General features: G+C 43.6%; 2 protein-coding genes and 1 pseudogene across 4 annotated transcripts; all 3 read right to left on the bottom strand.

Annotated features, from left to right (window-relative positions):
- Nucleotides 1–16,566: 16,566 nt before the first annotated feature.
- On the bottom strand, nt 16,567–19,204 carry LOC310922547 (baculoviral IAP repeat-containing protein 1b-like; annotated as a pseudogene). The gene is made up of 2 exons: nt 19,141–19,204; nt 16,567–17,647 (listed from the first exon to the last, which is right to left on the bottom strand). The product of its transcript is annotated as a baculoviral IAP repeat-containing protein 1b-like (transcript).
- A 648-nt stretch (nt 19,205–19,852) lies between these two features.
- GTF2H2 (general transcription factor IIH subunit 2) lies at nt 19,853–32,598 on the bottom strand. Of its 2 annotated transcripts, XM_083884058.1 has the most exons (15): nt 32,297–32,598; nt 32,127–32,204; nt 31,137–31,173; nt 30,448–30,534; nt 29,605–29,655; nt 29,156–29,210; nt 28,328–28,433; nt 27,292–27,382; nt 27,038–27,125; nt 26,363–26,470; nt 25,175–25,238; nt 24,189–24,292; nt 22,217–22,319; nt 21,894–21,933; nt 19,853–21,472 (listed from the first exon to the last, which is right to left on the bottom strand). In XM_083884058.1, exons 1-15 carry the CDS (start codon nt 32,350–32,352, stop codon nt 21,353–21,355), a joined length of 1,188 nt encoding a protein of 395 aa, XP_083740184.1. In that variant the 5' UTR covers nt 32,353–32,598; the 3' UTR covers nt 19,853–21,352. The 2 variants fall into 2 exon arrangements, with proteins under 2 accessions (XP_083740184.1, XP_083740185.1); XM_083884059.1 differs by lacking the exon at nt 21,894–21,933.
- A 3,697-nt stretch (nt 32,599–36,295) lies between these two features.
- Nucleotides 36,296–45,106, bottom strand: MARVELD2 (MARVEL domain containing 2; the record flags this gene model as incomplete). The annotated part of the gene is made up of 6 exons (XM_083883760.1): nt 36,296–37,459; nt 38,379–38,429; nt 38,828–38,999; nt 41,234–41,370; nt 42,422–42,454; nt 44,036–45,106. 6 exons carry the CDS (start codon nt 45,104–45,106, stop codon nt 37,343–37,345), a joined length of 1,581 nt encoding a protein of 526 aa, XP_083739886.1. The 3' UTR covers nt 36,296–37,342.
- Nucleotides 45,107–67,853: the final 22,747 nt, after the last annotated feature.

The following is a 67,853-nucleotide window of genomic DNA, read 5'->3' as shown; positions in this document are numbered from 1 at the left end:
CCAGAGCCGCGGCCGGCCCTGCCGAGCTGCAGCCCGGCCTGCCCTGCCCTGGGGCAGCGGCTCCCGGAGCCCCGGCCGGGCCCGGCCACCCTGGGGCAGCCCCGGCCTCAGCCGGGCCCTGCTCGGCTCCACCTGGGACCTGCTCGGCAGACGGAAGAAAAAGAGAAAGTCTCCAACTCAGCTTCAGCTTTTATATGGGTAGTACCAAAAGGTGCCTTCTGTTATTTGAATGGTCAGAACTGCATGTGAAATCCATAACCTGCCTCCCCATAAGTCCCTGTCCTTTCCATAGAATTCCAAGGTTCTAGCAGAGAGATACTTTTTCAACCCTTGACACCCTGCTAGTGGTGTTCATTCTGTAACTCAATAGCTTACAAAGGTCATCAACAGAAAAGGCAAACTACATCTCCAGAGAGGGTGTAAGAGGTCTCATGAGTACTCTAGAGATACAAGGAATTTTCCATTGACAAACTCAAGGCACCCACAGGAAAGGAAGGGGAGGGGGGAGAAATAAAGGGTAATCTAAAGCAAGGGAAACACTTAAAATAATGGGAAGTTGGATGGGAGCAAATGCAGATCCGGCCAATGTGGCTTATGCTACATTCTCCAGTTTATTTAGTCTAAAATGGCGGGTTATATACACTTCTGTATAGTTTACAGTTACAGTTACAGCCTCATTGGCATACAGTACAGAGAAAAATGCAAACAAACGTGGTTTTACTTGTCCTTAAGGTGGCTAAAGTGTTCACACTAATAACTATACCTATTGACTTCAAGAAAACCCACTATCTCTCATTAACATCTTAACATCTAATTCCACAGAAGTCACAGCTGGCCTTGGTGTGGGGCCCAGGCTGGGTTAGCTCAAACCTCACTCCAAATATAGATCATGCCCTCATTCCTCTAAGAAATTCTGCAACAGTAATCCTCCCTTTTCAAAACGTAATAATTTCCTACCTTCTCCTATTCCCTATAAACCTATTTTTTTGCAGGAGAACAGTGTGTGGCTTTCAGAGATGCTAGTTGAGGACAGCCATTCATCTCATTCAGCTTGTTATAAATGCAACGTCAAATATCGGATTAATAAAAGACAATTTATTAATAACAGAACATCGAACACCGGAAAAATGAGAAAACCACAAATTAGGAGAATATCAGCGCCGCACTGGGTGGACAGGGGTCCGCACACCAGGGTACAAGACGCCCAAATCCACGCCGGTGCAGCTTTCAGTCCACCCTTTTATAGGGTTTTTCTGCCCTTAGGCAGTCCAGGTGTCCAGGGTGGGCTGAATAGTCCGAATTTCTTTTCGATGGCCTTCCCGGATCTTGTCAAGTCCTGTTGTTCCATTCCGGGAAGTTTTCTTTTCTTATGTCAATTTCACAGGTCAGTCTTATGTTGATTTCAGTTTGCATGTCGGGCCAGGGAGTTGATGAAATCTGCATCGTCGTCAAGAAGGAATTTCTCCTTGCATTGGCGAGGAAGTGATTCTTATCGGGGCTGGCCAGAGTCTTTGTCTAGTCTGATGATTCTTATCCTGTTTCGCAACTGAAGCCGTGCAGGCTGGGGGGGGGAACGATTTGCTTCCTACTGGATTTTACATTTTATTAACATTGTTCTTATTATACATTGGATTATTATTATTTCATACACGAATTTTTACCCCAAATTTAACACAAGCTTCAACAAAGCTGGGATTATAGCCCAGAAAGCTGACTGTGTCCCTGGGCTGCATCCCCAGCAGCATGGGCAGCAGGTCAGTGGGTGTGCATCTTCACCCTGCTCTGGTGAGACCCCACTCAGAACACTGCGTCCAGCTCTGGGCCCCCCACTGTTAACGCAAGTGCCAAGGAGGCCACCAAGATGATCAGAGGGATGGAGCACCTATGCTATGAGGGACAAGTGAGAGAACTGGACTTGTTCAGTCTCGAGAAGATAAGGCTCTGGGAGACCTTACATCCCTTTCCATTGCCTGAAGGGGCTACAAGAGAGCTGGAGAGGGACACCACAAAGACATGTAGTGATAGAAGGGGAAATGGCTTCAAACTGAGAGAAAACGGGGTTAGATTAGATGTTAGGAAGAAAATGTTGATTGTTAGGGTGCTGAAGCACTAGCATGAGCTGCCCAAAGAAGCTGTCCTTCCCTAGGAGTGTTCAAGGCCAGGTTGGATTGGGCTTGGACTACCAGATCTAGTGGAAGGTGGCCCTGTCCCTGGCACAGGGGTTGAAACCAGATGGTCTTTAGTATCCCTGAGATTTCAAAGCATTCTGTGAATGCTTTGAAGAATTCTATAATTCTGTATCCTATAATTTCAGGTAAACCAAGTAGCTTTCCTCATATTGGTGACTTGTGCTATTTACTGCATGTTCTACCCTACAGGCCAGCAGTTCTTCAAGAAACATAAAAACTACATTCCTCTTTCAAAATCTCACAACATACTGTAGAGCTCCATGCTTTCAAGTATTTTTTTACTAGAATAATAAACCACTAGTGTTGTGCTAACAAGATAATAACAAGATAATCAGCTGTTGTGGAGTACCAGGCATAAAAATGTTTTATCTCAAGCATTCTGACTGTTGCAACAGAAAAGCTGTGACTGGAAGAGAGAGTGCTGCAAAGATGGAAATGCACTGAGCTGAGCCAACTTCTTCTTCTGTCTTGAGACTTGTGCTCGGTGCTGATGTGTAAACTGCCAACTCCCTGGAGAGCACCAAAGGCCTCACTGCACATTCCCAAGACAGTGGCAAAAATCTGTTTGACATAAGAGATGCGCACCAGGAAAACTATAAAAGGAAGTGGATGAGCCCCACCTCTCTCTCTTTTTGTCTGTTGCGCTCTCTTTGTTCCCCTCATTTCCTGGTAAATAACAGTTCCCTGAAGAAGTAACAGCTCCCTGAAATGTGATCTGGTGTCTGTGACCTGGTATCTTTGTTCAACCTGAAAAGAACTTGTAAGGAGCATCGCACACCCTTTTGGGTCAGTTGTGACACAATAGACCAGGAAAAAAAGGGTGGGAGTGCTAAAGCCTTGGATGAACTCTTGCATGAACTATGAGAGCGAGAGGCATTAGAAAATTGATCCAAACACTGAGAAGCTGCAGCGCTATACTGAAATCCTATTGCAGAAATAATTGCTTTCAATATCCAGTGTAATTCCCTGTATTAGAAAGCCTGTCATTTCTCCATTTACATCAAAATTAACATCAGCAAGCAAGTAATATGGCTAAGGACTGAAAACACCACATCAACCTTGCTGCATCCCCAGCCTCAAAAAACCCATTCATAGAGCTTCTCAAATGTTCACCACAGAACAAAGTGGGACACGGGCCTTCAAAGGATGGGATTAATGAAAACATGGAAAGCCAAGCAACACGTCCACTGCGTACACATCATCCCGCTGCTGCGCTGCTGTGGCATTTCCAAGGAGCCTTGCCCATCTGAGATGTACCTCTGGGAGCTTCCCTGGCCACATCCGCACACCAGAGGGACCTGCCTGCCTTGGACGTAAAGAAAGAAAGAAAACCAAGTTGCAACAGGCTGTGGGACAATGCACAAAGTGCTGGCAGGAGGAAAGCAGTGATCCCAAATGTGCCAGTCCCTGCAAAACTAGAAGTTGTGAGGCAGAGACCAAATAGGTCAGGTGCTGGACAGGCTACAGGAAGGCAGCCTTAGGAAAACAGAAAAACCACCACCATTCCAAAGCTTGGAAGCTTCATTCCTCTGCCTCTCACTTTTAATCCACTTTTTCTCTATTTCTCAGGTGAGGTTTAACTCCAGCCAGCAATCAAGCACTTACACACAGCCATTCTTGCTCACTGTCCCACCAGCAGGATGAGCTGGGCAGACAACTGGAAAGCTGGAAAACTCACAGATGGAGAACAATTCAGTTGCACACGGAATGCAGAAGACACACACACAAGCAGAAAACCCCAAAGCACTCATTCACCATTTCCCACAGGCAGGCAGGTGTTTCCCATCTCCAGGACAGCAGGACCCCCTGACGTCTCACAGTGACTTGGCAAGACAAATGCCATCACTCTAAATGTCCCCTCCTTCCTCCTTCTTGCACACAGCTTGAAATACCGAGCAGGATGATGCATGGTCTGGAATATTCCTTTGGCCAGTTCGGGTCACCTGTCCTGGCTGTGTCTCCTCCCAACCTCTCATGCAGTTCAGTCTCTGGGCAGTTGCCTCAGTCATGGTGGGTGCCGAGCTGAGAGAGGCCATGGCTCATGAAGATCCAAACTGCACAAGTTTTCACTCCCTCACGTTGGCCTTAGTTCCTGTGGCAGAACTCACCTTCCTGCTGGACACTTGCCTGCGCCTGAGCCTGTGGAGAAGCCCGGCTCCTCCCCCTCTGCCCAGAGTAACACAGGCCCTCCCAACCTTTCCCAGGAACTGCAACACAAGCGTGGCCACGGCAGCCTTCCCAGCAGTGACACCACTGCTCTGCTCTCTTTTGCCCTACTCTGCTCCTCTACTCACAGCTGCAAGCCTCTAGCTCCACAACAGGCGGTGGCCAGGAGGCAGTGCAGGAAGAAGACCTTTGCCCACTTCCCAACCATGCCACAAACCCCATCCATGGGTCTTGCCATGCTTTAGAAACGCTCAACCCACCATTCCAAAGCAAATTTAGAGCTTATTCACAGGGTGAGAACAAAGGGAAGCTTCCAACACAGTATTTATTTTGACTATCAATCTAAACAACTACAAACTACAAACTATCCACTAGAAACTACAAACTACAAAAAACAACAATGGCCTCTCTCCAGGACTAGTATCTCCTGTCGGCCATGAACTGCTGCGCTGCCATTATCAGAGGCGTCAGGCTGGAGGTCGGCTTGGCCAAGGTCAAAAACGGATGCTGCCAGAGAGAAAAAGAAGAAATGAACTTCTATTTTCCTCACAGGCTGAAACAGGCTTTCTCTGGCTACCAGAAAGATGCAGAAGTGAGGGTGCTCTGTGCATCTCTGTCTCCTTGCTACGTGAGGCAAACATGCCTACAATCCCACAAGCCCACTAATCCAGATGTCTTCGGCTCAAGGAGATTTAGTCTAGGTGACCTTGAAAGGCTCCTTTTAACCAACCCATCCCAGGCCAGGATTCTCCCCCATTTTCCTTGGAAAACTGCCCACACTGGAGATTATTAGGAGAGGGGCCCATCTGATGCCTTGCACGGGAGCAGACGAGGAGCCCCTGGCAGTGGGCAGCAGCAGGCGCACGCTGCAGCCGCTTGGCCTTTTACCTGCAGAAGTTCCTGGGCAGACCAGCGCCTGTCCTCGTCCGTCTCCAAGCAGCAGTGCAGAAAGTCTCGCAACCAAGCTGACTGCTGCCTGGGATTCTGCAGCTTCGGGGTGCCCCCGGTGCTGATCAGCTGTTGGACCTAGAGAAGAAGGGAACGCCACACTCTACCTGGCTCCTTGCACCCCAAACTGCTCACGCACACCCACTGGACAAGCTCCATTCTCCAGCGGCACTTGCCTCCCTGCCAGAGGGTGGGACATGCCTTTCCTACCCCAGCCAAAAGAACCCAAACCCTCAGACAGCCACAGCCACTCCAATGTGCACGGGCTCTTGCTTTGACCCCCGATTTCACTGGCTGATGAAATGAGGAGCAACTCCATCAGCAAAAGCACACTTTGCTTCTCTGACGACTGACACCAGCTCCACGGCGATTTGGAAGAGGGACTTCAGTCTACCTCTACTATTCCCAAAGATTATTCCATAAAATGCAGCTTGGCACTGCTCACTGCTCCCTTAAGCAAAGCTTCCATCTAGCAAAAAGCACGACAATATTTTCATGTTGTTCATGATGAAACAGACAAGGAGCACGACAGACTACCCAGCCTGGAACGTATCATCTTCAGGTGTTAACAAGCTTCCCGGGCGGAAGAATGGGGGCAGGTTTTGTTAGAGTGACAGTAGGATCTGAGAGCAGTTGCAGCGTACCGTGCGGGAAGATTTCATCAGGTGAGGAGGCTCTCCTTCCACCATCTCGATCCCCACAATGCCAAGTGACCAGATGTCAACTTTGGGACCGTAGGGCTTCCTGGTGAAAATTTCTGGCGCCATCCAGTAGGTAGTTCCTACAGCTGATCTCCGTTTGCTTTGCTCCGCAGTGAGCTGAGCAGCGAGGCCAAAATCAGCTGAGGAGAAAAAACCACTGGGATCAAGCCAGCGTGAATTAGGAAAGCAAAGCAAAGAATTCCCCACCGTACCAATGTCCAAGAAGGCAGTGTGGAATCCAGCTGCAAAAGCACCCATGCAGGCATCACTCAGGCCTACAGCCGAGGAACTATGGAATGGGCCACTTGCCAAAAGCCCCCACATTCAGACCGTGCCTTTTAGTCCCTGAAGCTTTAGACGGGAAGTGCCTTGCTTGGGAAGGGACACACACAACCCAAAGCCGCTCCTGAGACCTTCTTCCCAGCCACACCCCCCTGCACCTGGCGGATGTGCTCTGCCACAGGCACCACTCTCGGGGAACTGGCAGTCACCCAAAGGCAGCCCCACACCGCAGCCTGCCCCGGCTGGGCCTGGCTGACAACACCCACCCAACTTGACGGATCCGTCCAAGCCCAGGAGAATGTTGTGGCTTTTGATGTCTCGGTGGATCACTTGCTTGGCGTGAAGGAAATACAGGCCTTGCAGACACTGAGAGAGGAAAAAGAAACAGCAGCCTAAGAGTTCTTCGTCTGATTTCATCCCACAAGCAGGGAAGTGGCCCATCTGCACGACTGCCTTGCTGGGGAATGGTGAGCCACGGCAGGACAGGCTGCTGGCAGGGGCAGGAGCTTGCTGCTCCAACATGAGGACAGCAGTGCCTTCCTAAGCGAGGGTGTACTCGCTTTTGAAAGAGAAAGGGCTGCTGTTCCTCTGGCCAGTGCCCTGCAAACACAGACTGAAGGAGCACTGCTGCAGTGGCTGTGCTCTCTCCAGCCGCATGACAGCAGATGCTTTTGCATTTGAGGTGCAAGGCTCTCCTTTGAGGCTGAGCGCTGTGAGAGTCCCACGAGTATCTCTGTCTTTGCCACTGGTTTCAGATTCTGCCACCAGTGCCTTTGCTCTTATGGAGAAGGAATGCAGCACACACAGGCTTCAGGCAAGCGTTTAGAGAGGCCAACACAAACAAACCCACTAGAAGAAGGGCAGGCACACTGGCAGGCAATTCAGATGCTCTTGCTAGTGCCGGTCATAAGAGAAAGGCAGAAAGGAAGCTCAGAAGCTGAAATCACTCCTCTCCTGGCTACCTGTTGGGAAGGACCATCCCATAAAAGCCACGGGAAGCACAAGCGCCATCCCTCACCTCCCTAGACACAGCTGCTATCTCTCCTTCCATCATACGGATCTCCCTGATGACGTCATATAAAGAACCTCCGTCCATGTATTCCATCACGAGCCAGACTTCGTCATCCACCAGGTAGCTGAAAGGAAGAAACAACAGCGTGGAGATGAACGCCCGCATTTCCATGACCTGATGGATTCTTCTTTCCGTGTCTATCTCGGAGGAAGACAGGAGGAAGTGAAGAGTCCCTCACTGGGCTCTACAGGCCTTGAACTTTGTGCAGTCTAAAAGACTGCTTGCTATCCACACCAATGCAAAACCCTGGGAACAGGCCAAGGGAAATATGATCTACAGTGCTTTGTCAGCCCAAAAGACCCATGGGAAAAAATCAAACCCTAAACCCAACAAAACAACAAGGAGAGAGGGCAGGGACTTGGAGGCTGTTGGCTCAGTAAGATAGGGCCAAGTCAGGTCTTTGCAAGCACACTTCAAACTAGGTATGCCAGGAAAGATGAATGCAGCCCCAATGCAATCTCCTCCCAAGATGCTGTAGATCAGCCCAGAAACAGGAGTTAACAGCTCCATCCTCTGCCAGTGGCCAAAGCAGTGATTGAACCTGTGGCTTGCAGGATGTGAATGGCCCTTCCCAGCAGAGCAGCAGGACCACTCACCTGTCGACAAAGCTCACAAGGTTGGCGTTCTGGATGTTGCGCATGACCTGGATTTCATTCAGGCACGCTTCCTCGCTGCTCTCTTGCAGGAGACTAATTTTCTTTATGGCCACCTAAAACAACATGGAAAACCATGAACCAAAGAAGTCTGTGGCACAAGACTGCAAGGGGAACATGGAGACAGTGATTTTGGGATGACAGAGCTGGGCTGGGCCAAACTGCCTTGTGACTGGACATCAGAGGAACTCAAAAGCTGAGCTTGCAAGAGCCTCTTACACCACTTGCTTGGGCGCCAGTCCCAGGACGCGGAGCCAGAGATCCTCTGCCTCGTAAATCTTGGAGAAACACAGTCTAAACTCTCCACCTCAAAGCTCAAACAACACTCGCTGTGCCCCCAGTCTTCCCCCAGGGCTTTATTTCATCATGCCCATTCTCATTCACACGCTTCTTGCAAGCAGGAAGCCATCTTGTGCCAGGGAAAATGGAGCAAAACTGCTGGGAAACCTTTGGCACTGGAATTCTAGGGGGTCTCATCATTACTCCAGCAGCCGCTGGCATTCTCCATTGCACAACAACAAAGCAAACGTACAGACATAAAGGATAAAATGGCATTCTAAAAACATCCTGAGGGTTACCCCTACAAGTACATACATTATGGAAAAAATGCCGTGATGATGAAAACATCGTTAAGAACACCTCCAAAAAACACTATCCTAGCACTTCCTCACTTCAGGAATTTTCATTTTGCTCCACTAAAACACTTTTCCTTCACACCATTGACACTCGCAATCACTGCCTGACTGTAAAAAGAAATAACCCACACCTTGGTCCTCTAGCGATACACGCCAGGCTCTGAGCAGGGCTCAGGCCCTTGAGAGACTCCTCGCAGATGTCTCTCTCTAAGCACAGTTCCCAAGGACAGCACTGCAGGTGACTAAGGCACTACCAGCACCATTCCCATGTATTTGCTAACAGCCAGAAACGAGAACTCGGGAACCCTGAGCCGCAGCCCCAAAGAGCAGGGCCGTGCTCTAAGACACCACCTTGGCACTAAGACCCAGCTAGTGTGTGCTCCTCTGAAACACACCGCTTGGCCTCCTTGCATTCCTTGGGCCAGCTGAGAAGGATCAAATCTGTCCCCACTGCATTTGGCAGGCAGACACTGCTCTGCACTTCATTTGCCTTTGCAGGAAAGCTCTACTGGCGACCCAAAGCTCAGCCACAGCTCACAGCAGAGGGGAGGGTTCTCGAGAGCTGCAGAAGCTGCGGCATTGCAGACACTTACCTCTTCTCCCGTGGCAGTCTCCACTGCCAGGCACACTGTGCCGAAACCCCTGGAAACAAAACAGCAGCAGAGAAAGGAGCTCTTTAGACCCTGCAAGTGCAAGACACCGGGGCACAAGGGGAAAAAAAGTCCTGGGGTAAACTGCAAATGGAACACAACACATTCTGGTCCGGCTCCTTTCTCTGTTTTCTCTTTCTGAAAGCCTCAGGACACAGATCTTTTCTCCAGCTGGCAGGGAAAGTAGTCTCCAGCCACAGCTGCAGCCACAGCCAGAGCAGGCAAAGGCTTCTGTTGTTGCACACACAAATGGAGAAGGACTCAAACCAGAGGATCCTTAGCTGCCTTCTGGGTCCAGAGCCGTTGGCAGCTGCTTCTCTTTGGGGCACCAGACACAGGAAGGACTCTACTTTTCCGCTGGGTTCTTGTACGTTTGGCTCCTCGCAGAGGAAATGTTGCAAATAAATCTCATTTAGAGTCAGCAGTGCTGGCTCTCAAAAGGGAATCACTTGGGGGATTCTTTGCAGGAAAGGCCTAAACCCCACAGGATCCACGAGGGGCCTGCCATCAGGCAGAATGCTGCCTTTTCCTCTAGAGTGCATTGGCACTGGGCATTCCCCTGAAGCTTTGGCTTTTGCCACCTCAGCTACAAAGGAGAGGTGCTTCTTTCATTTCTTCTTTTGGCTTCTAGACTTGGCGGTGGTCATCTTGAGCACCGAATCTTGTTCTCCACAAAACACAGGAAAGAAATGTTATTGAGAGCTGTTCCCTGACAGCTCTCAGCTGCCAACTTGACCTTAGAGGCCATGAAGGGTCTTTCCTCCTTTCATTCCCACGTATTCTCTATTCTTCTGAGACAAGCAAAAATGGTTTATCCTAAGAAAAGTAGCAAACAGGTGCAACATGCTTGGGGGACAGGACATCTGCTGGGTGCTGCTCTCTGCTGCAGAGAAGACATTGCCAGCATCCTGGCGTCCTTGCCACGCCTTTGGACCACAGCTATAAATGCTGATCATACTGAGAGGTGGCAGCATCTCAACACAGTGTCTGAACAGCTCTGGAGCTTTGCCGACGTCACTCCGGGGAGATGTGGCACCAGCAAAACACACAGGCCCTCCCTTTGAAGGAGAAACTGTGGCTGCACTCACCCTTTGCCAAGCGTTTCCATTTCTGCGTATTTCGCCTCGGGATCTCCCTCGCTCACCAGCATCCCTGTAAAAATCCAAAGGGAAGATGCTCACTTCAAAACAGAGATCCCATCCTGCAGCAGATCAGAAAGGCAGCCCCACTCACTGGGCCCTTTCAGCTCAGCCAGTGGAGGAACAACACAACCACCACACCACCAAAACAACAGCAGCAAGGCAAGCAGCTCTGCAGCACAGACAGCCTGCACAAAACTAAAAGTCTAAACTACAATCTAAGCACATGGAGAAAGAGGCAGAGGAGACAGGGATCAGAAAACTGTAACTGAGTGAAGTGATTGTTGTCTAGAAACAGTAAAGGCAGCAGGAAAAACAAAACCTTTCTGTTCTCTGCAAGGAACACTCTGTGACATTCAACTAAAGCTTTAATCCTTGCAAAGGTGAAAGGCACCTTGCGTTCTGGAATCAAGTTTTATCAACAGCTGCCCTTTCCAGAAGAGGAAGAACATTGCAAGGTGCTTCCAGCAAAGGCATGATCTCCACCTTGAAGCAGGCCTTTGCCTAAAGAACGCCCTTCTGCCTTCCAAGAGCAGCAGCTCACGTTATAAGCACTGGGACGGGCCCCAGGAATGAGGTCCCTCAGCCTTCAAGCACAGGCAAAGCTCTGAAGAGGACCTTGGCCATGCCCCACAGGAGCTGGGCCAGAGAGCTCCTTGAGGCCTCTCATTCTCTAGGCCACAGCCTCCTCCTGCTCAGCCAGAAACAATCTCTGCTTTGCCTTTTGCCTGGAGGGAAGCTCGGGCAAAGCCAAACCAGGCCCAGCTGCCCTCAGAGACAGGAGCAGCGCCCGGTGCTCCCGCAGCACCTCAAAGCACAACAGCAGCTCCTGTGGGGAGGCCTCAGGGCCTGACACTCGGCTGAGGAGGAACAGCAGATGGGACAGCTCATGCTGACACACAAGGCACTGCTCCGGCACACAAGGATCACAAAGGACATACTCAGCATGGCCAGGCACTCATCCTCTGTCCTCTCTCGCAGCTGCTCCCTGCTGCCAGAGGAGCTGCTCGTGCTCCAGGTGCGCGAGCCGCTCGTGCTTGGCTCTACAGCTCGGGCAGCGCAGGACTCTTCAGAGCCGGCAGCTCCTGCAGGTGCCAGGACAGAGGAGGTGCAGCTCTGGGACAAGGAATGAAGTTGGGTCACAAATGTGCCTGGCAGAGATGCCCCTCCCAGCCCAACTCCAGGTGCAAAATCTAAAGCCTGGCAGACAAAATGTCACCAAAGGCACTGCTAACCAAAGCTGGCACTTACTGATCTTGGCCGCTCAGGCTCTGGGCTGACAGCAGGGGCAGCTTCACTGGCACCTTCCTCTTCAGCCTCCTCCTCGGGTACAGAGGCAGCCAGAACAGGTGCTGACGCTGCCTTTCTGCTCTGTGGACACAGCAGCATGAGGGACAGGAAAGAACCTGTCATTCAGAACCTTACGCATCTCCAGCTACAGGTCCCGCCGCATCTCAGCTGCTCCTTCAGCCACCCACAGCTGCCCTGTGGAGAGGGCCAGGTCACTCCTGGGGACAGTGTCTCCTCCATGTCCTGCAAGGCTGTGAACTGCATCTTTGCACTGCTCTCTTCACAGGGGAGGGGGAGCCTGCACAGCCACTGGGCACAGAGGGCCCCACTCTTCTGTACCGCAGCACATCCAAAGACATCCCAATGCTGCCTCTTGTCTCCCGCTAAGACAAATTCCCGTCGGCATAGTGGGAAACTGACGCCTAAACGCCCAAATTCCACACTGCTTTTCCAGGCCTCATTGGCTGGGGGAAGTGCTCTGGAAGCGTTTTCAGCCAGGCATGGGGAGTGCTCTCTGATTAGGAACTTGCAGCTCTGCTTTGCTCCAGCCACAGGCCTACCCAGAGCTGCCACTTACTGATGCTGGATCCTCAGGCCCTGCAGCGGCAGCAGGCGCAGCTTGGTGGGCATCTTCCTCCCCTTTGGAAGCCTCTTTGGGCTCTTCTTCAGGAAGACACGCAGCCAGAGAAGGCTCAGAGGTCGGTTTTGAGCTCTGCAGACAGACCGCAGTGTGAGGGACAGACAACCTTCTATGTATTCAGCTCTAGACCCAGATGCACTAAGGAGTAATCATCTGGGGAGAAATGGGATTCTAAGTTTTTCAAACTCAAGTAAAATGGGCCAGTTAGATGGGACTGCACTCTCTTGTACAGCAGAAATTCCACTGTGGCTTAAAGCACCAAGAACCCCACTTTCATCTGATTCCAAGCTCTGAAATGGAACCGGAGGAAACAGCCAGGGATCCTTCTCCTGCTGCTGCTGCTGCTGGGCTGCAAAGAGTCTGGACTGTACTCTCATTCTTCCAACCAGGCTGGCAACAGACTGTAACAGGCCCAGCTCACAGATTGCTCCACAAGTATCAGACGCTGCCAATGCCAAAGGCTCCTCTGTCACTCACCCAAGGACCGGATTCTCTCCAGGCACGGGCAATGTGACCTGCAACACACAAGGGAAAAAGAACCGGATGCTGTAAGAGAACTGCCCGTGCTGGGCAAGCCCACCAAAAAGTCAACCCAAAGACAGAGCTTTCTGCTTTCACTGCATTCCTCCAGCAGCAACCCTTGTGTCACACAGCAAGCAAGACAACAGCACAAAATACTGCCTTGTGTCCACCTTACGTCCTCTTTGGTCATTCAAGCCAGAGAATCATGAGAGTGTGAAAATCCAAGTGCTCCTGAAACAGTCATTGCCTGTGCCCCACCCAGAAGCAGATACAGCTCCTCTCTTTCCTGTACTTCAGTTTTCTGAAGAGATTGCAAGCAGCAATTGCCACGAGCTTGCTGAAAACGTTTGCCCAGAAAAGCTTCACCCAAGTCCCCCTTAGCCATGGTGGCAGTTCTATTGTGACACAGCATGGGAACAGCTCCTGGCTTTGGCAACATACAAGTCTTTGGAAATGTCTGCTTCAGAGCTCTTTTCCAAGCTGATTCTGTCATTTCATCACAGAGCAAATGGCTCTTTTAGTGCACAAGAAGTGTCGAGTTCCACAGTCCTGTCCTGGGATGAGGGAATGCAGACAAGAAGATGCTTCCCCTCAGTCCTGGAGAGCAACAGACAATTTTTACAAGAACTCCTGCCAAGCTCTTGCAGTCGTCCCATCTTGGAAGTTGACTTGCCTGAGCCAGCAAACTGAGATTTCCAGACTCCACTGACACAGGCCACGCCGTGGCGGGAGCAGAACCCCCGCAGGCTACACTGCAAATGCCGCTAGAGACACCCCCTTCTTAGCTGGAGCTTTTGACAGCAGATTCAGCCAGCTAAAGGCCTCTTTGTGGGATTTTGCTTTCCATATGCTGCACCAAACAAAAATGTCTACTTACGTGCCAGGTGGGCAAAAAAGTACCCAGAATAGGCCACAGAAAAAGCTGTGAAAACTGCAGCACAGGCTTTCTCCATGGCTCGAGCAGCACCGCTCAGTCTGCACCAGATGACACCTGTGGGGAAAAACAAAACTCGTCAGAGTCCTGTCAGGGTGCAGCCTGCTGGCAGAGACCTCGTCGATCTGCAGGTTCCGCCCGCGCTGAGCGTGCCAAAGAGCTGCTCTGCACACTGAGGCCTTCCCTGCCTCGTCATGGCAACTTTGCCTTGACAGCGCTGTGAGGCGGCCGCTGACATCACAATAGCAGCTGCTCTGGGCTGCTTTGTGAATTCACACGTAGAACCAGACCTTCTCTACAGCTAAGGCCAAAAAAACCTGCAGAGTTCTCTCTGCTAAAAAGCAACAAAAAAAGCCTTCCTAGTCTGTAACCTATTGCTCAACTTAAAAACACACCAAGCCCCTATTGCCCCCACTGAGAAGCTGAATACTGAGAATGGATCAGGATGTGAGGAACCACATTATTGATCTTTGGCTACTAATGCTTCTGAGCAAAAAACAGAAAGCTTGTTCCAGCTAGACCTTCTTTAGTTCTAGAAAGTAGCTAACAAGGAGAAGCACTAGAATTACATTTAGAGATGTCTCCTTGGTGCAAAGACAAGGTCATAGATCTTTCAGTGCTATTTATTCAAAACTTTTTACATCATACCCATGGGTGTGATTTTAGCAAGAAAATGCCATGAGCAGAAATGCAAGGGGGATTGTTACGTCTGGCTCATTCTAGCAAAGAGGCCTTGGGACCACAGCACAACCATCACTTTTTCCCCCATTTTTGTCCTTCCACAGTGTTTTTGAGGACATGGGTCTGAGGATGGGTGACACAGAAGTGGCAGCTCTGCCACACAGCTGAAACCATCAGAGCCAGCATGGCATGTGGGACTGTTTCTCTAGTCCAGCAGAACAAGGCAACCCAGAGCAGTGACACTGATACCAACTGAGTCCAATCAAGACAAAAGAAGCCCAGCAGGGTGGTAGGAAGAGGCAGTGAAGTGGCAGAACCAATCCCCACACACATGCCCTGTGTGGTGGACTGATGGCAATGGCAATACCAAACAGAGCTCTGCAGGGAGAGAGACACCCATTGCCACCACCACCACCACCATTGCCACAGAGAGGGAGCAGGAAACTCCTGCTCCCTCCCTCCAGGTCCAGAACTGCTCCAGGCAGCACCAGCAGCCCCTATCTACCATCAGAACCACTCTGTAAGCCCTTGCTGTCTTGTCTTTTTTCCAGGGGCCCATGTGACATTTCACCTTTGTTGGTTAAGCCATTAACTCTTTTGTACAATTTTCTTTTTATTGTTGTGTACTGCTTTTTTATTTTTTTACAACACTGTAATTCTAACATGTTTCGCCTCTCATAGATTTTTTTTCCATTATCCCCCTCCATTGTCATGGTGGAGGAGAGAGAGGAGAGGCTTTACAGGGACTACCTCAAGAAGAGGACATATAAAGGAGGGAACGCCTTAGGAAAATAATAATAATAATAATAATAATAATTAAAAAAAAAAAAAAAAAAAAAAAAAAAAAAAAAAAAAAAAAAACAAAAAAAAACAACCACAACCCTCATGCTGCCTCTTTTGGAAGGAATAAAAGTGCAAGTTTCTCTAATATCCAGCCACAAATCTTTGGAGTCTCGACAACCAAGAAGTATGGGAATCTGGAAATCTTGTTGTGAGAAACTAGAGGAGATTGCTGGCTCAAAACATTTCAGGTGGTTGTATGTGAGGGAAGGGGCAGACCAAGCCTTGCTCTGGGTGAGGTGATGCCCTGCACCACACACCCCACACCCCCAGGCCTGTATCCCAGCCCAGAAGTGGCTGCTAATGCCTGGCACACCAGGGGCAATGCGCCACACCTGTGACTGGAGCCCCTAACCCAGCTCCTAAATGGCCAGGTGAGTGGAAGCCCCATGTGGGGGAAAGCCCCAGGAAAGTCAAAGGGTATTTATCTCAGGATATGTGGCAACCGCATGTCTTCACCCTACCTGCTCTAGAATTTCTATCAGCTGAACACTACTGGAACCAGGAGTGGTAGCTATGTCAGTTCTTTTCTATATCTTTTCTGTCATTCTCTCTTTCTCTTTATTATTCTAATTCCCTCCTTTCAGATTTTTTAGTAACTTGAAATCTAACAGGCTTGGAGTTTGTTGAATATGCTAAGTTAATGCTTTATGTTGGTTGAATGCTGCTCTAAATTTTTTGCCAAAGTTCTCTAATTTTCTAAAGTTGCCAGTGCCAGTTGTTATAAATGCAATGGCAAATATCGGATTAATAAAAAGACAATTTATTAAAAACACAATATCGAACACCAGCAAAATGAGAAAACCACAAAATAGGAAAATATCAGCGCTGCGCCGGATGGATAGGGGTCCGCACACCAGGGTACAAGACGCCCAAATCCACGCCGGTGCAGCTTTCAGTCCACCCTTTTATAGGGTTTTTCTGCCCTTAGGCAGTCCAGGTGTCCAGGCTGGGCTGAATAGTCCGAATTTCTTTTCGATGGTCTTCCCGGATCTTGTCAAGTCCTGCTGTTCCATTCCGGGAAGGTTCTTTTCTTATGTCAATTTCACAGGTCAGTCTTATGCTGATTTCAGTTTGCATATCGTGCCAGGGCGTTGAAATCTGCATCATTGTCAAGAAGGAATTTCTCCTTGCATTGGTGAGGAAGTGACTCTTACCAAGGTTGGCCAGAGTCTTTGTCTAGTCTGATGATTCTTATCCTGTTTCACAACTGAAGCCGTGCAGGCTGAGCGGGGGGAACGGTTTGCTTTACACTTTATTAACATTGCTCTTATTATACATCGGATTATTATTTCATACATGAATTTTTACCCCAAATTTATCACAAGCTCATCCCCCTCAGAGAGACCTGAACACACACCCTTCATCACAACTGCTTTGTGAAACCTGATTCGATGTTACTCTCCTAGTAACACCAGACAAATAAGTGTCCAGATAAATGCTTTCTCCTTTACAAAAGCATACCCTCCTTGCCACTCTGTGCTCTGGCTTTCACCTCAGACTGTGCTAGGGCAATTTCATTTCAATTTCCTTGTCACAACTTTCACAAAAGCCATTCTCATTTTTCAGCTACATTACTCTCCTAATGGAAAGCCAAGACAAGATTTTAGTCTAGGCACCAGGACTATACTGAACATCTGTCCCACCTGCATTGGAAAGTGGATCTTTTACTTGTCTTGTGTTTATATAGCTAACCATCTCAGTTCAAGCTTATGTAAAACATAAGAATCTTACGGGCTTCTGCAGGCCAAGTTTTTTGAAAGAATCTGGTCAGACTCCTCCATCCTTGTGCCATTCTATAAATCAAACCAAAAATCCTTCCCAACTTTGCTTTCAATTACCTGTAAAGAAAAACCCAGCTATGGCAAGTAAATCAGTTTGTTCCTCTGGCATACAACAGCCATCTATCAAAGGACTGCATCCTGCACACTATACCTGTAAGTGTCTCTGGTGGGTTCTTCAGCTTCTGAACACAGATGTCATACTATGAAATATTACCTACACTTCTGCCCAGGACAAATTCACAAGGGGGACAGAATTTCATGTGCTGTTCACATGGGGTACATCTAACCGTCATGGTAAATACAACTAACCCACAGCAAAAACACTGCACACTGAACTGAACAAGGGTGTGAGAAAAAAAACAGCAGTTGCCATTTCTGTCAAAGACCATGATGTATAGGACAAAAAGGACTTTAATCTACCATACTCATTTCTTATGGTAAGGTTTTAACTTTTCTGCAGTTGTTCATGGCTTCCTGGAATTCTATCTCCATGTATTTGATAAACTTGAGAAAATCAAAGACTACATTTGGGAATCAGTGCAAAGCACAAAGATTCAGCTCATGTATTTGTTATTTGTCGCTGCTACAAAATCTTTTTTGATATTTTTTTGAAAAACCAAGACTACCAAATTATAAAATTATAATTATATTATGCACATCTTTTAGATGACATTTATCATCACTTCTCCTCCCATAATAACATGATTTCTAGAAGTTATGAAAGTTGATTTTAGCTTACTAAGAAGAGATAAAGTAGCTACACAGATGGTATGAACAGGTGTATTATATCTGACTAGCCAAACTGAAATTTCTGTGAACTCCAACTGACTAGTGCCTTTACAATGACAATAGCAAGTATTCAGAAGGTGTTACAACCAAAATTGAGGGAAAGAAGAGACATGAGATTTGAGCAAGATGACACAGGCAATTAGCAGATCCAAAGAACTTCATCCTGTAGCTTAAAAGCCTAGAGTGGCCTCTGTGAACCTCTCAATCTTAATTCTTTCATCTCAAAGCCATTACTGAATGTTGATAGCGCATTTTGAATTTCTTTTTAGATTAAGAGAAAAAAAACAGGTGGCAAAACATACAATTCTGTCATGTTGTTACTACTATTGTGGTAAGACAATGATAGAAAATACTTTGCTCTGAGAATGTAGCAGACATGTCTGCAGGTCAGCTATATGTATTCAAATTCTGCTCCCTGTAAGTCTAAAGAGCTTTGTTTTCTCAAGTAATTGTGGGATCTTAAAGATTTATGACATTTACCAAACAAATTTATCCTCAAGGAAGTGGTTCTAAATCCAGGATCTCCAAACTGTTGGGTTTTTTGTTGTTTTTTTCCACTGGCTATAGAAATTACATTCCTCTCTCATTCAAATCCCAAGTCAAAAAGTGCTATGACTGTTATCAAAGTCTTCTAGTCCCACTATATTTTGAAAAATTGCTGTGTTGGGTTGACCCTGGCTGGACAAGAGGTGCCCACCAAAGCCGTTCTACCCTACCCTTCTTAGTTGTGCAGGGGAGAGGAAACACAATGGAAGACTTGTGGGTGAAAATAAAGACAGAAAAAAAATTATTCACCAGTTACTGTTGGGCAAAACAGACTTAAACAGGGGAAATTAATTTGCTATCAAATTAGGTTAATGAGCAATAATCCCAAATCTTGAAACACCTTCCTCCCACCCTTCCCTTTTTTATGGACTTGACTTCACCCACAATTTGCTCTACCTGCATCCCCCCAGCAATGCAGAGAAATGGGGGCTGTGGACAATTCATCACACAACTCTACTGCTTCTCCATCGGGAAGGACTCATCACACTTTTCTCCTACTCCAGGATGGTCCCTCCCATGGGGGACAGTCTGCCATGAACTTCTCCGATGTGGGTCCTTCTCAAGGCTTGCTGTTCTTAAAGAACTGCTCCAGTGTGAGTCCCATCCACAAGGTGCAGTCCTTTAGGATCAGGCTGCTCCAGCATGATCCTCCACAGGGTCACAAGTTCTGCCAGCAAACCTGCTCCAGGATGGACTCCTCTCCATGGGGCCACAGAGCCTGCTACAGTGTGGACCTTCCACATGGTCATAGCCTCTTTCAGGTACCCCGTGCTCCAGTGTGGGGTCCTCTTTTACTCATATTTTAATGAATGTATTTTCAGCATTTCCACTCTTGGAAATTAGCTATGAGTGTTATTACAGAATGGAAACTTTTATTCCTACAAAGACTGATCTTATGGCACATACAGTAAATAAGGAAATAAGAATTTAAAAGGTTGGAGCTTCCCACAAGCAAGGGAGATTGAGAGCCAGTGAATCCCAGCCAAAGAGAACAGCCGAAGGAAAGATTTCCTCCATGCTGCTTTAAATAGACAGATGAAAGTATTTATACACCAGAGAAATATTGCCTTGGTAGTGATTTTTCAGGAGTTAGTTTGAACTGTTCTACCAATGAGAATGGTAGGAAAGTGAAAACCAAATTATTGCTGTGACCACAAACTGATAATGGGGTATTATCATTGCAACATCTTCACTTCTTACTTTCAGAAACAGAAGCTGGGTAGGAGTATGTTATTTTGATATCTAGCAAGAGAAGAAGGATTTGAAATGTTCTGACAACCCCCTTTCATTTCCATTAGAAAATACTGACTGCAAAGATGAAAATAAAATATTACCAGAAAATGCTGTCCCAAGAGGCTGTCACCAGCACCACAGTATCTAAAAGCCAGATGCTCAGAGCATTAGTTTGGCTTGGAATGGCCTGCTAGACCAGAACAAACACTCTATGTCCTTTTTCTGCTAGTTTTTAGTAATAGGCTGTGCAACCACCTGACAGCACATAGGATTTATAAGGATTGTTTGAGTCAGCACAAAACGAGATGCAGAATAGTAATTTTTCTGACACCACAAGTGAATGACTGCACTCCATCCACTATCTACTATCAGTAGAAAAAGCATAGAAAGAGCTATACTAACAACTGAATGAAAGCTGCCTGTCAGAATTGAAAAGTAGCATGTATTGTTTATACATGGTAAGCATGAAAAATTGGACTAATGTATGAGGAGGGGGTTGGGTTGTTTCTATGTTAAGATTCAGCTGTTTTATTGCCATTTCTAATTTGACAAAAAACAAAGCTCAAAAATTAAGCCTCATACACCCAGAGCTAATCAATCACTGATGTGTTTACAATCATCACAAGGTGACTCTGGAAAACCCATCGTGATGAATTGCTTCAGACACTACACCTGTAACCTCCTTTTACTGAGGTGTAGCACACTACAGTTCTCACAGGTTCAAGCTGCAAACACACTTTGAATAGACACTGCAAAATGGCAGTCTTGCACTTGTCTCAATTCCTATTTTCAAAGTTCAGGTAAGGATGGACACCTTCCCTCCTCCACCCACCTTACTGTCTGTTGCTCTAGAGGTTTAGCCAAGGAGAGATGATGAGCAGTTCTGTCAACTCAGGGTAGCCTTAGAACCAAACAGCAGTTCTTTTCATCTTCAAGACTGAGTCCATCACACAATAGTTTGTATTAACTCAGGCCTTGCCCTTTTGCAAGTTCCTTGCCTTTCAGCAATCTTACCTTCCTCCAAGAAATTGAAATTTAAACCACACAGCTGCAGACAGAGAAGTAATAGAATTCAGCTGGCTTTGAGTTGCACTATTAAAACCTAAAATGTGTTTTCAGCACATTTATAACAGCTGTATTTGAGCTGCCTTACCGAATGCCAAGGTGAATACTCATAATACTTGACATTAATACATGAAATGTCCACCAATTAATTGCTCAAAAACACCTTTGTTAAATTCTTGCAAAAGAATATTTTGATCTACAGAAATCCACCAAAACCAGAAGTTTGTAATAATAGATGTGTAAAATGTATTTTCAGGGCTTCTTTTTGAACAAGTAATGAAACCAAGATGAATCATCACATTATCATAAAGACCAGTTTTATCACTTTCACATTTACAAATATACATGTTATTATAATAACAGCTGGAAAAACCCAGCTCTTTAGATAAGAAAAAAAATAGATACAGATGATTCAAGTATATATTAACAGTAATAAAATCATTAAAACATTAAAAGTTGCATCTACTCCACTGTTCATCCCTCTGTAATCATCTTCTTGTTCAGAGATGTGTCAGATAAAGTGATGGCTGAATAAACAAATTAGATTCATGCAAGAATGATAAAGATACAACAATTTTTGAGACGATATGAGATCATACAGATACAGGAGCAGGGTGCTCATGAATACAGCCTGGACAGCAGTGCAGTGAATCATGAACAAACAGATCGCATTCCACACAAAATGTGTTCTGACACACTTTGCATATGTACACCTGTGTGGGAAGGATAGAAAGACATATCAAATTAGCAAAAATTATCATCATCATAGCACTACAGTAATGCAACAGTATTGTCATCAAGAGAATGTAAATAGACTATACTGCTATCATCACAGAAACTCAATTGAATTAAAGCTGACAGCAAGTATATCCACAGGCTTGAGCTCAGGTCACTCTAAATGCTTCCAAATGGCTGAGAGTGGAAGCTTTTTTTATGCAGCTCCCCAGGAAATCCCTTCCTGTACTTCTACAGACTTTGCAGTCTAGAAAGTGTGACTGTTTAACACAGACCTCTAGTTAACCATGACATTAATTTTCACAGATATTTTTCTGGTCTTTATAACATAATGCTAAAGGATCATCTCTATTTCTCACATTCCTCAATGCAAATTATAATGACATTCAACATACTTACATTTTGATCTTTTATTTCTCCCTGGCAGCCTTGACAATACCTAAAAGCAAAATTGTATATTTTAACTGAAAAAAAGAGTCAAATCAGTGTTTAAAAAAATATCTCATACATACAAACCATTTCTGGCAATTATTTCAGCTGTTCAACTAACCTCACAGATCATGGAAAATACAAGTATTTCTTAATGCGAGAGGTGCCCCACACCACCCAAACACCCAAGATCTCCATCAGCAAAGAAGTTGTTGCCAGCTATTCTTACTTCAGTGACTAAAAAGTTACAGGATCCACAAATGCACTAATCATCACAAGTAAGATTTGCATACCGTTCCCCTTTGTATTCTTCCAGTGGAACTTCCTGAAAGGCATCTAAAGGAAACAAGTGATGGTAAGACCGAGCCAGGTGAGGTGCTGACACTAACGTAAGACCTGCAAATAAAGAGACACCAAAATTGTTACGAGGAAGGATTTACCGAAAAGCATTTCTGTGTCAAATAAAATAAAAAGGAAAAACAATATTTTTAATTACTCAGTGGTTGAGAGCTTCCAAGAATTTAAAAAAGTAAAATTACTTGTTCCATTAGCCAAACCTGTAATCCTGTCCAGTTTTAAGTCCAAATACAAAGAACAAGCAAATTGCTCAAATTTCTACTGGAAAGGTTTAATTCAATCTTTAGACATACATTTACAACACACAGTGGTGAAGTTAGGGAACTCCTTTTGGCAATGATGGTGTGCTGTATCACACCACCACTTAAAATGAGGCTCTGTTATTACAAAGCTCTACTACAGGCTGCTACATTATTGCCAAAACCAGGCCACAGCCCCATTTCAGCTAACACAGGTCTGCAGGTTTTAAACCAGTTAATTTTTGTCACACTAACTAGCATGTAGCTGTGTTTTGTATCTATGCTGGAAACACAATTGATAAGGCAGGAATGTCTTCTGTACTGCTGAGCAGTGTTTACACACCCTCAAGGCCCTTTCTGTTTCTTACTCCACCAGTGAGTAGGCTTGGGGGTGCGCAAGGCATCAGGAGGGGATACAGTCAGGATTGCAGTCAACACTGTACCAAGAGAATAAAGGGATATTCCATACCATGTGGCATCATCTCAGCCTATAAAGCTGGGTGGTGAAGTTGGAAAGGGGAGAATGTTCAGAGAGATGGTGTTTACTTTCTCAAGTAACTGTTACTCATGATGGAGTCCTGCTTTCCTGGAGATTCTGCTGATGGAAGTGGTGAATGAATTACTTACTACACTTGGCCTGTATACAGCTTTTGCTAGAAGTATTCAATTGCCTTTAACACCACCCGAGTTTTCTCATTTTTGCTTTTGTGATTCTCTCCCCCATCTCAGCAGTGGGGAGTGTGTGGATGTCAGGGGCTGAGTTGCCAGCTGGGGTTAGACTGTGAGAACAGGTCATCTGGGGCACGGGCTGGCACAAACATCTCCATCACTCACTCGCAGGTAGTGTAAATGTCCAAACTGTTGTTCTGATGATCATTGCAGATGTGGAGAATCCACTGCAGATGCACAGGATTTCTACAGTTACACTATTCCCTTGCTGGAACAAAACTCATGCTTGTAGGAAAAACTTGAAATTAAACTAGGATAAAGTGTCCCAAAACTACAATTATTTCATACTCTTGCCAAATACACGCATCCTGATAATACCTATTGTGTTTTAGTCATATGCCTGTAGAAGCTAGGTGAACAGTACCCCCTCACAATATTATTATTATTATAGACCATGCTAATCCTCCCTCCCACCCTCACTAAGAGCAATGGAGGGAGGCATCATTGGTTGCACAGTCCATTAACATTTGCAAGACCAAAAGGGCTCTGTTTAAAACTCTACAGCCTGTCATGCGTCACTACGCAGCCTGCCCTTGGGTTCAACTTGGAAATCTTTCATCCACATACTCCTGCAGATGACAGTGCTTCACCTCTTACTCCAAAGCTCTATTTTCATTGCCCTTGCAATGAGGACTCTGAAACATGGGTGTGTTCAGTTAAATGAGGATTCTTGAGAAGTAACTATTCCTGCATGTGCATCACCCCTCCTCCCTACTTTGCCTTAGGTCTATTCCTTATACCAAGGAATATGATACAGCTTTACTGTTACAGGTATAGTCCTGAGAGACCCTTGTACAAAGTTGACATCCCAGGTCACAGAATTGCAGGATTCTTAAGGCAGAGTTGGTTTTTAATTACTAAGTATAGCTGAATTTTTCTACCCCTTAACTCTCTTACCATGAATTCCTGATTCTTCTGCTCACCTTTTCTTGCCACTTACCACAGATTTTGCATTCCACAGGAAGCTCACAGTATTTGGCTCTGCACTGAGGACAAAAATATCCACCCAGTGTAAGACCTGGGTCACTGTTATTTTCCAACTGCCTACAGTAGAAAGAAACAATTCAGTACTTAAGAAACAATACCACACTACTATGAAACTACAAATAATGTTTTCACATCAAATAATTTAAAAAGTTTCATTTGATTGCATGTAACAGTTTAATGTGTAAATGTCAGAAAACAATAGATATGGTGAGATATCAGTGACCACATTTTCCCACAGGAACAAAGACAAATATTTCCATATAAAGGAGCCAATCTTTAAAAATAAGGATATGAACAATAACTGCATGATTGTTTATTTTGAGACACAAAAATATTCTATATTGCCTTTAAGATGCACGTAGTACTTATTCTTTCAAGCAGCACGTGCTGTTAGACACTGTTTTGTTCTGGAATTCAGACTCCCCTATCACCCTGAAAAACAATGACTCTTTTCATTGAGAAGTGCACTGGTACAGTCATCAAAAGAGGCCTCTATTTCCAACTTCCCTTTAAAGGAATGAAATTTTTTCCCTTTGTGGTATTAAATACATAAAAAGTACTTTATTCAGATAATACCCTTCCATCTTCATAATTATCTTTTATAATGATAGTAATAATTAAATCAAGAACTGCAAATAACTACTTTAATACCTTGTAGCACCTGTGTGTCCCAATCATTGTGTAACACAACTAAGTAGCATTTACTACCTTAAAAAAACTTAAATGCAAATTTTAAACCACATATTTAACAGAGGTAACTGTAGCTACATACTAGAGCTACCAATGGAAATAAAATGTCTACTGAGAAGTCACAAGACATGGCTTACTCTTTTTTTTATATTATTTTGCAATACTTTCACTGCTGAGCAGATTTTCTAAATATGACTAATTAATACTGAATTCTTATCAGCTCATTGAATTCTAATCAATGCTACTTACACCATGCTAAAGGAGGGCTTTGCATCTTGATCAGATAGAGAAGCAATAGTATGCTGAGGAAAACCTGAAGAAGAAAACATCCCATAGTAACAATTTTAAACATGCAATAATGTGTTAGTTTCTTACTTCAGTGAAGAAGTTCAAAGATTATTCCAGCCATTCAAGGCTATCTCTTTCCCATTTGTTATTACAGGAGAACTGGCACATTCTTGCCAGGCATCTTCCCAAAGGTCTCTACCTACATCCACGTCTTCCTGACTTTACTTCCCCCCAGCTGAAAAAATGTCATTGTCATAGATTTTGTGTTAACAGAAGCACACTAGAACCCCATTTTTAAAGAACAGTTAAAAAGATAAATATGTGAAATGGTAGGAAACCAGAATGAGCAGCATACAAATGTTCACTTAATCAATAGTTTCTAATTAAGGGGGAAATACTTTCATATGCATCCATCCAACCTATGACAGATGAGATTATAGGACTTTTTGGAGACTGATATCTTTCTATCATTTATTTTTTACAGTTCATGACAGGTGAGAAGTTGGTTTTTCCAACTGCTGCTCAGGCTTTACCTATGAGAAGTAAGTCTTTTCATTATCAATATGATATTTTTATCTGGACATAAAAATACATATCTTCTTATCTTTGAAAGAGGTGGATGAAAGCAAGAACTCAATGCTCTACTTTGCAGCATTAGAGCTCCTATTCTGGTTTAACTCCAAGCTTAAATTTATTGAGAAACACATCAGAAAAAGAAAAGGTACCTAATCTGCTTTTGAAAGAACACTCAAGAGAAGCTGCTAATAAACATGTACTATCTATGGCTGTTAATTAATAGTTCTAACAGTTGCCTTCTGCAGGGAAAAAAGCAGAGGGAAAAATAAAATAGGTTTTCATCCTTCATTTCTAAATATTAAATTTGTAACAATTACTGCACCATCAATATTGTTTCACTCAGTTTTTCCAAATTCTGTTCAGTAATTTGTCTTAATAAGCTTTATTTAGAAGCTGACTACTATGCAGGAATAGTATCAAGAAAGCTAATACTTATCCTGCAAAGTAAAAGTTAAAATAACAAAAAAAAATTGCACAATGTCTTTATTACGCTTCTTACTATTTGTAAAACAGAAGAAGCAAATAAAGAAAAAGCAAGTGTTGTGCTAGGAGTTTGACAAAACCATATCCTACCCATTCGAATAAGGGAGCACTCAGAAGTTGAACTGGCAGGTGGAGGACTAACATGGTGCATCAGCAGTTCCTTATAATGACCTTCATCTAAAATAACATGGTATGTTCCTGTCACAAAGAAAGAAATGCTTTACAGTCAGGTTATGAGCAAAAAAGAATACAAACATATACTCCAAATGACAGAAAACAACTTAGGTAGAATTTATCCACAATTTATCCAAACCTGTTCCGAAAAGCAGCCCTGTTAATGCCACAGTAAATGACAAGTTTTAAAACTAGGAATAACAGAATGTTAAATTAGATGTGAAGGCACAGAACTTTTTATCCAACATTATATTGTAGTAATGACACTCTAAGAACTACCACTGTAGCAATGGATGGTAGTACATATCACATTGACGAAGTTCCACATCACATAGCTTTATATGTGAAACAAAAGGTTTGAAAATATATGTATTTTTTCTCTCTACAGCTGCAACTACCAGCTGATAATGATTTCACTTACAACTGTATATTTTGTAGATTTGGGCAATTCTTTAATTTTCTGCCAGCACAATGGAAAATATTTATCCTTAAAATATCAAAATGTAGTAATAAACACATAACGAAGTATTTACTTAATTTTGATTTTAAACCTGTGTTAAGTAATATAACTACTGAACTTCAGATACATACCACCAGTTTCTCGGGCAAGTACTGTACAAACTCGAACTTCAGCACTTAGGCCAATGACAGATACTCTGATCTTTACTGCTTTTAAACACTTAAAATAGAGAAAAAAAGCATACTCAAATTCATGTGCAGAAACAAGAAACAGTAAAAATGTTTAAACGCTTAAATGAAAATTAATTAGTGATGACATTGCAACTGCCTGTTTTTCCCCCAGTAGCTTGGATGTTCAATGCAATAGTCAAACTTCAGTTCTGTACCTTAATTAGATCATAAATGTTGGCTGGATCACATGTTGTCAGACTGCTGAGGACTACCAAAACCTCTCTGCTGGTATGTCCTGGCATGTGCCTAAGGAAAACAAACAGTTAATTTACTACTGCAAACTAACCTATTTGTATGATAACATCTCCAATGTATTCCAAGTCAGAAGATGACATGATATGAAGTCCTCTACAAACTCTGATAAGATCCTTCTCTGAGTACCAGATTTTCACCTTCTAAAAGTCAAACCTTTCCAATATCTAAAATACAGTATTTAATAGTGTAATTGTTACCTGATTATTTGCTGTAATGAATCCTTTGTACTTTAGCCATACTCACAGGTAAAATTCATCTTCAAACTAGCACACTGTAGTAAGTCTTCCTGACTTCTTAAAAAGCTCTCATCAGTTTTTAAGTGTAAATCCATTACTTTTAATTACTTTTAGTTCTTAGTTGAAAACTCTCTTCCTGCTAGTAACTAAATAGTTTTTCATTACACTGATTATTCGCTTTTAAAGTCCGTGTCTTTAGCTGTAATTCTTTATTCAGTCCTCCACAAACTGGGATACATCTCAATATCTCACATAGAAAACAAGTGTTCTGAATCTATCCTACCTGAAGACTGATCTTTCTGAAGTATGCCAACAAGATTATTGTTGACACAATGCTGTTTGTTTTCTGTTCTCTTACATTATTAACCCCTAACTCTGTCCTCTCTAATACCGCAGCCCTTCAGTAAAAAAGAACTGTAGTATCTTTCATCACAATATCTACATACTATCATCAACTTGGTTTTCAAATTTCATTTCTATAAGAAACACACCCCTAAATACAAGCATCTAATGGTAGAAAATAAACTTCTGCACTGCTAAAGTATTTAACTTAATGATTTGCATTTTAAGAAGAGATAAAGTCATCTTAAAAAATCAAGTCAGCATGATGCAAGATGCTACTTAGAAAAAATTCTATTCCTGCCTCTCAAAAATGTCAAAATCATAAAGAAAACAAAAAAATCTCCATGTATACACTGACTTTAAAGTCTGCATGGCCAAATTTAGGGAATTATATAGAGAAGGCTCTCCGCTGCAGTTCATATCCACTGCTTTCTTCAGAGCAGTTACATGCTTTTTTGAGTTTCCTGTAAGAGGAAAAAATGCAATCAATTTAACTGATACAACAACTTAAAGAACAGAAATATTTAAACTGCATATGTAATGCAGTGTACTTGTACAACAACAGGGACTGGTTTCAAAGTGGAACAGGTCTGTATTTTTTCTTAGAAATTGGTATTTTGATCAGAATGCAGAAAACAGTAAAACAGACTTTTACTCTATAGACACTCAGATGCTAGAAAGTTTAGATGCCAAAAAGAATAAAATCACCATTTGGTATCATTAAGCACTCAACACCAGTGCAACGCCTCTCACAGTATGGTTCAAAGATTGATCCTCAATTTCCTCAATGAAACCTGCTGAAGCCACAGAGACTGGTGTAACACCAGGCAGAAACCAAACAAACCTTGACTTCTTAACATCTGATCAGATCTCACAAAAAACACAGATGTCGTAACACACAAAATTAACAAACAGAGTAGAAAATTAACTATAGGGGAAACAGAACATATCTGAGTTGCATTCTGGTCGAGACTTGATTGCCAACAACCACAGAATGAGAGTTCTGGATCAAAGCAGATCAAAATTATGGTTTCAGACTGTGGATTCTTGCAATAGTTTATCTTTTAAATTAAAACTAATAATGTTAACGTAACTTCATTTTCAGCAGTGTATCAGACAGAACTTGTAACACTAATGAAAAGGATAAAAATATCTGCAATTTAAGAAAAGAATACCACTTCCCTACCTGAGAGTTCTGTCATTTTTTCTGCTCTTTTACTCTTGGTTACAATTAGGCCAATCTGAAAAAGGGAAAAAAGAAGACAAAACTTTTTTTAGAAAGTTTTACTATGAGTTTGTTTAGAATTTTACTGTATTTTTTTGGTCTTTATGAACCAGAATTATTTAACCATACAAGTCTATACAAGTTTTACTTCAAGCGTAACAACAGCAGCACAGCATGATGCATCAGTTTACAAACACTCTTGGATTTTCATTACTACTGCCAAAAGGTACAAAAAGTAGTCTTCTAAAATTCAAAATGCCTGGCATAAACAGACAGAAACAAGAATTTCACTAGACTGATGAATAAAGAATGGGAAGGTACACATAAGTCAGTTTACTGGGTAGTGTTATAACCAAAACTACTTTTTGAAATGCTTTTTTGTTATTTGTTTCTTGTATGGCTGTACATACCTGACTAATAGGATTCTGGTCAAAGTATTCTTCAACAAAATATTCCAGTAACTATAAAGAAAAGTTAAGACAGTTAAAAACTAATTATACTTTTATTACACATGCATTAAGCAGATGCAAAACATCTAGTGTCACTAAAAAGCAAAACAAAGTAATTGGGTAAAACAAAAAGGGGGAATGAGCCTTTCTCTTCCGTTCTTCTTTCACCTTATCTCTCCCCTTTCATCCCACATAACCAATGAAATGCAGATTTCAGAAACCACACCCTCCCTTATTTTATTCACATCCTATGTTAAAGTTCTAAATTCCTGCTGGTTCAAATGGAGATTTTCAATGCACCAAAAAGCACTAATCCGTACAAAACCATCAAAATCCAGGATTTCTTGCTTTAGTATTGTTGGAGAAGACCATACGGAACATGATGTACACAGTTCAAGTCCTCCACAATCTGAAACAGCAATCTAGTTCAACTCTCATCTAACATTTTCTTAGCTGTAAGAAAAAAATATAAACCAATTCTAGATGTGTAATGAAAACATGTCATCCCCTTATTATGGGCAACATTTAATTTCCACATTGTTTCCAAATGTGTCTTCCTATGATATGCCCATACAGTGTTTTTACTGTACAGAAGTACATGTGCAAGGCTAAATAATGCCACACAGGTTCTCCTATTCAAAAAAGAGGAAAGTGATAGACTAGCAACAGAAGCAAGGAGATAAATGCAGGGATGAGAGATGCGGCTATGCACATACAGGAGACTGCAATTCTTTGAAATGCAAAATGCAACTAGTTTACAGAAATGGTGGCTCAGTAAGAAAAAGCTTTTAAGTGCAGGAATACCTTCAGAGTGCAAGTAAGTCTGTTTGGTTTTAAGTCTTGGTCCTCCATTGTTCTTGATCCATCAACAACCACGTAAAGGTGACGCATCTGCATTTCCACCATATATGAAAATCACTCATAGAATACATATTGAAATGAATTCATTATTCCATTTACTTTAAAAAGTCACTACCTCCCCCCTCTAATAGGGAAAAATCAGTAGATTGAGTGGTGGAATTAATGTCAACTAAAGTAAAGCATTCTTCCACTTTTCTCTTAAAATGAAAAAAAACCCTGTCTTGAAAATTGCACACTCCTCTTCTCCTCTCATGACAAGCTACAAAACATGCATAGTTTGAACAGTCACGTCTTCATCTGAAGAGTTCAGTGTTGTACAAAGCAATGTGGTTGTTTGCAACACATTTCTGTGATGTCCCTTTTCCACATGGAGAGAAATGAACAGTGTGAGCACAGTGTGACTTCTGCTGCCAAATGCATCCTGTGTTCAAACCTCCAACCCTGAATAGCCACGCTTCACATCCACACCGCCAACAAACAAAGAATGTTTAAAAATAAATAATAAAAAATGGTGGAAACCGCAAGGTTTTGTACAAAGCATGTCAGGCCAGCAGAAGTGTATTTCAGATCCGAAATACTCCCCTAGCCAAGTTTTGGACTAAGGACAGAAGAGGGTTAAAGTATTAACATACCATTCCAAGCCGAACTTGTCCATGGTGTTCATAGAGTCTAACAAAACACAGAAGGATTTAAGTCAAATTCAAATGAGTGAATGGCTCCTAAAACAAAAGTCCAAACAAATCCAATACTAGACTTCAGGCAAAAATGTAAAAGCAACAAACTGCAGACACTTATTCACGCTGAAAAACCCCATAACTCAATCGTAGCTCTCAGAAAATAAATAAGAACTATTTCTTACTATCAGCTTTAATGCAACTTTAAAATTTTATCCAAATTTGACAAATCAAGTTCTAACATAATTTGAAATAATGCAAAACTTAGGATTTTTTCTAGCAATTTTTCTGAAATTTGGAACAGAAATCTGTAGCCATGATACCAGAAGCAAGATTCTGTTGTGCTTGGACAAGGGGCAATGTTTTTAACTAAAAGAGGATCAATTTAGATTAAAGATAAACATGTTTTTACCGTGAGGGTGGTGGGATACTGGAGCAGGTTGCCCTGAGAAGCTGCAGATGCCCCACCCCTGGGAGAGCTCAAGGCCAGGTCGGATGGGGCTCCGACCAATCTGGTCCAACGAAAAGTGTCCCTGCTCCGTAGCAGGTTGGAGTGAGATGGACTTTAAGGTCCCCTCCAACCCAAACTAACCTGTGATTCTCTGATTTTGTATATTAAAAAAAAAATTATGGAAGATTTTTCTAAGCTGTGCAGATTGCAGCTGCAGTGCTCTGCACTGTTTCATCAGACCAAGACCTGTAGCTTGCATCCACATGGGATACATAGCCTGTACACATTCAGTGTTTATAGACAAAAATTAATTTTTCAACATTTTTTCTGCCATGCAACTTCTCCTCTGAAGGAGAAAGGACATAAAAACATCCTGCAGGCATGTCTTATGCCTAATTAATTAATGCTTAATGCTACATGCCCCAGTTTCAGGATGATCAAGCCCATATAACTGACCAACTCAGTCCTATTAACAGGCTCGTGGCCACACCAAGTACCTTTTCCTCTTTGCCTTGAAGAGAATGTCCTCGATGGTTGCTTTCAGCGACCCGGACTCGTCTTCCTTAAGAATTTCCCTAAGCAAAACAGACTGTTACAGTGGGCAGAGAGGAGATTTTTCCTCCTTTGTCGCCAGAAAGGAGAGAAAGATGACGGGGGAAGAACATACCATGTTCTTTCGTAGCCTCCTTCCCAGCGCTTGGTCCGCTCGGGTTCGTCATCCATCCCTGCGGGCCTGAGGGGCTGTGGGGGGCTGACCGGAGACCACGGGAGAGGCGGGGCCCAGAGGGAATACCAGCGGAGATGGGAGAGTTCAGGGGTGACCAGGGGGACTGTGGGAAGAAGGGGTCGGAGAGAGGAGCCGAGGGACGCTGGGGGGGTGAGAAGGGCCGAGGAGGGCTAAGAGCAGCTGAGAGGAGCCGAGGAAGGCTGAGCAGAACCGCGGCACCGCCAGGCCCCGCTGCCCCGCACACGTTGGCGCCCGCCCTCTTCCGCCCGGGTGCGCCGCCAGAGCGGTCCGGCCCCCGCCCGCGCCGCGGAGCGACCGTTCCGGGAAGGCTCCGCTGTGTTCCCACCGCCCCGGCGGAATCCTCGGGGCGCGGCCATGGGGGCGCCTCACCGGCACCGCCCGCGGCCCTCGCCGTGAGGAGCCCCTCGCCCGTGTCCCGGCACCGCCGCCAGGCTCACCGACACCGCCCGGGCCCCTCGCCGTGAGGAGCCCCTCGCCCGTGTCCCGGCACCGCCGCCAGGCTCACGGCACCGCCCGGGGCCCTCGCCGTGAGGAGCCCCTCGCCCGTGTCCCGGCACCGCCGCCAGGCTCACGGCACCGCCCGCGGCTCGGCGCCACTTCGGCAACCAAGCGAAGCGATTTCAGTAATTAATAGAAGAACGCAGGAGCCTGGAAAAAGCACTGGATTTTAACATAGGATTAGGCTCATACGCCTGTTAATGAAGGCAGCTATCTATCACCCCGCCAGAAAAAGCAAGAAGTTTCAGGTATTTTGATGTTATCATGTTTTCCATCTGCCTAAAATAATTCTGAGTATTCATGTCACAGAGTTTCCATTTCACAAGCGCCACAGACAGGATTAGCTCCGAACTAGCTGAGCTAATTGCTGATTGCTCTGCAGAGCAGTCAAAACTTCACTGGATACGGTGGAAGGATGCCAAGGCTGGGCTTCACCTCTTCAATTACAGGAAAGTTACCGAACATCCGTTTCTAGGAGTCTCACTCTGCATCCACGTAAGACAATGTGTGAGGAAGAAAACATGTAAACAGTAGTAACAATTCTTGAAACAGGAGTGAGGCAAAACTAACCACTTCTGTACCCTTCTGCTTATTGCATTTATCAGGAGCAACGTATAATTATAACAGAAAGAGAAGAGAAATTAATTAGCTTTCAATAAAACCATACCTGGGAAAAACCAATTATTTTTTTGAAGGAAAGCCATATGAAGATAGGAAGAGAGGAATTCTTTGAAAAGTCAGGATTTGCTTCTTGGAACTGAAATAGCTGTAGTTCCTGTTACAACAGAGACCATCTTTTCTTTAGAAGGAAAAAGTCCAGTCTATAAAACACCAAAATGAAGTGACTTATAATCTATCAGTTTGAATAAAAGAAGTAGAAATGAGACTTCTTTCAGGATATTTTTTATTCTTGAGACCAAGAATTTCGGTGCTGGACTGGAATGCAGGATATACAGTAATTTTGTAAAACTTGATTGTACAAGTGCTTGAAATCCCACCACAATTTTGAAATTAATAAATAACATACTGGATACTTTTTTTTTACAATTTCAAAGCAATTAGATTTTTCATTGCTGTGAGCATTTGTAGTCAATATGATGGTGTCATGAAAGCTGGTCAGGCTATTGTGCAAGACAAAATTTTGGGTATGTCTGTTAGTCACTGCTTTATCTGGCCTGAAAAAAATGTACACTTTAGTAAAAAGTATGCCAATCTTCCACAGTTGTTTTGACCTAGGATACCCAAATGCTTAAAAAGACAAGAAGAAACACCAATCCAGTTTAGAAACTATAATATTTGTAGAAACACTAAGAATCTTGAACATCTCGATTTATAGATCTGTGGAGCCAGGCAAGCATTTTCCAAGAGGAAGACTGAAGGATAAAACTTCTAGCTGTATACAATCAGGGTTTGAGGACAGGCTGTAATTAAAAGCATGCCCACTGATGTAAGGCAATATTCCTAGGTGATTCATTTACGTGTTAACTACCTTCTGCAAAAACCCAGTCACACGGGTAAAACCACACAGCACGTTGTTTACACGTACATGCAAAAGTGTAGATGCAGAGCTGAGCCTAGAGGGATTGCAGAGAGATTGAGGTGATAATCATCTAAAACCTCCAGTTTTGTCTGGAGTATGCCTTCTATTCTTTAAGAATATCAAGAGGCCACTTTCCTTGATAGTTCTTACGGTAACTCAGATTGAGGGATTCTCCCATCACTCTCCTCCCAATTTCTGCCCTGCTCCAAATTGCTTCAGCTTCTAGCCATTAATTCTTATTTCATTAATCTCAGTTTCTCAGAGAGATGAACATGTTAGACTAATCTTAGACTAACAGTTTTTCTTCAGCATGTGTGTCGCATTGTAGACAAGACCCCTTTCAGTTGTCCATTAGTAGGTTAGAGCAAAACACCGCACAGATTGTGCACACCAGAAGTGGCTGAGCAGCTCTGAGGCCTGTAACAGACACAGGACTGGGCAAGTAATTTACTGTAATGGTTGCAACACATTGCTGCAGCCATAGGATGGCCTGTGTACCCTAGGATGGGAGCTTACTTCTGTCATGCTTTACACCAATCCTGCTTGGAATCCAAAAGGCAGACAGAAGGGAATATTTCTCTCCCAGCTTCTCTTCCCAACATTTGGAAAATCTGCTTGGCCACACCTGTGGCATCTTGCCGGGAAACACAAGAATCCACATACAGATGTTGCCACTTAATCTCCTCAATCCAGGCACAGGTATGGTGTTCCCTTTTCCCAATCCATTTGTTGGAAACTTGGCAGGAAAGAAGCAGCATGATAGTTTTCCACAGGTTATGCAGACACTCTCTGAGGAATCAGGAGCCAGTTTCTCAAAGACTGAAACTCAGACCACTGTCAAAAGAAGCCTGGAGCTGGGTCTCACGGTCCTACAGAAAGAAGACCTGTAAAGTGTGCAGACTATGAATCTTCCAAAGAAAACATCAGTCAGGTTATTGTTGGCACTTCATCAACACCAGTTGATTCTCAAACTTGCACTAATCTTCTGTTGCTGATGCAATGCCCAGAACTCTCACTGAGAAAAAACAAGAAACCTGGGTGTACAGTGTGAGGTAATTTATTTAGACTGTGGAGATTTGGACAAGTACTTCTCTTAAAAAGAACAATTTAACAAATATTCAGCACAATAAGTATAAAAAATTGGCCCACCTCCTTTGTAAGGAAGAGAGGTTTCTCCTTTGAAATTAATACAAATCAGAACTAGAGAGAAAGGCACTGAAAGAAAAGAGAGAACAAGGCATAGCATTGGCTGTCACCTGTTTTCAGAATAATGAAAATACTGAGGCACCTTTATGTAGATGAGACTGAAGGCTTTGAAATGAAGAGGTGCCAGATTTTCAAATTCTCTTAGTGTTCCCATGGCATCTTGTGCTATTTACTTCAACCACTGAAGCTCTTGGAATTAAGTGGCTGATAAAACTGGAATGCCAATTTTACAAATATGAAGGTGGGTGTATGGCCATCAGAATTGCAGCATGAATGATAAGGGCTAACAAACCAGAAAGGCTACAATGGTCAGAGTGAGGTATGTTAATACATTTCCAGCAGTAAAGAGCAGAGTACCATGACCATACTAAACTGGAAATGGCCTTCCTGTTGTTCCTTTAAATTAAGGCAGAAGTTAAAAATTTTCTTTCAAAGAAAAATCCAAATCACTAACAAAAATTTGCAGTAACTGTAATCAGAGTTTAAAAAACATTTTTCAAACAAAATGTCTTTATAAGCAAGAGAGTAATATGGCTGCACTGGTGGGCTTTTTAATATTAAAAAACATATTTCAGAACAGACAAATTGCAGTTGTAGAAAACTGTACAAAAACTATCAATGCTTCTAACAATTCTAGTAAGTAAAAAAAAAAGTTAATAAAGTAAATGAAGATATGAAGAAGGACACAAAGAGAAAATTTACTGGCTTATGAAAATACTTGCACATACAAACCTATCCCCAGCATAATATCCCCAGCATAAAATATAAAAATATATAAAGAATTTATGCAAATATGCTCTGGAAAGTACGTCTTTTAATACATTTTTCTGGGCCTTAATGAGGATACTAACAATTTATGCATTGAATGAGAATTCATTTTGCTGTACTTACTCTCTGAATGCCAAGTTCACTAACAGCTGCACAGACAAAAAGTCCTGTTACTTGCTGATGAAGAGTGAAGTCCTTAAACACATGTACCCCTAATAGCATGATCCAGAAGGTAGGCACAGCACACTGACCTATAGCAACACTAATGGAACATTAATATGTCTCCTCCTTTACCTCTATTCCTTTAAGGCCAAGTATCAATTTGTTGCATCATCTCTGAAGAGGGCAACACAAAAACCAAGTCCCCCTCCCCCAGCTGCCTAAAAACAAAACTATTTTTCTCTCTTGTTAGGCAAAATTCAAGGTGATTTCTGGTATAATGTACAGCATTTGGAAATACAATACAAAAATTCTTATTTAAATAGCTTGTGAATAGCCCAAATTATTCAATACAATTAAGCAGTGCATCAAACCCCACAAAGAAAGAACAGCTTAGCTCTTTCTGATATCATTAAGATATATCATTAACATATAAATAAAATCCAAAATTCTTAACAGCATTTGTGTGCAAAGTTTCCACAGGGTATTTGGAAACTGCTTTCGCTGGTAGGCTTTGCAAGTTTGCAAATGAAGTATTTTCAAATAAAGGAATCACCTTTAAGAGGCCAGGATTTGCACTAATGAAAACAGAATGTTAGCAGAGGTTTCCTAACTTACAACTTCAATTACAATTGGATCTGTATACAAAACCTATCAGTAATGTACAACATCCAAATACATGACAGTGATTAAGTAATCCCCAGAAGTGCACTGTCCAAAGGGTAAATAAATAGATTAAAATACAAGTATCTATTTTAAAAACAGAAAATAGTATCCATGAAGTGAAGGCATTGCTAAGTTTCTACATTCCAATTCATAACTTTATCATAGTCCTGAATTCGTTGTTTTATGTGAGAAAGCTTATTCTTCAGATATTCACAGCGCTCCTTTTTCTCCAGAAATGCAGGATCCTGCCAAAAATACAAAAATCTTTACATTAATATATTGGGCTTTCAGACTCTTCCAAATACAGTCTATTATTGATTTTGTTCTTGACTAAAAGGACAGTATGTAAATATTCTCAAAAAAAACACATTCTTTTTCCCTAGCCCTTTTTTATTTCCTGTTTCTCCTTCCGTTCATGAAAGACCAGAAGAAAATGTTCTGGCTTTATATGCTGTAGTTAGTAAATAGAGGTGTTTTAAAACAGAAATCTGCATAAATTACATCCTTCACCATAACTGAGATTTTATACACGTATTTGTTTTATGTGCAATAAATCCTTCCCCCTCAAAAAAAGCAATTAACTTTAACTAACATAGGCACAAACTCTGGATTCCATGGAGAAAAAAAAATTGTATTTGTAATGCATAATGTTTTTAACAGAACACAGATACACATTTGCTGCCTGCATTTAAAATTACAAAGAGAAACCTCTTGGATTACACTGAAAATTACTTTTTGAGAGTGCCTAAATTCCATGCCTCAAAAATTACAAAACTTCTTTTCAAAGGTAAGACTCCGTTTTCTGTTTTTATCCATTGGCTGTGTCAGTCAGTGAACGTAACAGAAGTGATCTTCTCAGTGCAGAATGTTAAGAGATGAAGCATACTCTCAGAAGATGGAAATGCTCAACTCTTGGGTTGTGGTTTGGAGTTTTTTCTGACATGTGCCTACTGCAATCATTATTCTTAAAAATGCTTGTTGGCATGAGTGTATGGGTTGTGTCTTAACTTTGCTGAAGTTTTAGAAGACAAAATACACGTAGCACTATAGATACCTGAGGTACCCTGACATACTGAAATCTGCCTAGTGTCAGAAGTACTGGTTATTTGCACCTTCTTTGCTAGCCATTAGATTCAATAGTAATGTAAATCTAAAACCACTTACGTTTTTCTTCTTCTTGTATTCTTGCAGAACTTTTGATATCCTTTCCTGCTCCTAATGAGAAACCACAAATTTTTAAACTTTGAGTGTGCTCCAAATGTAAATTCTACAAAATACTGATCAGAATTCTCACGTGATCATTGTAACATTTTGGATGTAGATCTTGTATTTGAGAAATAATGAAAATACATCAACTGTGACTGACTAGAACTTAAAAGCTACTAGTATGAAACAAAGAAACAAAACTCCCCAGAAAACCATGTATACATCTTAACTGGAACCCGGTATCCCTGATTAATGCCCAGAGATGGTGTAACATATGGGGAAACTTCCTCTCACACCAGGTGACAGCCAGCATTAGAAAACATTGTGTCCTAGCTGAAGACAGTCAGAAACTGTGTAATACCACCTAATACAAGTATTTTCCATGAGCCCATTTCACAAGTACGTACATATATGCTTTCAGGATGGTGTGGAAGCTGTTTCAGCAATGTATCCAGCTCATCAAACTTTTTTAATACAGCATTAACTTCCATAGACAGTTCTTTATATTCAGCAAACTGATCATTGAATACCGCTTTGTACCGGTCTCTCATTTCATTTGTTTGAATTACAGGGTATTTCCTGGGAAAAAAACAAAAACAAAAACAAAAACAAAAACAAAAACAAAAAAAAAAAAAAAAAAAAAAAAAAAACAAAAAAACAAAAAAAAAAAACTTAAGAATTAGAGATACAACATTAAGCCTCCTCACCTTGGCAGTGTATTTCTGGGTTTTTTTCCTAATCGCATAACCTGCTGAAATGTGCATGTGTGTAAAGCATTGAAATCAGAGAATCACAGTATAGTTGAGGTTGTAAGAGACATCTGGAGGTTATCTGGTCTGACCTCCTGCACAATCAGGAACACTCAGACCAGGGCTATGTCCAGACAGCTTTTGATATCTCCAAGCATGGAGACTCAGTCTCTCAGGGAAACCTGTGCATACCCTCACAGAGAAAAAATATTTTCCTAATATTCAGGTGAAACCTCCCTTGTTTCTATTTGTGCCCATAGCAAATAGTATAAAAATTAATTTATGATATCAGACTTGGAAATGCCTACCCTTTAAAAGGGAGCACATTACAAATTCAGCCCTTAGAAAGTATAAGAGTAGTCAAATTTCAGGCCCTAAAAACTCAATTTCCCATGTATTCTAGTTTTCTCTTTTAATATCTATATAGTGGTCTTCTGTTCCTTTGGCAGTTATTATATTTGTTAGATTATTACATTCTGCTTCAACATTTGAGGTTTGTGTGGGTTTGATTTTTTAATTAAGACTCCTTATTTATAGTACTGGTCTTATGCCACTGATACCAGCCCCATCAATCTGACCTCAGTACCTGGCAAGATAATGGAAGTTTATACTGAGTGTCATCATGCAGCGCCTACAGGACAGCCAGGGTCTCAGCCCAGCCAGCATGGGCTTAGGAGAGGTAGGTCATGTTTGACCAACCTGGTCTCCTTTTATGACTAGGTGACCCGCCTGGTGGATGCAGGAAGGGCTGCGGATTTTGTCTATTTGGACTTTAGCAAGGCTTTTGACACTGTGTCCCACAGCACACTCCTGGATAAGCTGGCAGCCCGGGGCTTGGACAGGAGCACTCTGCTGGGTTAGGAACTGGCTGCATGGCCAGGCCCAGAGTGTGGTGGTGAATGGTGCTGCATCCAGCTGGCAGCCAGTCACCAGTGGTGTTCCTCAGGGGTCTGTGCTGGGACCAGCTCTGTTCAATATTTTCATTGATGACATGGATGAGGCTACTGAATTTTTCATTAGTAAATTTGCGGATGACACTAAGCTGGGAGCGTGTGTTGACCGGCTGGAAGATAAGATGGCTCTGCAGAGAGATCTGGAATGGTTGGGTCAATGGGCAGAGTCCAACAAGATGAAGTTTAGTAAGTCCAAGTGCCGAGTGCTGCACTTTGGCCACAATAACCCCCTGCAGCGTTATAGGCTGGGGACAGTGTGGCTGGACAGTGCCCCGGAGGAAAGGGACCTGGGGGTTCTGGTGACAGCAGCTGAACATGAGCCAGCAGTGTGCCCTGGTGGCGAAGAAGACCAAGAGCATCCTGGCCTGGATCAGGAATAGTGTGGCCAGCAGGAGCAGGGAGGTCATTCTTCCCCTGTCCTGGGCACTGGTGAGGCCACACCTTGAGTGCTGTGTCCAGTTCTGGCCCCTCAGTTTAGGGAGGACCTTGAGACGCTTGAGCACGTCCAGAGGAGGCAACAAGGCTGGTGAGGGGCTTGGAACACAAACCCTGTGAGGAACGACTGAGGGAGCTGGGGTTGTTTAGCCTGGAGAAAAGGAGACTCAGAGCTGACCATATCACTCTCTATAAGTTCCTGAAGGGTAGTTGTAGCCAGCTGGGGGTTGGTCTCTTCCTCCAGGGCAGCAACTGACAGAACGAGAGGACACAGTCTTAAGCTGCACCAAGGGAAATATAGGTTGGATATTAGGAAGAAGTTTTTCATTGAAAGAGTGATTAAATACTGGAATAGTCTGCCCAGGGAGGTGGTGGAGTCACCATCCCTGGATGTGTTTAAAAGGAAACTGGATGTGGCACTTGATACCATGATGTGGCACTTGATACCTAGTTGAGGTGTTAAGGCTGGGTTGGACTCGAAGGTCTCTTCCAACCTACACATTCTGTGATTCTGTGATCTTCTCTGCTTTTTAAATGTTAACTTAACACACAATTACGAGTTCCCATAGCACGTGCATGGGAGAGAAACCACAAGTGTATACAGGATAAATGCAGAGTGAAAAACATTATTCAGGTATCCTCCACTAAGTTGGTCCATCAAAATCAAGTCACTTACGCTAAGTAGTCTGGCATCACTATAGGTTTAGGAATGTGGCCTGCAGGTATATGGCCATTCAGTAGCTCTGGTTTTCGTTCCAGTGATTTGAGCTCCCTGTAACTGACTTCTTCTCTTGGTCTGTCATCACCTTCATACTGTTTTATAAGAGAAAGAATTTGTTCTTAATGAAATCAGTTTTAGATAAATCACAAAATACACAACTTTAAGATGGAGATACATGTATTGAGCAGCAGTAGAAGCAGATCACAGATATTTCTTAGAACTCTTATTGTAATTAGAAAATCAGTTTAATGAGTTAGAGTGATGCTTCTCACAGAGTACTTTTCTTCAGTTTGTCCTAACAGCAGTACAGATAAATACTTCTGGAGGTTTGGAAAGATTTTTTTGCATATCTTAAAAAAAGTGTAAGGAAGTTTCCTTCAGTATTCATTTGATTTGTGAATGAACTGGAATCATTTAATTCTTTGGAGTTCCCTTTTCTCCCTGTTTTCTATTGCACAATTCATGCCTCGATCCAGAATAAAAACACATGGAATCTTGTTAGGACACAAACTGATCCAGTACTGAATCAACAGAGAAAACTGGTGGAGAAATTCGCGGTGTCCAACAGGAGACATTTAAGACCAAAATTAATACACCATAATTTCTCTGGAAACCCTATACAATTTTTGCAGTTATGCAATGACACTTTGTGTGGCTGAAACACTAACATTGTTGATGCTTTAAAACTGGCAGGGGGAGTCTGTGGAGCAGTCTCAGAGACCAAGGAAGAAGCTCAACTCACAGGACACCTACGCTGTGCTGGCTCTCCTGCAAATTAGGCACATATCCAGGAAGAAAAAGAGTCTCAAACCTATCATGCATCAGACGACCTGCTGTTTTAGTCAAACTCTGTGCTGAATACTACAGAACTTGCCACCTCATAGAAAAGGGTAAGAGTACACGGAGAGGCAGCCATCACATCTACAGTTTTATAGATTTTATAACCTAGCCTAACTAGGAGTAAGTTCTTTACAAGCTCCTTTTGAATCTTCTAGGCAAGCGACTGCTGTCCAAACTAACTTAAAAAACTAAACCTAATCTCTTCGAGGTCAAATGAACAAATAAATAATTAAAATAGACACAAGGAAAAGAATAACCATTTAAAATTACCAGTAAACAGAAAAATAAATTCCAATTTCCTACCTTTTTTTCTGGAAAAAAGGATTGTGTTTTCATCTATCAAAAAAAAAAAAAAAAAGGGAAATAACTAAATTTCGCTTTCAGCAAAAATAGTATGCAAAAGCACAGACTCTGAAAATTTAAATATTTTCAAAATCATACTGTACAGAAAATTACATTTATATTTCGGTATGATGAAATTCAGCATAAGGAATATTTTTAGATCCACTAATGTAAAGACTTGTTGTTTAAGGAAAACCACCACCCAAACCCCAGAACAACAGGATTTCCGAGAGCACAGCTCTTGGAAGGAACAGCTTGCAGGAAATACTCCATCCACTTCTCAAGCTCCTTTATTATTATTTCAGATTCCAGCTCATGTTAACTACTAACACTCTGAGATGTACCTAATTCATTGCCTAGAACACACAACAGTGCACTAACTGGTAGCTCAACCTGCAGATGTTTTGCACAGCACCCTCCAGAGTCTAATCTCTATCACTAAAGGACTCCCTTTAGAAATGTTTAGTAACTAGACTAAAAGAACTTCATAGTAACAGGGAAGAATGAACACCTTCTGTGTAACTCTGGCAATCACCTCATCCTTGCAGGACATACTATCAGTTGTTTAAAAAACTTTTATTGAAGAATTATAATTAGTTTTCAAAAGAAAAGTCTCAGTTTTATGCAAGATGGTGTACTGGAAACCACTGTTAAATAAAGATGCTGCAAATCAAACTGCAGTTACAGAGCAGAGGAAATGCAACTTTTAACTCTCTCTTTCCAAAATCACTTAAAGGCTGCCCCTCCTTAGGTTATGTATGTTTCACATGCATTAATTTTCATACTATATTAAGTCTTTCTCATTTTTAAAGGGTTTTTTGGTGATATTTTCAAATGAAGGAAGCTTTACAGAAATTACTTTGAACTCTCTATGTAAGAGTGTTAAATCTCTACTGTTCTAGTTTATCATTAACCAAGCAAATACTGAATGCTTCTAGTATGTGCAAGGCCAGTAGTCGGGCAAAATATCTGACATGAAAAAGAAGTGGCTGACTGAAATTTGAGACATCGAAATCTAACCAAGGCTGTCTCTACTAGTATTTGCTGACAACTATTGTGAGGAATGCTGAAAAGGCCTGAAGAAGTTGCTTGGAGCTTTGCTTGCAAAGTAAAAATAAGTATTTCACATTCTTAGGTTCATTCACACTAGCACTTGATGTGCTGAACCCACAGTTTTCAAATAAATGCTAGGTGGCTTTAAGCCACCTAACCCTGCTGAACAGATGAACATTGTTCGTTTCCTTCTTTGTTTGGAAAATACACACTAGGAAGTAGTTCATCAGCTGACTCAAGAAGAGAGCCCGGTATTATGAAGGGAACAGAGCCAGGTCCTTACCCAAGGTGAGAGAAAAAAAAAAAAAAAGCGTCCAAGACTTTGGATCTGGCACCTTAAAAACACCTTCCATTTGGTAGTTTCTAATACTGTAAGGCTGGTTAAAATTCAGCCCCAGGGCTATAGATCTGCTGCTGCAGAAAAGACGCTTGATTGGACTCTGTCTACTGCACGGTACGATCTTACAGCTGCCCCCCACCATGTGGTACCCGCTGGGCAGAAAACGGTAACTAATGACTTACCTCCTGTTCCATTAATTCCCTGCGCCTCCTGGCCCCTTCGTGCCTCCACAGCTTTAGGGAAACCATTGCACCAATCAGATAGATGAGCACCGTGACAAACAAGAAGATGATCGCCGCAGTCTGACCGCCCTCCACACGGCAAAAAGCCGCATTTATCGGCGTCTTAAAGAACTGGTAATAGCAGAGCCCGCCTCGATTGGTGTCGTTCACGTACACTATGGCAGCCGACATGTACAGGAGGAACAAGGCCACATTGATGCCGAACTCGGTCAGCGGCCACCAGCTGGAGTCGAGGAGGATGGTTCGGTAGTACATGGACATGCCCAGCACCAGCAGCACGATGGTGACGATCCACGCCACGCCCGCCACCACCAGGACGAAGGGGGTCTTGGGCCCGCTGTAGGAGTATCCCCCGTAGGCGCTGCCCGCCCCGTACCCGTAGGGCTGCGAGAGCCCGAACATGTTGTACCACTCGTTGTCCTTGTGCACGTAGGCGGTGACACAGGCGAAGACGGCGGCGCCCAGCAGCAGCTCGGCCGCGCCGAGGATCCTGAGCAGCCCTGCCCAGGACTTCATGTAGGCGTAGCGCTGCTGGTACTCCTCCACCCGCTGGCTGTACGTCTGCCCGCTGCCGGCGCGCCGCTCCAGCGAGCCCGAGGGGTCTCCGCAGGGCAGCATGGCCTCCGCCTCCTTCCGAGAGTTGTAACTCCCGCCCGAGCCCCCGAAGGGGTCCGTGTAGGAGCCGGGCCCCGTCCTGGCCGCCGGCCGCAGCGGGGCGGGAGAGGCGGGCGGCGAGCACTCCACCCCGTCCGAGATGTACCTGATGTCCGAGGCCGTGCTGTCCCAGCTGGAGCCGGGCTGGCGTCTCCCTTTGAAGAAGTTCTTCCACGAGTCCGGAATGAACCGCCGGACCGGCTTGAGCTCCGCCGGCGCGCCGGGGCCCGGGCTGGCGCGGCCGGGGCCGAAGGGGGGCTGCAGGGGCAGCGGCGGCGGGGCGGGCCCGGGGCCGGGGCTGGGCCCGCGGGACTGCGGGGACCCGCCGGGCCGCCCGCCCTGCCAGCTCCGCGACATGGCCGGGCCCGGGCCCCCCGACCCACCCGGCGGGAGAGAACTGCCGCGGGGCCCGAGAGCAGCCGGCCGGAGAAGGACGAGCCGGGCGGAGAGCGCCCACCGGCCCCGGAGCAGCCGCCCAACACCTGCGCCGGCCCGCGGCCTTCGCCCGGGAGGCGGGAGCTTCCGGCCGGCCCCCGGGAGCGGCGGGAGTGCCGGGAGAGGCAGGAGTGCCGGGAGCGGCGGGAGTGCCGGGAGAGGCAGGAGTGGCGGGCCCGCCCCGGCCGGAGCGGGGAGCGCTCCCCAAACCGCGGGGCGCGGCCGGGCCCGGCAGGAGCGCCGTGAGTCACCGCAGAGCCCGCTGGGCCGGGCTGGAAGGGAGCGCAGACTGATGTGCTCTGACCCCCCGCTCAGGGCCAGGGGCGGCCCTTCCAGTGCCCGTCGCACACGGTCGCATCCCCGCAGCTCTTGAGTATCTCCGGTGAGGGAGACTCACAATCTGTGCCGAGCGGTGACTCGCACAGAAAGAAAGGTGTTCTTCATATTCAGGTGGAACTTACTTTGCATCAGTTTCTGCCCATTGCCTCTTGTCCTGTTGCTCAGCGCCGCTGAAGAGAGCCCGCCTCCATCCTCGGGACACCTTCCCTTAGGGAACTTAGACATGGATAAGGTCCCCTCTCAGCTGTATCTTCTCCAGGCTGAACAGGTGCAGCTTCCTCAGCCATTTCTGGTAAGAGATGCTTCAGTTCCCTGATCGTCCTTGTTGGCCTCCAGTGCTCCTCCTTCGGGCTCTCCGTGCCTCTCTTGTACCGGGCCCCCCAGCACTGGACACAGCACTCCAGGGTGTGACCCTGCCAGGGCTGAGTGGAGGGGCAGGATCACTCCCTCAGCCCGCTGACACTGCTCTTCCTAAAGCACTGCAGCATTCCGTATGCCTTCCTGGCCACATGGGTGGCTGCTGTCCCCCCCGGGCCCTTCTCCACAGAGCTGTGCTCCATCCAGCCCGGGCCGGGGCTTGGGCAGTGCCTGGCACAGAGCCAGCCCAGTGATGGGGAAACACAAGGCACTGAGCAGTCTCTTTGGACAAACCAACACTTCTCCCACCATTTACCAGGTTCAGGAGCTGAAGGAGAAATGTGGTGTGTTGCACCATTGTCTTCTGCAAAGGCTTTCTACATTTACCACAAAATCTACAGTACCAAACAGCATTAACGCAGCAGGAGTTTTATTTACATTGTCACAGTGGGCTATCAACTCATTTACAGTAATGCTTCACTCTCTTCTTTTATAGGGTTTAAAATTTCAAACAGTGGTTGTTTTTAAGGTATAAATTTTAATAAAACCTTCAAATGCTCACAAGTTATCAATCGTGGACTCTGGAAACAAACTGTACAAAAGCAAACTAAATAAAAATGCATTAGAAATAAAGAGTTATTCCTTAATTAAATAAAAAATAAGGTTCTTAGACACTGGAAAATAATTAATTCATATGCTAAGTGGTCCTGTTTGCATTATTTTGGATACCGAAGTCTATACGTATTTGGAGTGTTTCTCACATTTTCATAACATGTTTACAGATTGCCTCCAAATAATAATAAACCCCTAGAGTCCATAAGCTATGTATTTGTCACACAGTTATCATTACAAACCTCAAAAAATTAATTAATCCAGATGGTAAAGCCTTATTTAAGACATAAAACCTTTTATTAAAAGCAATTAACATAGCTTAGTGACCCAAACATCTAAACACTGTTATTTGGATTACATTCCATATACAGTAATCACCTGGTACTTGTCTCATTGTACACATTTTTAAAACGTACTGCAAACTTTGGCTTTGTTTATTATCACAGGGAAAAGCTTTTAAAGCCTTTAAAAGGATCAGTAAGCAATGAGGATCTAGTTAATAGAGTCTATGGGATTTTCAAAAGGCTTCTCACCAAGTCTCCTAAAGCAGACCTATTTTGAAAGAAACCTTAAGCCTTAAAAGAAGGCTTAAGCCTAAGATCAGAACTTCACTCTTGGGTTTGAGAAATAATTAACAGATGGGAAGGAAATGGGAGAAGGGAGTATGAGTTAATGGTTAACTCCTGGAATAGAGACTTGCCACCAGAGTTCTTCAGAGATCAGTGCTGGGACCTGGGCTATCTAGTACATTCCCAAATGTAACCTTCGGGGAAAAAAAAGGGAGCCCTATGAAGACTGGGATGAGCAATTTTGCTACTGATGCTAAGTTAGGCCAATGAGAATGTGGTCTGCCAGAAGAACTGTGCCAAGACTTTTTGAGACTGAATGGAAAATAACATCACATAATCAACACACAAGCACCTGAGATTTATGCAGTAAAAAAAGAGATTAGGATTTTAAATACTGCAACATGAGGACCCTGACTCATGTATTTATAAAGCATGACATATGCCGCACTTCTGATGGGACAGATACTTACTGAATTCTATAAAGTTACTTAAGTTTAAAGATGTTAGTGGTGGTGTTTCAAACTGGGCTTGATACAGGCAGCCACCCCAAACAGCTACAAACTTGCAGTTAGAACAAAACCAATACATTTATTTCCATTTACCTTGCTAATGAGGGGATCCCCAAAGCAGCAGCAGGCAGAGGCACACAGGCAGAGATGGTTCGTGCTAGAGGATCACTGGACTGTGGTTCTCAGAGGCTTATCAAGAGTTATTTCCAAATGCAAGGTCAATTGAGTCATTTACAATCCTTCCCAACAGTCTTCCAAGCTTTAACCCATTCCTCCCAACACAAACCTAACAGGACAGCTTCAATCATGGCTGTGTGACCAGAAGCATATTTATTTACCCACCATATCTATACACCTGTCTCGGTTAGGGAAGACAGATATCTGCCAGCGAAAGCTGGAGCTTCCCTGGGAACGGAGAATGTAAACCACGCCCGCCCCCCCCCCCCCCCCCCCCCCCATTTTTTTTTTCCCAATTATAAATTTGCTTTTAGGCAAAGATTTGGGGGTAGGAATAGCAGTTCTTTACTAGTATGTATAACAAAGGAAACAAAAACAACAACTACAGCATTAATAACAAAACACTACCAAGAACCTTGCGGGCTTTGCTTCACAAAAACCCAGGGCAGTTTAGTCTCGGTGCCCCTGCTGGATCCTTAGAGCACCAAGCTGCAAAGAGTGGAAAAGTCCCGAAGATGTCCCGGCAGGGCAGGGAGGTGCAGGGTCACACTGTAGCAAGAGGACCAGTGCTGAAGAAGCCGCGACGGCGGGGCAGGTGGAGAAACTCAGAAATTCCAAGGCAGGGGAGCAGATTACAGTAGATCTCCCAGAGCCGGACTTTCTGGTGACAATGAGTTCCTCTCCCAGCAAGCAGCAACCCAGCCGTTCTCTCTCTTCGAACGCCGAAAAAACCAGAGTGCCCGGCTGCCTCAAGCTCCGTCCTTTACCTGCCCCCAAAACCCGCATTATCTCCCCCTCCGAGCTTTGGCCACCTCTTTGTTTTGGTTAACTACTCTTAAGTATTCAGCATTTGGTTTTCTTGGTTTCCTTGGTAATTTATGGGGAAAAGAATTCTTTAGAGTAAAACAAACTAACCCCCAACACCACCATATGCGGGGTTTTAGTCAGGCAAAAGGAGAGGTAGTATTGATAGTTGGGGTTACAAAAAAATGTATCAGTATGCCTACTGATAAAAAAACCAAAACCAAAAACCAACGAACAAACAACTACCTCACAACTAAGTGCAAGTATTACACTCAGTGGGTTTGCTGACATAGCATCTTAAGGCAGTAGCTCCATCTAAATATGCTTTGGTTGTAAAGAGCAGCTTGAAAAGAGATTTTGGACCAAGGCAGTTCTCTTGATACTGTAAGAGAGGGACACAATACCAAAACAGGAGTGAAAAACCTGTTATGCCACAGTTACTATATATACTCTATGCATGGAAAAACAGGAAGATGGCTTTAATGATAACTACACATAAGCTGCTGAAGAATGAATCTAGAAAATATATATAAGAAGTTGGAATTAATATATACAGATCACAAATACGGTCAATCCCCCAATTTCTGCCTTCACTGAATATTAAAATTACAATTTTTTTTCAGTCATAAATTTTGCCATCAGGGCAGATGAACACTTCTTCTTCTTCTTTTTTTTTTTTTTTTTTTTTTTTTTTGCTACACTCTACAAAAGTATTGGTTGAAATGTAAAAAATTGACAAGCACTTTGGTGTCTCATGAATAAGCTATTTTTGATAAGCATTTAAAAAATTATATTTACATTTAATATGGTTGAAACTGCAGAAGCCTAAACTTAACATTAGGAATATTTTGTGATATTTTGTCTCCATGAAAAAGGAATTACTCTCTCAGAAATACAGAGAGAGAGACACTAACTTGGGCACAGAGAGCAGAATTTTCAGAGGCCCCCAGTTTAGTTTTCCATTTAATGAAAAATACAAATCTACCTCTTCAAGCAAGTATTTTCATAAAAGTAGCTTTTAGTAAAATATGTGGCAAGTTTAACCTTGAATGGAAATCTTATTGGCACTACTTACTTATCTAACAGATTTATGTGTAATATCTCCCTCAAAGCAACAAGCATTTACCTTTTTACTAATAAGGAACCTCTGGGGCTCAGATATAGTCCAGAACTCCCATACTTTTGATGTGGTTTAACAGTCACTAAGAATTCACTGTCACCTATACTAAACTAGACATATGAAGCAACATAGCTTGTAAGAAAATAATTGTCTTCTACCCTTCATTAACAGTTAGAGAAGAATCTAGAAGTTCAATTTCAAGGTATTAAAAGTGCATATACGAATAAGAAATTAAATTCATATTTCTTGGTATTATTCCTACAAAGGACAACATCAGTTCTCAAGTATTCATTGTCTCTCCGACATCATCTATGTCAGAAAAAAAGTCTGCATAGCTGTGGTGAAGGTATAGGTTGAACATTTTTGCAGACATATGTGATTTTTTTTTTACAGTATCTTATTAAAAAAAAACAACACATACAAACAAACAAAACAGAAATAAATTAGAAAAAACTAGTTCAGGCTTTCTGCATTGTAAGTGGAAAAACATAATCTAAAACCTAAGATACATTTACATGGTTAGGGAGCTGGCATTCATGACTTGAGAAGTGGTGCTCATATACAGGAGGAAAGCTGTTTTCTTCACAGCAAAAGCTAATGGTAAGGTGCCAGGACAGAAGACTTTGCTGCCTTAGATCTGGTGATTAGAGAAAGGAGAGTGCAGATTCCTCCTGACACCGTGGAGCAGAAGGATCAAAGGCAGCTGTGAAAGGCTGCAGCAAAGAAAGTTCCACGCCCTATCGTGAGCTGGTCAGAGAGAAAGAGACGCAATATCTGTCTGTTATAAATGCAAAGGCAAATTTCAGGTTAATAAATGACAATTTATTAACAACAGAATATCGAGCACCTGAAAAAGAGAAAAACCACAAAAATAGGAAATTGTCAGCGCCGCGCTGGGTGGATAGAGGTCCGCACCGATGTGCCAGACGCCCTAGTCCACGCCGGTGCAGCTTTCAGTCCACCGTTTTATAGGATTTTTCTGCCCTTAGGCAGTCTAGGTGTCCAAGGTGGGTTGAATAGTCCGGATTTCTTTTCGATGGCCCTCCCGGATCTCATCAAGTCTAGTTGTCTCATTCCGGGAAGGCTCCTTTCTTATGTCAATTCCAAGAGTCTGTCTTATGTTGATTTCATTCCGCTTGTGGCACCAGAAGGTTGGTGAAATTGGCATCGTCGTCAGGAAGGAATTTCTCCTTGCCTTGGCGAGGAAGTGATTCTTATCAGGGTTGGCCAGTGTCTTTGTCTAAGTTGATGATCTTCGTCCTGTCTTTGCAACTGAGATTAGCAGGCTGAGAGAGAACGGTTACCCTTCTACTGGATTTTACAATTTTACTTTAGCTTTATTTCATTATACATCGAATTATTATTTTATACACGAATTTTTACCCTGTTTTTATCACATGTCAGAATTAGAATACAGATGAGAAGGAGCAAGAACAGAGATCTGTAACTGCACGAATGGCAACTTAACATGTGTATTGAACAAGATTTTTAGCAACTACTGACTTCATCAACCAATATGTTACATTGTTTTCAGTTCCCAGGATGTTCTTGATGCACTTAAGCACATAAGCACTTAATTGCATAGTCAGTGTTACATATTGTCATCTAACTAGTTGCATTATGCTTTGTTAAATTATTTTAAAATTCCCTCATCTCCTTATTTGTCCTCAAATGATTTTGGAACTATGCATTGTTACCTAGACATGGACAGCCAATGGCACCATGGATCCCAATTTAGCTGAGTGCAGATACTATTGCAGTATAAGTATAAAACTCTTATGAACCACAGTTTTTAAATGTTAAAAACCCACACTGTGGCCCCATACCGGCAGCAGACAGGAAGTAAATTTACAGAACCTGAGTGTATAAAATGTTGAATTTTCAGTAGTAGGAAAGTGGAAAGCATTATATAGAGGTGGAAAGGGAAACAGGGCAGAGAGGTAGAAGAGCCTTCCAAGTCAGAAATGAGTTCACACATATTTCTCTCTCACAACAGACATAAAGGGGGGGAGAGAGAAAGGAGAGAGGAAAAAACAGCAGAAGGAATCACACCCTTATACACAAATAAGTGAAGTAGTAGCTGAGGGGCTGCAGCACTTTGCAGCAGTCATAATCTTTGAAAAACACAAAACATAATCACGACACTGAGTAAATTCTGTATGAAAAGGAAATTTTGCTTTTACAGAGGGCAACAAATATGGTGGCTATTTACCTGGCTTGCTGTGTGTGATAGCACATGAACATGCTGCAATTAGAGTTATCCAGTTTTATTACATACATGAAGTAGATCTTCATTAAAGCATGAGCTATTTAGCTAATAGGTGTAGACAGCTGCAATCCAAGTTACCACAAACTTTTATTACTGTCTTTATACTGTTATTATGCCCAAGCATGAATTAGAGGTGAACCTAAGCCTCACTTTAGCAACCCTAGCTACTAGAAGCTGACATTTTTTTCTCCTTGAGAATGAATAATGAATAAAAGCCTTCTAACTTTTGCAGTAAATTATTTCCCCCTGAACACACAAAACACAGATGAAAGCATCTTTTCCACTTGTATCTCCTACTCTTCTGAAATATCAAATATGCTTTCCTTGTTCCAGAGACTTGTGTCACTTCATGTTTGAGATGAAGTCCCTTTCCTCTTTGACCAAAAGTGATTTTCCAGTGAGAAAGCAAAGCAATAATTTAATCAGGATAAAGAGCATGATTCAATTTTTTAAAGCTTTCTACTTATTACATTGCTACTGATAATGTTCTAAATTGGAAAAAAAAAAAAAAAAGAAATATAATGAAGAGAAAAGGTTTTATAAATAGAAGCACTAAAAAGAAAAAAAAAATATTAGGAAGGCAACCCAGTCACCCAAACTAGCAAGCTCCATTCCACTTTTGTGCCTTAAGCCAAATACAGAGTATGGAGTATTTTTCGAATAATGAATAATTGATCTAAAAGAGAACATGGCATTCTTGGTTACTCATTCTACCTCTGATGAGTGTACAGCTTGACTTTCTTCTAAATTTATTTTTTATAAATAAAACAGAAATGCAAACATACATAAATCATCTTTCAGTTGTATTCTCTTCAATTATTAATTTCTAATCTATTTGCATCACCTGCATAATGTTCTCACTGAAATATAAGAAGGCAAAGAAAAGCTTTCATTTAGGTTATTTTTCTAAGAACCCTTCTTACAGTGATATGAACTACAAGGAATAAACATCTTCTCTAACTTAATACTCAGAATTTAAACCCATTGTTGGATTTAGTGGCAGGTGAAAGCTCTTTATTGAATGAACTAAGGGAACTTTAATATTTATCTGCTTCTTTTCCAGTGATTACCATGGATCTATTTTATCCATTAATACTGCCAAAATGAATGTATTGCTTGTGCTACACATACAGAAATGCTGAACAAAAATTACCTGTGTAAAACATAATACTATATTCTCATACTGTTCAGGAGATCAGCATCAAGGTGAGGTCTTAAAACAAGGGAAACCCTTAAAATAATGGGAAGTTGAACAAGAGCAAATGCAGATCCAATCACTATGACTAATGCTACGTTCTCCATCTATTTAGTCTAATATGGCAGGTTATATACACTTTGATATAGTTTACAATTGCAGTTACTTCTCATTGGCATACAGCACAGGGAAAATGCAAACAAACATGGTTTTATTTTTCCTTAAAGTGTTCACACTAATAACTATACCTACTGACCTCTAGAAAACCCACTATCTCTCATTAGCATCTTTTAACATCTAATTTCTAACTGCACCACAGGCTTCACAGCTGGCCTTGGTGTGAGGCCCAGGCTGGGGTAGTTCAAACCTCACTCCAAAATATCTGTAAGGTCTCCCCAAAATTTATGAAATATCATTGAATACAGATTTGTTATCTAAGTGAAACACTAAACAACTGAGCAGTTCTTATTTGACACAATCATCCCTTCTCATTAGTCTCCATTAATTAAAATGATAGACAACAGTGTTCAGTGCAGTATGATTTGAGTATCTAATTCTGACATATCATGTGTACAAGGTGTAAAACTGTTACTTTTGTTTTCTGAAGTTCTCTTTGTAACTCTGGTTTTTATAGTTCAAGATAGTTTATTTAAAATTTAGGGTTACTTTAGGAGTATTTAGTTTTTCTACAGTATATTTAAGCTCTTTAGTAAGCTACAGTGAACTTCTCTTGGATGTGCTCATCTAATTTACCCATATAATGTCATGAACTCCAAAATACCAATTTTTAATGAGAGTTACTTGTCATATTCTACTAATGCACACAAAACAATACAAACTTAGAATGTTATCACCAGAATAAATTTATTTTCATGTTTACAAGTTAAACCTAGAAACATAACTCTCTCCTCTCTGACATACAGCTAATATATCCCAAATACAATCTCAGCCCTTCAATTTACCAGCAGCTGTGGCCACTTCAAAACAAAACAAATAATTTCAGAAATGCCATACAAAAAGTCAATGGGCTATTTAATAAATGCTGCAACTGTGGAGGTAACAACCTAAATAAGTATACAGAACATAACAGTGAAAATATCTCCCCTAAATAAAAATTACATCATAATAGCTTTGGTCTGTAAAGTCACAGTGATTAAGAAAACTATCAAGAATACAGGGGATTGCATTAAATTACATCAATATTTATGTTACAGATATCTAATATTGGATTTGAGCTAACTAATTTTGAGGTTTTGCATTACAGACATAACTCTTCTACATATTCATTGTCAAAAAATATTATTTGTGCTCCAGATCAATACGTCAAAAATATTTTGCACAGCTGTCTTTACTGAGTTTCAACAGGGAAAGGTACATAAAGGTATAGCAGAACTGGTCAAAATGTCATTTAACTTTCACCAGAATCATATGCCTTTATCACAGAAGAAAATGGGAAATTGTTTATTTCATCACCTGAAAAACCTTTCAAATCACATTCAGAGAGTTTCTTGTGTGAACATAACTCTTTCTTTATTCTGCGAGGAATAGTTTACAACATCCAAAGTAACAGGAAAAGGTAGGGGAGGGCTCTTACCCTTCTGGAAGATAGAGTGACATTTGCTTTCTCCAGTTTTTGGGTAGTGCCCACAGTTGCTGTGATTGGTCAAAGGTTGCTGAGAGGGGCCTCACAGTTATATCTGCCAACTCCCTCAACACCTAGCATTTGAAGGGTACATCCCATCAGGGGCTATGGACTTAATTATTTCCAGTTTGTTGAAGTATTCCCTGACCTAATCCTCTTGCACCAATGCTAAATCCCTTCCAGCCTCAACCATGCTCTGATTCTGTGTGCTCTACAAAGAGTCAGAGAGGCTCTGGCTCCTTGAGTCCTAAGAGCACTACTCCAGAGGAATAAGCAGACCAGGACTGTGTAGTAAAGAAAAAGGCAAAAGGAGATAAAGAAGCAGACATAGCAATCAATGTTACAGAAAACAGAGTAAGCATCCTAAATATTGGAGAGGTTCTGCTTTTCATAAGATTGTTGAAAATTACTGTTAGCAGTTCTGCAGAGGAGGGCTCAGACTACTGTTCACAGTTTATGACAATCTATCGAACAGAATAAAATCCTTTAATGAATGGAGAGGTCTGCAGAGCCAGAGGGAACACTACTGCAGATGCTGCTGCTCTGACAAAGGAAGCAGATAAAGAAACTGATAAATTAACAGATCACTGGGCCACTTCTGGAGAAAAGAGCAGGATGAAAAGTAAAAAATCTGCTGGATAATGGAAATACAAAACTTGCTATGGAGACCACAGTTGAGGAGCTTGTAAGTTTAGTGAGAGAAAATGACCTCATCAAAATCATCATAATTCAGTGACTGCTACACTGATGAATACAGCCTTTTAGGGTATCTAGCATGCAGTGAGACAAAGTGTGACAAAAAGAAAAAAAGGATTAGAAGTCCAGGTGTGGACACAATCTGTGAAGGAAAAGGGATGGACACAATGAGGTCTCCTAATAAGAAAAAAGCAAAAGAAGAAACACTGGAAACATTAGCAGTCTACAGCTTCCTCATGAAAGTGGAGGGGCAGGCATTGATCTCTTCTTTCTGGTGACCAGTGACAGAACCAAGGAAATGGCATGAAGTTGTATCAGGGGAGGTTTATGATGGATTTCAGGAGAAGTTTCTACATCCAGAGGATAGTTGAGGACTGGAACAGGTTCCCAGAGAAGTGGTTAAAGCACCAAGCCTGTCTAAGTTCAAGAAGTGTTTGGCCAATGCTCTCAGTAGCTGGCAGGCAGATTTGGAGGCTCTCTTGGAGAATATTTAATTATTGCATGGCAGTACAAAGGAAGAACAATTCTGGGTGATCAGGAACACTCAGTTACACAGAAGCAAAGATGGAATGGATGAATTCTGATGCAGTAACTGCAAAATGGCATCATGCTAAGCATGATGTAGTAGAGTGAGGAAGGAGGACTGGGAGGACATGCAGAGTTGTTGTGTTTGTCTTCCCAAGTAAATATTACACATGATGGAGTCCTGCTTTCCTGGGAATGGCTGGACACCTGCCTGGCCATGGGAAGCAGTGAATGAATTCCTGGTTTCATTTTCCTTCTGTGTCCAGCTTTTGCTTTACCTATTACCTATCTTTATGTCAACCCAGGAATTCTGTAACTTTTACTCTTCCAGTTCCTTCTCCCCTGCCCCTGGTAGTGGAGTGAGAGAGTGGCTTCATGGTGCTTGGTTGATGTCTTGGCTTAAACCACAACACCTTCTCATCCACTGCCACTGACACTTGCCCACTGTGCCAGGTCCCTCTCCACTTTCCATGTCTGCCAAGCTTCTGGAAGGTGGAGCTCCTGGCCAGCTGTTTTATTGGTGCTCCACAAAAACACCAGCAATGGAACCTCATCCCATAGGCACAGGAAGGAGCTATAGTTATCTCTCCAGAATAAGTTACAAGGGACAACCTTTCTACTCCAGGAAGACCAAGATCCTGGTCTTGGTGGGATGTGCTGTCTCATCAATTATTCTCTTCAGTGAGACAGGCAGAAGAGAGACAGGAAAGTGGAAAAGAAAGGGAGGAAGGGAGACAGAAAGGAAGGAAGTGAGAAAGGGAGAAAGAGAGAGAGGAGAGAGGAGGTATGGAAGGAGAGAGGAAGTAAGAAAGGGAAGAAGAATCACTTCATCAGCCAGACACTTCCCAACTTTGAGGATCAGCCATCAGGTCAGCTAAGGAATGTCTTCCTTGAATCCCGTTTCTTCACCCAAGTGCAACTTTACAAGCAGCATCAAGACCACTGTGGTTTTTTTGCCAGATCCAAGTTGTTCTCTGTGCTGTGATCAGTCACAGAACTCTGGTTATCCCTACAAATTGGTGTTTGGATTTAGAGAAGCTGCTCTGAAGCCCCAGTGCCTTGTACCCTGGAAGGGACACCATCCTTTCAGTCACGTAGCCTGTCATGGCTGGCAGGCAGAAGCCATCCTGCCAGCCTGTTTGCCCAGAAACCCCTCTGACCAAGGGACCACAGGGTCCTGCCTGTCCCCTTGGCCACAGAGAAAGACACTGTATAGAGCAGCATGTTCATTCCATCTGTGCATAGGCACCATTGGTCTTTATTTGGCACATTCTCCAACGTAGATGCACTGCTCCCTTTTCATTCAGAACCTCTTCCACTGTCATGGCTGCAGCAGGATTTCCTGCAGGAAGAGGCACCACCAACAGGGCCCTGCAGCTCTGTGGATCTTTGGACTGTGGAGGGTCATGGGATCACAGACAGGCCCCAAGTGAAGGGAGACAAAGTCACACTCAGTGACTATGTCAGGGAAATAACAATTTATTTTCTGTCTTTTGAATAAAGACTTGCTGGAGCCTTGATTGTGCCATCACTGGAGTGGCCTCTTGTAGGGCTGGGAGAGTTCTGGGGGCCAGGGGCCCTCCTCTTCCGGGGGTGCCGAGACCCCCTACGTGAGAAGTTCCTGCCTTGGACAGAAGAAGAAGGTCTGCATTTGCTGCCCTGGACAGAATATGACTCATCCACCTCCCTCAGCTCCTCCTGGGCCTGCACCTGTTCTGCAGACAAGGACACAGATGAGGGACAGTCGGAATCCATGCAGAACACAGTTTGTGAGGTGCTGGCTTGGTCCTCCGTATCAGAACCTTCAGGGCTGCTTGTAGGGGAGGCAGGATTTTGCTCCCAGGAGCTAGTGGAGCTGGTGGCAGGGCCATGGTGCTTCTCCCCAGCAGTGTGGGATTCCAGTAGCCTCTGGGCCTCCATGCTGCATTCATGCACAATGACATTAATAAGGCCATAGACCAGCGGTGCTGTATATCCCTCAAGGTCAGGCTGCAGCATCTGGAACAACAACTTCCCATCCAGACCACAGAGGCAGAGGGCCTGCAGGATGTGTCCTTCTGCATTCTTTGCCAGCCACCACTGGGACCCGTATATTGCTTCCAGTCTTTGACACAACCAGGGCAGCATGGGGTCTAGGAGATGCTTTTGACTTTGGAAGAGTTCTGCCCACACCTTGGGCAGGAGGCCCCCCACAGCCTCTGGCCTCATAGCCCCCTGCTCAGCTGGGGACAGTGTCCCCTGTGGAGAAGATGGCAAGGATGGCATGGGACAATGGGGGCTGTTTTCAGCCAGGTGGCTGGGAGCTCTTCCTGCCTGGCTTCGGATCTCTGGCAACTCTCCAAAGGGTGTGACAAGACACTGTAGATAGTCGTCTTCTCCACGCACAGAAAATTTGACAATCAAAATCATTCTGCTGCAGACCGGGCATGCTGGTTTCCTGTCTGTCCAATGCATGATGCATCCCAGGCAGAACTGGTGGCCACAAGGCATCGCATAAGCAGCATCCTCATGAGCATCATGGCAGATGGGACAGCTCCACTCTCTCTCAGTGTGCCTTTCTGTACTCCATGGAGAGTCCTGGGGGCTGGGGGCTGTCCCTTCTGTGGGGTGACGAGGCCCCCTGTGTGAGCGTTCCCAGCCCTGACAAGGCACAGCAGGATTGTGGCTGCTGCCCTGAGCAGAGGAACTTGACACCACCACTTCCCCCTGCTCTTTCTGGGGCTGCACCTGCTCTGTACCAATCAGCACAGATGGCTGGGGGATGTGGAGGGCAGAGAGGGCAGCTTCTGCTGTGCTGGGTTGGTCCTCCATGTCAGAGCCTGCAGGGCTGCTGGCAGGGGTTGGATGCCAGGTGGGAGTCCCTCCCTGGGAGCTGGTGGAACTGGTGGAGTGGGAACTGGTCTCCTTCCCAGCAGCATGGGAGCACAGCAGCCTCTGGGCCTCTTCACTGCATTGGCCCACAATGAAACTGACTGTGCCATCAACCAGCTGTTCTGTATATTCTTCCAGGAGAGGCTGCAGCATCTGGACCATGGCCTCCCGATCTGGACCGCAGAGGCACAGGGCATACAAGATGCTGTTCTCTGCTCTCACTGCCAGCCACCACTGGGACCCATATATTGGCTCCAGCCTCTGGCGCAGCCAGGGCAGCATGGGGTCAAGAACATGTTCTTCTTTTTGGAAAAGTTCTGCCCAGACCTTGGGCAGCAGGCTACCCACAGCCGCTGTTCCAGCAGGCCCCTGCTCAGCTGGGGAGGGTGTCCCTTGCACAGGAGCCACTCCAGGGCGCTGGTAGCTGTTTCGATCCAGGAGGCCAAGAGATCTTTCTGCCTGTCTGCTGGTCTCTGGTGATTCTCCCTGGGGTGTGATGACACACTCGAGGTATTTTTGTTCCTGCAGAGAAAACCTGACAGACTCTATCAATCTTCTGCAGAGTGGGCATTCTGGTTTCTTCTCTGCCCAACGCAGGATGCAACCCATGCAGAACTCATGGCCACAGGGTATCACACAAGCAACACCCTCTTGCTCATCATGGCAAATGGGGCAGCTCCACTCTGTCCCCATGACTCTGTCTCCTCTCCGTGGCAATTCAGGGAGTCCTGAGAAGCTGCTCCCCATCACTGGCACTACCAAAGAATCTCACACACTGCAACAAAATGGAGAAGCCTTGGTCCCTTACTGTCCCCGCTCTCAAACCTCCAGATCTCATGGACACACATGGCAGGAAATCAGATCTGAGCCAATCTGAGTCAGGTTCTCTCTGGGCCTGAATGAAAGCCCCAAGAGATGTGAGGTTGCAGTCTAACCGTAGAGACATCACAGTTCACTGCCAGGGGACAGTACGTGTGACATCACAATGGGATGTCCAGCTCATTGGGATGGGGCACTGGACCAACACAGCATGTTAGAGGCCCACCTTCTGGGTTGGTCTTGGCTTGTACCAAGCTCGCTTTAAAACTTAGTGATCCCAACCTTTGTTACACACATTTTTACATTAACACATAGGTCTCTTATTCCAACTCTGATTAAATGAAGTCTAATTTGTCTTCAGATTGCTCATTTCTTCTGGCTCCACAAGAGCAAACAAACTAACAAAACTGCTTTAAAATGTATGGCATTCCTTTCAGAAGGTGATTCTTCAGATATATTTTCCAGCTGATGGGTGACCATGATAGCAGTAGAGTATGCTTGCAAGTACTTAGACATCTAATTAATTCATTTAAAATAAAAAGCATCTTTAAACTTTTTTAATGAAATTTTTGCACAGTGGTAGAAGAATTCAGTGAAGTACCACAAACCTCTCTGAGGAGTTTTTCAAGCAATGGCCAATTATGTTTTCAAACTGGATTCAAAATTCATTTTGTGTTCCCCAGAGAAAACGTCTACAACAAACTTGGCATCACTCTCTTCTTTTTGAAAACAAGCTAATCAAAGGCTTATGATTGATTGTGTGCCGTGTGGGAAAACATTGTCAGAAAGGCTGCCTGGACCTGTCAGGGCTGAGGGAAAATAGGTGATGGCTTTGGGATGGGCACCCAAAGCTGCTAACACCATCCCCCAATGCACCATCCAGCACCAGGAGAAACCTTGTTTAAATTTTTCAGTATTTTATACAATTACTATTTTTTTCTTTTTGCTACTTTTAACTCCTTTACATGGTCGTCTCATTCCTTTGATGCTTCTACCGCTTCCTTTCTTTGGACCTTCCTCTCCTTTATTTTCAGCTAAGCTACTTACAGATGTCTTAACGTCCTTTTTGTACCCACCTGGTACCTGATGTGCCAACAGCACAATAATTCTCATTATTTTGCCCCTAACTGCCTTCTCTTCTGGGCACTGTCACAGCTGGCAAAGCTTCAGTCTCTCACATGCATTTTTAGGGCAGTAGGTGGGTAAGGGCTGACAAAATGATTTCCTAAGGCCTACAGAGCAGTGCACTGCAAGCCAGACCTGTTCTCTTTCACAAAAAGCTTCTTTGAAAGAACTTCAGAATTCCCATCATAGAAATGAAGCACTGTTGACAGAGCACTAGACTGTGAAAGGACTTGAAAGAGGTTAGGAAGCTCAGCTTGCAAAATGAGACACAAGAACCTTTCTCCCCACCAGAATTTCGGCATCAAAATACCAGCAAAATACCTCCATGCCGGCGATCTCTCCCCAGGATATCTCCCATTTGCACACTCCTCCTGCTGGCGATGGGGTCACTTTGCCTGTCATGTGGGCCAGAGAAGGGAACAGGCACCCAGAGAGCGATCATTTTACTGCATTTCAGAAAATGAAAGCAGAGCAACCTTTCTCAGTAAAGTAATCTGAAATTACTTAATTGTTGTAATAATCTGGATTGCCTCAGGGGTGAGGGTCAAAGATATAACAAAAATCAAGAGGTTCCAACCTCCTCAGCATATAATTTCAGTCAAGGTCCTGGGTTCCCACCAAATACCTTTCCGACTTTACCTAATCTTTCAGTGGCTCTCAATCTCAAAATCTTTCTTCCTGTCTTTTGTCAGTTTAATCACTTATGCCTTCTTTGTCTACAGCTGGAGAGAGCTTTCCAGCTGCCACCCTTTGCTCCTCTGTCAGCTCCTTTTCTCCCTGCTTCCAAGGGCCACCAACAGTTCCGTGTGCCCTTCTTCTGCACAGTCATGCTCTAGACATCACCTGCCATTGCTCCATGTACTTGCCTTGGTGTAGTAATTTTATGTTTTGCTCTGAGGAGATGGGACGAAATATAAAAATTTGGCTAAGGGAAATTTAGAGAGGAATCTTCACTGTGGCAACCAGGGGGGAAATACAAAAGTTTAAAAATATTGGTTCCAACAAACATATAAAACATATGAGCATAAATGTCTTAAAACCTAATAAGATAAAAAAATCTAAACACTCAATGCAGTGAAGAACAGCAATTCTTCAGTCCTCTCACCACTTCGTATTTCCATGAAACACCTCTAGAAGGAGAAAACTCAGTCCTACTTGGACCTACTTCATGAGGAGGAATTATCCACTTAGTATTCTTTTGTGTTCTCTGCCACAGAAAGTTTCAGTGATCCTTAAGTCAAACCAACAATAAAAGTCTGTAAAAAGAAATTTAGAAGACATCAAGAAAGCAACAATCACTAATAAAACTGATTTGGCAAAAGTTATCTTATTTAAATTATCCAGTACCTTAATAATACTGATGAGGATTCTTAGCATCTTGTAGGCAATCTTAATTTAGAGTAGCCAACCACCCTACCACCCTTTTGAGACCTTTTCAGTGTTATGTAACTTTTTTTTTTTTTTTTTTTTTTTTTGTCAGATCTACACTTTCTGTTACATTCTGTTTTGAAGTCCATATGAGTCCATTATATATGAAGTCCATAAACCAAAATTTCTTTTCCAAGGGTCAGGTAGTATTTGTTTTATGTGTGTGATGTTAGAGTGGTCCTTACAGAAAAGGACTTGGCTCTCTTTTCTTTCTTGGTCTCTTACCCCTCTGGCAGTCAAAGCCATACTTGCTATTACAGTCATTAGGTACAAGGTCCTGCTAGGATGGTTGACTAGTTCAGGAACAAACAGCCATGCTGCATACTGGAGACATTGTTAAGGAAATGAGCAGAAAGGTAAACCATTTAATGTTTTTCATTTTAGAGTTTCTTGTCCTATTATAGCTTTATCTGCAGCAGAGTTACATTTACTGTGCTGTTCAATACAATTCTGTGTGTCCAGAGCTGACGTTAATCACATCATTTAGGAGTCTCTAGCTGTAGATCTCACAGTCATGGGATCAAAATTTTGGTTAATTGGCTCTTTATTCCGGGTCTGGACATACACTCGGTCTCCTGACTGGTGAGGATACACTTGAACATTCAGGGTTATTAGTGAGACAAAACGACAAACTTGCATGGTGATAAAAGCATTTTCTCCTAAGGGTTACAGATTCTCTAGTGGCAGCATTTCGGCCTGCTGCCTCTGGTGGAAGACAATGCTCAATACCCACCACTGCCAGAAAGAGGCACTGCAGGAGCAGTTTGCAAAGCTTCATTAAGAGTACAGGGAAACTGAATCTCCGTTTAGTTCCCATTTTATTTCCAAAGAGCCTCTTAGGGTATTTGAATTCACCACCCTCCCCAACTCACTTTTTGGAGGTGGTGCCGAGATTCCGTTTTCTCAGTCTCTATCCTTAAATTTTGAAATAAGTAACAATAACACAGAAGAAGATCAAAGGGGCATCAGCCGTCTCTCATGCATTGCTTGGAGGTCAGCTGCCTCCCACACTCTCCCAGTAATTTTAGCGTATTTTGGAGTGGGGATAGATAGGGGTTCTCCCTCGTCCAAAGTGTCCAAACTTTTCACGCAACAGGTTGTTCTCCAGGCAAAAGACCAGGAATTTTCACCATGTGCTTCCTCCTCGAAAAGATTTCATTTCCCCCCACTAGCGAAATTATCAAAACATTCTCCATTTAACTTTCTTTAGGATGATTGCTAATTTTCTCTTGTAGGTGAGTAGAGTGTTGAGTGAAGTATCACTACCATTAACTCTGCCTCCTGATTAGCGAATTCCTTCTTTATCAGTGGGCAGGGCCTGGGATAAGGAGGAGGGAAGAAGACTGGCTTTGCTCCTCTCCTCCAGGGAGCGGAGGAAGGTGACATCCTGTTTGGGGCATCCCACTTCCATATTTTTTACGGGCAGGCGGAATTTAGAGGGAAGGAAGGGGTTCCCCAGAAACCCCTCCCAAGGGCTGTGGGAGTGGCGGTGCAGTCTGGGAGGCCTGCCTTCTCCTCGAGTCTGGAAGACGCTGGTCCCAGGCCTTCCCCAGCCGTGTTAAATTGCAACGTTAAAGCTCTTTGGCTTTGGACAACCGTGTTTAACTGGTTTCTCAGGTTTTGGGGGCTAGCTTCCTCCTGGCATTCAGTTCTTGCTATGGCCTGCGGCCGGCTATTGTTTCAGCCTCAGAGGCAACTTGCAGCTGATTCAGCTCCTTCTCTAGCTGCTCAGCAACATATTCGACTCACAAATATGGATACGAGGGTTTTAAAATTTTCTTTTACCAAAGTTCATGTTTTCTCCACAAGTAACTGTGGATGGTGCTAGTTTCCCTAGTCCCCATCTCTCTTTAGGGCTGGATACCTTTATATATAAGCTTTTAGCAAGTCTGTCAGTGGAGAGCAGTTTAGATCGGTTTCTGAGTGGGATTTGTGATAAATTTAGGGTAAAAATTCGTGTATGAAATAATAATCCGATGTGTAATAAGAACAATGTTAATAAAATGTAAAATCCAGTAGGAAGCAAATCGTTTCCCCCCCAGCCTGCCAATCTCAGTTGCAAAGACAGGACAAGAATCATCAGACTAGACAAAGACTCTGGCCAACCTTGATAAGAATCACTTCCTCGCCAATGCAAGGAGAAATTCCTTCTTGACAATGATGCAGATTTCATCAACTCTCTGGCACCATATGCAAACTGAAATCAGCATAAGACTGACCTGTGAAATTGACATAAGAAAAGAACCTTCCCGGAATGAAACAACGGAATGAAACAACGGGACTTGACAAGATCCGGGGAAGGCCATCGAAAAGAAATTCGGACTATTCAGCCCACCCTGGACACCTGGACTGCCTAAGGGCAGAAAAATCCTATAAAACGGTGGACTGAGAACTGCACGGCGTGGATTTAGGCGTCTTGTACCCTGGTGTGCAGACCCTGTCCACCCAGCGCAGCGCTGACATTTTCCTATTTTTGTGGTTTTCTCATTTTTCTGGTGTTCGATATTCTGTTGTTAATAAATTGTCATTTATTAACCCGATATTTGCCATTGCATTTATAACAGATTCCATTACTTTTTTCTACAAAATAGCAGCATTGACTGACAATTTATTTCTCCTTTATTACGTGACAAGCAGTTACTGCTGTGTAAACTACCCATGTCTCAAGAGTACCCTGCTCACTGTGCCAATTAAAATGTAAGGCCCCAAAAACGTCACTCAGTGAGACACTTTGAAAAGATTGAAACATGTTCATGTGCTCTGAATTAGACAAGTGAGAGAAATACTGATGAGATATTCTCAAGAGGTCAAAACAACACTGGCACTGGCAACTTTAGAAAATTAGAGAACTTTGGCAAAAAATTTAGAGCAGCATTCAACCAACCTAAAGCATTAACTTAGCATATTCAACAAACTCCAAGCCTGTTAGATTTCAAGTTACTAAAAAATCTGAAAGGAGGGAATTAGAATAATAAAGAGAAAGAGAGAATGACAGACAAGATATAGAAAAGAACTGACATAGCTACCACTCCTGGTTCCAGTAGTGTTCAGCTGATAGAAATTCTAGAGGAGGTAGGGTGAAGACATGCGGTTGCCACATATCCTGAGATAAATACCCTTTGACTTTCCTGGGGTTCTCCCCCACATGGGGCTTCCACTCACCTGGCCATTTAGGAGCTGGGTTAGGGGCTCCAGTCACAGGTGTGGCGCATTGCCCCTGGTGTGCCAGGCATTAGCAGCCACTTCTGGCCTGGGATACAGGCCTGGGGGTGTGGGGTGTGTGGTGCAGGCCATCACCTCACCCAGAGCAAGGCTTGGCCTGCCCCTTCCCCCGCATACAACCACCTGAAATGTTTTGAGCCAGCAATCTCCTCTAGTTTCTCACAACAAGATTTCCAGATTCCCGTACTTCTTGGTTGTCGAGACCCCAAAGATTGGTGGCTGGATATTAGAGAAACTTGCACTTTTATTCCTTCCAAAAGAGGCAGCATGAGGGTTGTGGTTGTTTTTTTATCTTTTTTATTTTATTTTTTTTTTTTTTCCTAAGGCATTCCCTCCTTTATATGTCCTCTTCTTGAGGTAGTCCCTGTAAAGCCTCTCCTCTCTCTCCTCCACCATGACAACGGAGGGGGATAATGGAAAAAAAATCTATGAGAGGCGAAAAATGTTAGAATTACAGTGTTGTAAAAAAATATAAAAGCAGTACACAACAATAAAAAGAAAATTGTACAAAAGAGTTAATGGCTTAACCAACAAAGGTGAAATGTCACATGGGCCCCTGGAAAAAAAGACAAGACAGCAAGGGCTTACAGAGTGGTTCTGATGGTAGATAGGGGCTGCTGGTGCTGCCTGGAGCAGTTCTGGACCTGGAGGGAGGGAGCAGGAGTTTCCTGCTCCCTCTCTGTGGCAATGGTGGTGGTGGTGGTGGCAATGGGTGTCTCTCTCCCTGCAGAGCTCTGTTTGGTATTGCCATTGCCATCAGTCCACCACACAGGGCATGTGTGTGGGGATTGGTTCTGCCACTTCACTGCCTCTTCCTACCACCCTGCTGGGCTTCTTTTGTCTTGATTGGACTCAGCTGGTATCAGTGTCACTGCTCTGGGTTGCCTTGTTCTGCTGGACTAGAGAAACAGTCCCACATGCCACGCTGGCTCTGATGGTTTCAGCTGTGTGGCAGAGCTGCCACTTCTGTGTCACCCATCCTCAGACCCATGTCCTCAAAAACACTGTGGAAGGATAAAAATGGGGGAAAAAGTGATGGTCGTGCTGTGGTCCCAAGGCCTCTCTGCTAGAATGAGTGTTGTGGTTTGAAAGCAAAATGAATGAGAGGCTCCAAGTCAGAGATATAATTTAATAAGAAGAAAGGTAAAAAGGTAAAAGTAAAATAAAATAAATACAATAACACAAAGGATCACTGACAGAGTCAGAATACAACCTGAGCAGGATGGTGGAAGCAGTCCAGGTGAAGTGCTCTTCCTGAAGCAGTGATCCTGTAGAGAGGTCTGGGAGCTCTGGTCCTCTGGGAATCCAGTGGATAAGTGCCCTTGCACTGTCCCACATACCAGCTTATATCCAGGTGAGAATGCTTGGCTCCTCCCCCTGGGCAGAGCATCTCACAATAGCATGAGAAGTGTGAAATGGGTCCTTGATGGCCCATTAACAGAGATAACCCCTGGAGGGAGTTACCTGTGACTCATGGGTCATTAGCAGAAAACACCCCAAAAGTCATTAGCAGAAAACACCCCAAAGGCGTTAATGGGCCATTAGCAGAAAAGGCAGGGGGCTTGGGAAAACACTAGCCCACCTGGTTTCAACAGTTCATGAAGATGGTGATAAAATAAATACTTTGTGTACAGCCTACACTGCAACCCAGGACAATGAGCCAGACGTAACAATCCCCCTGGCATTTCTGGTCATGGCATTTTCTTGCTAAAATCACACCCATGGGTATGATGTAAAAAGTTTTGAATAAATAGCACTGAAAGATCTATGACCTTGTCTTTGCACCCAGGAGACATCTCTAAATGTAATTATAGTGCTTCTCCTTGTTTGCTACTTTCTAGAACTAAAGAAGGTCTAGCTGGAACAAGCCTTCTGTTTTTTGCTCAGAAGCATTAGTAGCCAAAGATCAATAATGTGGTTCCTCACATCCTGATCCATTCTCAGTATTCAGCTTCTCAGTGTGGGCAATAGGGGCTTGGTGTGTTTTTAAGTTGAGCAATAGGTTACAGACTAGGAAGGCTTTTTTTGTTGCTTTTTAGCAGAGAGAACTCTGCAGGTTTTTTTGGCCTTAGCTGTAGAGAAGGTCTGGTTCTACGTGTGAATTCACAAAGCAGCCCAGAGCAGCTGCTATTGTGATGTCAGCGGCCGCCTCACAGCGCTGTCAAGGCAAAGTTGCCATGACGAGGCAGGGAAGGCCTCAGTGTGCAGAGCAGCTCTTTGGCACGCTCAGCGCGGGCGGAACCTGCAGATCGACGAGGTCTCTGCCAGCAGGCTGCACCCTGACAGGACTCTGACGAGTTTTGTTTTTCCCCACAGGTGTCATCTGGTGCAGACTGAGCGGTGCTGCTCGAGCCATGGAGAAAGCGTGTGCTGCAGTTTTCACAGCTTTT

This window comes from Zosterops lateralis, assembly GCF_965231275.1.
Source record: "Zosterops lateralis genome assembly, chromosome: Z".
NCBI classification, from domain to species: Eukaryota; Metazoa; Chordata; class Aves; order Passeriformes; family Zosteropidae; genus Zosterops; species Zosterops lateralis.
Note: the sequence above shows the minus strand (reverse complement) of the source record. Positions and strands in the feature narration are given on the sequence as shown.

Coding starts and splice junctions, on each gene's coding strand:
- GTF2H2 (XM_083884059.1), bottom strand. CDS start 32,352: ATGGATGACGAACCCGAGCGGACCAAGCGCTGGGAAGGAGGCTACGAA. Junction 31,174..32,126: donor TTCAAGGCAAAGAGGAAAAG/GTACTTGGTGTG, acceptor GTGTTTTGTTAG/ACTCTATGAACACCATGGAC. Junction 27,126..27,291: donor ACATTTATGATCTAATTAAG/GTACAGAACTGA, acceptor CTCTATTTTAAG/TGTTTAAAAGCAGTAAAGAT.